At 40.1% G+C, this 59,699-nt stretch overlaps 1 protein-coding gene, 9 non-coding genes and 1 pseudogene across 10 annotated transcripts; 5 read left to right on the forward strand and 6 right to left on the reverse strand.

Annotated features, from left to right (window-relative positions):
- Positions 1–2,680: 2,680 nt before the first annotated feature.
- Positions 2,681–16,281, reverse strand: LOC124361483 (proline-, glutamic acid- and leucine-rich protein 1-like). The gene is made up of 7 exons (XM_046815534.1): positions 16,066–16,281; positions 11,370–11,577; positions 7,549–7,658; positions 5,770–5,841; positions 5,425–5,637; positions 4,242–4,372; positions 2,681–2,881 (listed from the first exon to the last, which is right to left on the reverse strand). The coding sequence occupies exons 1-7, from the start codon at positions 16,177–16,179 to the stop codon at positions 2,701–2,703; spliced, it is 1,029 nt and encodes a 342-aa protein (XP_046671490.1). The 5' UTR covers positions 16,180–16,281; the 3' UTR covers positions 2,681–2,700.
- Positions 16,282–32,303: 16,022 nt separating this feature from the next.
- LOC124361616 lies at positions 32,304–32,351 on the reverse strand (annotated as a pseudogene).
- A 3,053-nt stretch (positions 32,352–35,404) lies between these two features.
- Positions 35,405–35,527, forward strand: LOC124361640. The gene has a single exon (XR_006922382.1). It is a non-coding gene; the product is annotated as a U5 spliceosomal RNA (small nuclear RNA).
- A 167-nt stretch (positions 35,528–35,694) lies between these two features.
- On the reverse strand, positions 35,695–35,911 carry LOC124361625. The gene has a single exon (XR_006922370.1). It is a non-coding gene; the product is annotated as a small nucleolar RNA U3 (small nucleolar RNA).
- Positions 35,912–36,419: 508 nt separating this feature from the next.
- On the forward strand, positions 36,420–36,581 carry LOC124361602. The gene has a single exon (XR_006922354.1). It is a non-coding gene; the product is annotated as a U1 spliceosomal RNA (small nuclear RNA).
- Positions 36,582–36,935: 354 nt separating this feature from the next.
- LOC124361566 lies at positions 36,936–37,054 on the forward strand. Its single transcript, XR_006922325.1, has one exon. It is a non-coding gene; the product is annotated as a 5S ribosomal RNA (ribosomal RNA).
- A 424-nt stretch (positions 37,055–37,478) lies between these two features.
- Positions 37,479–37,673, reverse strand: LOC124361609. The gene has a single exon (XR_006922361.1). It is a non-coding gene; the product is annotated as a U2 spliceosomal RNA (small nuclear RNA).
- A 3,678-nt stretch (positions 37,674–41,351) lies between these two features.
- Positions 41,352–41,474, forward strand: LOC124361642. The gene has a single exon (XR_006922384.1). It is a non-coding gene; the product is annotated as a U5 spliceosomal RNA (small nuclear RNA).
- A 167-nt stretch (positions 41,475–41,641) lies between these two features.
- On the reverse strand, positions 41,642–41,858 carry LOC124361622. Its single transcript, XR_006922367.1, has one exon. It is a non-coding gene; the product is annotated as a small nucleolar RNA U3 (small nucleolar RNA).
- A 510-nt stretch (positions 41,859–42,368) lies between these two features.
- On the forward strand, positions 42,369–42,530 carry LOC124361603. The gene has a single exon (XR_006922355.1). It is a non-coding gene; the product is annotated as a U1 spliceosomal RNA (small nuclear RNA).
- Positions 42,531–43,065: 535 nt separating this feature from the next.
- On the reverse strand, positions 43,066–43,188 carry LOC124361637. The gene has a single exon (XR_006922379.1). It is a non-coding gene; the product is annotated as a U5 spliceosomal RNA (small nuclear RNA).
- Positions 43,189–59,699: the final 16,511 nt, after the last annotated feature.

Raw genomic sequence — 59,699 nt, forward strand, 5'->3', positions numbered from 1 at the left:
TTCTATAAAATTTGAATTTTATTAGGTTAAAAAATTTACAAGTTAAATTTTTTAATCCCCCCAATTCATTTCTGTTTTTGGGTTTGCCTTTTTTTTAAGAAAAAAATTTAAAAAAAAATTTTTGTTTTAATTTTTAAAATATACAAATTAAAAATTTTTGGGGGAATTCAAAAAATTTTTGAAAATTTTTAAACTGAAATTTGATTGGGGCTTCTCCAACACCATAAAAAAACAAAAAAATTGAAAAATATAAAAACAAAGACCTAATTTTTCTTAAAAACAAATTTTATTTTAGTTCCCCGGTGGGTTTTTGGGGGGTTTATAAATTTTGAAAAAAATTTTCAAATTTTAAAAAAAAAACCCAATCTCAAGAAGAGCAAATTTTAATAAACTTCCCAAAAACTTTCAAACAATAAAATTTTTCGGGGGAAAAAAAACCCAAATTATTGGCCCTACAAAAAAATTTGAAATTTAAAATTGTAAAACAAAATTTTTCCCAATGAAAAAATATTTTACTTTCTTTTTCAAATAAATAACCAAAAATTTTTAAAAAAAAAATTCAAAATTTTACCAAATTTCAGAAAACCCTATTTTGAAAACCCGTGGGCTTTGAACCCAAAATTTTGGAGTTTAAGGGGGTTTTCCTTTCCTTTCAAAAGAAAAAAAAAGGAAAGCCAAAACCAAAAAATCATTTTTTGCGGGGCCAAAAACCAAAAAAAATTTAAAGGGCCCCCCTGGGGGGGTTTGAAGCAATTGGGGTGCCAGGGGGGGAAAACTTTTTTAAAAATTAAAAACCTGAAAAAAAATTGGTTTACCTAGATTTTTAACCCAAAACCCCCCAGGGGTTTATAAAACTTTTAGGGGGTAAACCCCCAAAAAATTTTTATTCCAAAATTAAAATTTAAAAAAAATTTAAAATTTTATACCCTTTTATTTTTGTTTGTTTTTAAAAAGGGGTTTTAAAAATATGAAAAAAAAATTTTTTTTTACGAGTGGAGGGGGTTTTAAAAAAATAAAAAATCTTAAGTTTGAGGTCCAAAAACACACTGAATAAGTAACTTGGGCTCAAATAATGTTTTTTAACCTAAAAGTACGTATTGTTTTGAGCATATACTAAAAGTTACAAATATATTCCACAGAAATTGCATAAAATAATGTAATTTAAGTAAAATTCAAAAAATTTCAAAAATTCCGCTGTAGGATGAAGATACACTTGTTACTATAGAAACAAGTAAATATCAATATTTTATAGTTGAAATGAAGCAGAGCAATACAATTCAAAGTTGATATAAATATATTTTATATATATTTTGTTTAAACTATAAGGACAAAGACGTAAAGTTCACAGAGTCACTATAGTGGCCCGCGGCGCTCAAGGTACCGCATACGGCGAGCCACTATAGTGGCCCGCAGCGCTCAAGGTACCGCATACAGCGAGCCACTATAGTGGCTCACGGCGGTCAAAGGGTTAATGGTCATTGAAAAAGACAACTTTACAGGAAATTGCAGCTGCTTAAAAAATTGGAAAGGTAAGTCTGTAGGGATTAAAGGAATCCGAGAACTCCAAATAAATTCTCCATTACCATATCTAGTGAGTATTGTGCATTCTATCTGTGCATATTATTGTGGGGTTTTAAAGATTTTACCTGTAATTGAGTACAATTACATAATTTAGGGAGATTAAGGTTACGTAGCAAAATGATGGGACACCTTATTTTCAAAAACATCTATGCGGATGTATTCCAGAGAGATGCAAGGAAACCAGGAATTTTGTAGGAAAATGAACTGCCTCATCAGTATCTACCGACTAGTATGTTTGTTTGTGATATATATAAAATTATATAAAACAAATATATAAATCAATTTTTGAAAGAATAAAAAATATTTACTTATTTGTTTGTAGGTGATAAAATTGCTCGCTCCCTGAGCCAAGCTATAGTCTTACAAAATTATGTAATTTTAATTACCACATAAATCACTATACCTATTTAAAAACAATCCTGATCAAGAATTAAATTTTTTGAAAAATAAAATTGTTTTTCTTTACTATATTAAAACAATAAAATAACAATAACTGCTACATTTGAGAATCTAAAACTATACTAAGGTAGTAATGCTACTAATTGGTTTTACTTAACTTTCGTTAGTCTTGAATATCATTATTATACTTCGCAATGATTGTGAAATCCTGTTGTTATGAATTGTGTTTTGTGCCCACTTTATGGACCATTGCATACCATAATTTTCTTGATTTGAAAAACTTTATAATATATACTTTTAACAATCCTGATATTATATAACTCCCAACACAGAATTTTAATATTATAATACATGGTCCAGAAATATGTTTTCTACTGTTGACTTTTTCATGTTAAGCAAAACATTGATAACCACTGTGTCATATAACTTTAACTGTATGATAAAATGAGGACATATTAAAACAATTACTTAAAAATTTGGGGGTTTAATAATAAGTTTTATAACTCACTTTTTACAAAATCCTTCACAAAATGACAAGTTTTAATATATCTACATTTATTTTTTAACTCTTTGTAACTGTATTTATTGGATTTTTATAATAATTACTTTATATTTTTATATTTCATATTAATGACTAAAACTTCTCACACTGTCAATGAATGTATACTTTAAAGAAATTATGATTTAATTACTTTTACTATATTACACTTGTGTAATGTTTTACCACAGAACTAAAGATTCCAGAAGTCGCATGGCAGCCACTTGAATAGAAGGTAAGACAGACATGACAGCAAGGGCTTCTAAGGATGAGCCGAGTGAAGCATGTGTTGGCTTTTGAGCATGAGTTATCACATCCAGAATGGCATTGGGTGCTACTGCCTTGGCAACAGGGAATTCTTCTCTGAAACAACATAAACATCATATTATTACATTAAAATAAACTGTAACAGTCGATCTTATACATATCTTTATTGTACAGTTATTTTATATTTGGGGTTTTAGAGGATACAATTCAGTAGTAAGATATCCTAGTCAGTTTGGACATAGCTAGAAACACTGATTTGATGTAAACAAATTGGTCTCTGTCAAAGTGAGTACTGGGAGTCATCATCAGTTACATAACCCAATCACACCAGACACCAAACTAATTTTAGGTTCATTTTAACTATAAATCCCTAAAAATAATCCTAAAAAAATCCTTAGTCCTAAAAAACTACACTGCCTTTACAATAGTCCCAAGTTGGGTTGAATAATTGTATAACCACCACAACATACTTTCAAAATATGTAACATTAAAGTTTTATAATAATAAAAATAGATATCATCCAACAGAATCTCACCAAAATGTCATCCGACACAACTAAAAGAAAAGTAGTCTTGAAATTCTGAAACTTAATCTCAAGGTTTTGTGTCTAAAGTCTACAAGCAGGTCTTGCACCCCATTATCTCGACATTTGTGGTTATTGATGTCCATAGGATTACTCAGATTTAAGTGAAACATTGGTTTTGCTGTACCAGTGTAGTTTCAACTGAAAGGTATAAAACAGTGAGAAGTGAACCTACCTAAGTGAAAAGGTATTTATTCAATGTTAAAACTGATTAAATTAGACAAAATTGTAAAATTATTGGAATACTGGTCAAAGTATTGATAATTTGTGTGTATACTTTGTATTGTATTGTAAAGTACAAGTTATATAAATTTAGATCTAAGCCGATCCTAACATTACCTAGATGTATGATTAACTTTTCATTAAAAATATTATGGATACGACTTTATACATGACTAATAGTGTCGAAAAATAAATATGTTTGGCACAAAACCTATTATAATAACTGAGAATTCAAAATTGCTTTGAAAAAATAGTAACAAAACAAACTCCCTCTACTGGATTTAAACCATGATCACATCATTAAGTTTTATTCTCGCCCTTAAGTTCTTGAGATATAGTGATAACTGATAGCCAATATGAAGCTTCTACACACATTTTCATCAATTCAGCACATATACACATGTCATGAAGGGGAACATTCATGGAAGCTCACTATGACACTGTCTCCCAGTGCATCATGACTTTAATTCATCATATAACAATTCAGGTTTGTTAAGTAAAGCAGTTTAATACATTTTAATATAGACTACATTCCGATGTAAATGTGTATTGTAAGTAATCAAGGTGTTTCTAAGACTGTTCACAACTCACATGTATAAAGCACGACAGTTTTACTTACAACAGCAAAGAAAGCACAACAGTTTCACTTACAACAGCATACATTGCAGGAACTGACTCACTGATGAGAACTGCGCTGCTAGTCTCTGAGTTCTTAACAGCACATTTTTTTCATTTACAGATTCCAACTCTAGCAGCTCACCTTGTGATGTCGACTCTGCAATCTGCAATCAACACAATTTGACATCAATGATGACATCTATAGATAACTAAAACAGAACTGGCAAGTGAAGGCCAGATTTTGAAACAAGTTCCTGATATTCCATGGCCGATATTAGTATGGCGAGGGCAAACAAGAAACCATCTTTTGGTTTTGAATCTTGACAGATAAAATCTCTACTGTAATTTTGATTGAACAAGGTTTACAGCTGGTTTGCCTTTTCTGTCGTTATGTATTTTTCACAAAAAACATCACTAGCTGTAGCAATGTCTCTTTGTTCCATTGCCTTCTGTCACTACATATTTTGTATTTTATATATTACTTTTGGGAGTACTTCCAAGTGAATTCTTTGAGCCCTTAAAACCACTCTTCTCCCTTAAACTTCCTTTAATTTTGCACTTACAGAATACTTCTTTTATAACAAAACAAAAATCTTGAACTACCCTCCTCATTATGTATTATTAAAAATAGTCAACGTTGCTTACACTTTTTCAATTCTGTGGTTTTTCAAGTTTCCTTGTTTTTATTGGCTATTTAAAAAGAACATTTCTTTCTGCAACACTCGCCTAGAATAAGGTTTCAGAAGAAATACTTCGCAGTGCATGCTGCAGTAGCAGTGAATCAGAAGTCTTCTTCAAAATACTTGTATCACAAACATGGCCATATAGCCTATTTTTAACAAGATGTTTTTAACAACCCTACACACCATGTATCCTTTGGATGGGGATGGAAATCGTGTTCACCCATCTGAGTATCTAAGAAAATTTAAAATCTTTACACAAAATCAAACCAATAATTATGTAAAAGTAAGATGATAATAAACAAAAGTAAATAAAAATAAAAATTTGTATATATAATTTGTATTTTATATAAAATTATATATAAATAATTTATAGCCACTGTGAAATTATACATTAGGGTAAATGAGATTTACTTGTTGATTTGGGTTTAAAAGTGTACACAGTCTTTGGGTTTGAATATAAAAACATGTGTAACATAATGAAGAATGATCAGCTGCATGAAATAACCTCTACAGTAGTCTGTGGCCATTCATACCATGACACAGTCGATATGGTCGTATATCTTATTGAGGAGAGAGTGCAATAGTGTGATAAGAGATAACTGTTGCTGCTGCCATGATGTCTTGTACGTTGCACCTTGCTTTCCCCCACCTCCCAGCCTAGCTAGCAGTGGTACACATCGTGCCGCCACTCCCACCACAGCTGGCTTCCCTTCGACAGTTCTCAACAGCAGCTTCAATATGTCAGTCTGTAACAAGAAACAATACGTACTTTTATTGCTCTCCTTTAATGTCTATATCGGATTTGACACGTATAAGAAACTAAGTCAACATTTAAAATTGTTAATTACAAACTTTGTTATATAAAGAAATAAACGTACTTTGAATTCACCCGAGGGGCCTGAATACTGAGACATACAAGCTTGCAGACACTCTAGAAGTTCTACAGAAACCTGGAACACATAATGTTGATACTTTCAAATCCATTAAAAGACCATGTCAATTAGATTACTATACTTACAATATGATGTAACTCCTAGAATACATTATGTAAATTAACTGTCTTGTTTCCATTCTCAACTGCTGAACTAGATTTCTGTAATGTTTTTACACTTACATTCCAATCCTAGTAATATTATAAATGCAAAAGTCCCTTTGTTTTGCTTTCACGCATAAACAATTCAACAAATTGTACTGAAATTTTATATTAATATTCTTACGGTGCCTAGTATGAATATAGATAGGCCTATTCTTATTTTGAAAATCCCTCCAGGCTACGCCCCACTGGTCTTTAAAGCAGCATAAAGTCCCATCTTGGTCTCTAAAGTTGTGAAATGTTAAGTAGAAAACACTGTCAAAATTTAACAGGACAAAAAAAAAAAACAAACCTTGCTTTTCACTGAAAGAGGTAACACAAACTTGTTGGAGAGATGAAAATCCTTTATTATAATAATAACAAGACCAAACCTGCTACAAAATCGAAGAATTTGAAAGTTGGAGACAAGTTTTTCAATAATGATTTTTCTTTTATATTTTGATCTAAACCTCTGACTTTTTATTCTATTATCCATTAAAAAATAAAACAAGCTATGTAATTTGCTAATTACAAGCACATTTTTAATTATTTTATTGATTTTAATACTTCCATTATTTAACAAATTTGTATTGTTAAGTAATTGTCCATTGTTTTATTATGTAACATAGATTAATGACACAATCACTGTTCTTGATGCTCATGTGAATTATTGTAACATAATACAAGATTAGTAAAATTACCGTTGATTTTTTATTTGATAAATTATGATTAAAAACTTGTTTTTTTTATTTTATTTTCTATAATTTAGGCAAAAGTATACTAAAATAGTCTTAAATAAAATTACCATACATAAAAAATAAAAATTAACAAGTACTTTCAAAACAACTTTAGTCACAAGTTTTTAAAGATTCGTACCACATAATAAAATTAGAATATCGTCTTTACTCTCAATACCATCACAGATGTTTTCTTTATTAAGTACCTGTTCAGCTTTACCTCTTGGTCTTACAAATCCTACACTGTCATAAAGTTTTTGACACTGATTTATGTTCCAAATTAAGTCTCTTCCATGACTATCAGAGCATAACAACATCGTCTTTGTTCGCTCAAGGTGGAGTAAATATCTCTCTGCCGCTGTGATGTTGTGCTATCCCAGTCTCTCCACCACTGCTCGGTGCTCACCCACTCGCTTTATCCCCCTGACCTGGCCACTGCCACTGCGGCTAACCTCACACCAAAACGCAAGCTTCCTGGATACGTCTATGGATACATTAGTCTGTTCAATTAACATTTTATACTTGAACTATGACATTTGTATAGGCCTACATACAATAATACAATATAGTTATAGAACAGGTAAGTATCTGCAGTGTAAACGAAACAGCGCGAGCGAGACACAAACCACAAAGCTGGTAAATGGAAACAAGGAAATGCTCGTCCCACTCCCCACCTCTGTGCGCTACTCTCTCATCCCTGGAGAGTCCCTCCTGCACGCGGCAGCTAATATATTTGCTTTTGCGTTGAATTCCTTGCGATCAGTTTATCTATACAAGATTGTTCTAATTAGTTATTTTTTGTGCATGAACAACATATCTCATAACTTGTACTTGTTTCTTAGATTTACCTGAATATTCGTTTTATGCTTCACATTTTCCAATAAAAATCTTGGAACAATCTGTTTAGCAGTCTCTTTATTCACTTCTGGAAACTTCACAGACAACTTAATCAGCTTTGCTGCAACAAAGGTTTTTAATAAAATAACTTTCAAATAAATAAAATATTACATAACATAATTATCACAAAGAGTATATTAATGATTATTCATAATTCCATACAGTATCATATTTCTGACAATTAATGAAATAAACAAAAAGTGAAGTCTAGAATTAAATAGAGCTACTTGAAAAAAATACAAATGATAAATTTAAATATATATATATATGTTATATATATATATATATATATATATATATATATATATTATATATATATATATATATATAATATATATATATATATATATATATATATGAATAAAATGTTAAACACTTAAACTATCCTCCACAAGAACAAAAAACATAAAACTCTGTCTTGAAAAAGTATTGGTTAATAGTGTGAGTTCAATCATTACTAGATTTTAAAATGTAGGCCTACAGTGAAGTTGTTACAATTATATATAAATAGGGCTTATGTAATTAAGCACTGCATACAATAAAAACTATATAATGCTCTAAATACCTGGTTTTCTGGGATGCATTTGTTACTATCCAAATTTTACATAGATAAATATTTGGACATGTATGTGCTCAGCTCCAATAAGGACAAAATTAGAGATATGGTTTTGCCTAAATACTTACCATCCAGATATACTTGTATAGAAGTTAAGAATGATGTTTAGAGTTCAATATGAACGCTCAGCTATTTTGACAAGGTGAGAGCAAATATATAAAAATGAACCTTTTTTCATAACTTTTAAATCTTTTAAGACTTCTAGAGTTTTATATTGGCATCTTCACTAAAGTTCTCAATGATACTGACTAATTCATAACTAAAAATTAGGGGTTAGCTATTACTAAAGGAACAGAAATACTGAAGCCAAAAATTACATGTATTGTTTAAAAATAGCATTAAACCTGATTACCTCGATTGAAGCCTGTAAAGTCAAATGTAATAAAAATGTTTAGTTATATTTAACACATAGTGAAATAATATTTTATTAGAATATTACAATGAAGGAACGATAACTGATGAAAGATTATGCAAATAAACATTCTTTCATGAGACTTTCAGGACCCAATGCCTCAAAACACTCTCTAAGTATATAAAATATATTTAATTATTAATTATTTCATATACATTGAAGATGCAAATGATATCCATTCACTGCACTAATTAAATAATTTATTCACTACAGCATTGAATAGATTACTTTATTTACAGTAAAACTCCAGTTAACCGAAACAAATGGAGGAATAGCCATTTCAGATTACCTATTTCTCATTTAACCCAATTACAGAGCCAGCTCTGTGCCGGTGGCTTAGGGCCATGCTGTGCTCCAGACGGATCAGGGCCGATCTCAATGAAGAATCGCTTGTGATCGCACCCACAAGGGGATGCCCTCAAGGAGGCATCCTGTCACCTCTACTGTGGAATCTAGTAGTAGATGGTCTACTTGAGGACCTTACTAACAATGGAATCTATGTCCAAGGATATGCAGACGACATAGTCCTTATGGTACAGGGAAAACATACAAATGTTGTTGTTGATATCATGAATACCAACCTTCAACATTTACACAACTGGTGTCATGGAGAGGGACTGAAAGTAAATCCCTCTAAGACAGTAGTTGTACCATTCACTAGGAAAAAGAACCTAGTCTCTTTCCAGGCTGAAACTCGCATCCACACAGCTTGAGTGGTCAAAGACAGTCAAATATTTAGGACTGACTCTAGACCATAAGCTTACGTGGAATGATCATCTTAACAATATCCTGCACAAAGCAAAGTGGGCGCTCATGACGTCCAGGAGACTTGCAGGAATCTCATGGGGCATAAAACCCCATATAGCGCTATGGCTTTACAAAGCAGTTGTAAGGCCTCAAATCACTTATGGTTCATTAGTCTGGTGGACAAAGGTGAATCAGGTAACTGCTAAAGCCAAGCTCGAAAGCTTACAAAGGCTTGGCACAATCTTTGCAACCGGAGCATTTAGGAGCAGTCCCTCAGCGACCCTCGAGGTGGCTTTAGGACTTCTACCTCTTGATGTCTATATAAAAGCTGAAGCGCGTAAGTCAGCTTATCGGCTGATGGTTGCTGACTTGTGGAGGAATGGCACGTCTAAAACGGGCCATGGCACCATCACCGAAGCTGTAAACCCAAACGCTATTCTCGAAATGGTCTCAGACATAATGAGAACGGAATTCGTATTCAATAAGCCATTCTCTGTTGACTTCTACTCCAGAGATGAGTGGAAATCGCAAGATAACATCCCAACAATAAGAAAGAGCTTTGTCTGGTACACGGATGGCTCGCTTATTAAGGGCAGAACTGGATATGGAGTGTTTAGTCAATTCCCTAGAACTGCCCTTTGCGGCAGTTTGGGACGGAACTGCTCCATATTTCAAGCTGAAATCTATGGTATCCTGGCCTGTGCCAACCTAGGCCTCACCAGAGGGTACCAAGGAAAGAACATCTGCATAATGTCAGACAGTCAGGCAGCTCTTAAAGCTCTTGACTCCAACAGCATTTCATCCAAGCTTGTGTGGGAGTGCTTCAACACTCTCTGCAAGCTTGGATCACGCAACTTTGTACGTCTTGGTTTGGGTACCGGGCCACATAGGCATGGGTGGCAACGAATGCGCCGACAGGCTTGCCAAAAGCGGAGCAAGCATGCCATACACCGGTCCAGAACCGAGTTGTGGTATAAGCAAGTCAGCTGCTTACCAAAGTATAAACAAATGGTCCAGGAAGACACACCGCTTGCGGTGGCAGAGTCACCAAGGACAAGCACTCGGCAAAAGACTGCTTGCTGATTCTAGCTCCGGCTTCACCAGACGGCTGATGGGGCTGGGCAGAGATCAGGTTAAGCAAGTGATTGCCTTGATCACTGAACACGGCCACTTCAGGAAACACCTAAACACTCTAGGTTTACGAAATGAGGACTCGGAGTGTAGATTCTGCAATAAGCCTGAAGAGACTGCAAAACACATAATACTGGACTGTGAGAGACTGGGAGCAAGGAGAAGGGCTCTTTTCGGTGATAAACAACCAGGCGACGAACCAGATGCTAGTATAGGGGAAAAGCTTCTTAGCCTAATTAAGGGCACAAAGATAGGCTTACCCCTCTAACATCAAAGGGGCACACAATAAGCTCAGGTTGACGTGTGAGGATCTGTGAATCCACCCCAATACCCCAACGCAAAAAAAAAAAAAAAAAAAAAACCCAATTACATCTCAAAATAACCAATTAAAATGGGTGTTTAGGGGAAATGAATTAAACACACATGATTTCTGTACACTATGGGAATGGTGGCAGGAGTGGGGGAGATGACTAATAGCAACAGTGTGAGTCAACGGGCACTCAGGTGGCACAACACAGCATCGGATGTTAAGGCAAAGATAGGGTGAATCATCTCAAGGAAAAATTATTTGCCTAGCCAGTCGCTACACAAATCCGCCCACTATTCTGCCTAAAGGCGGAGGATTGGCACAGTGTTCTGTTGTTGAGTATAAATTATATTACTTGGTTATTAATATACACATTATCATTCATAAAACCGTTTCAGTTGACCAGAGTTTGGGTAACTGAGTTTTTACTGTACAAACATAAACTCGCAAACACTAGGTGTGTTTCGTAAGTGGAATAAATAGAAAAATTTGCTTAGCCAGTGAGTACCAAATAAAAATTTGGATTTCTAAGATTATACAATGTTAACGTATAACTTACTCAGTGCTCTGATTGAAAGACTGTCAATAACTCCACATCTTTGGTAGATAAACTTGCTGCAGTGAAGCATCCAAGATAAAGCATTGTTGGAAAACACTTCTACAGAAATTTGAGGTAAGAAAGATATAAGTAAGAGAAGACCTTTTTCTCTGTCAAATGAATTATTTAAGTTGGTGTTGATATGTTTTATAATGGTTTCTGCATTCTCCTGAAAAAATCACACACAAAATTACAAAATTTGTGAATGTTCAAAATCTGTTAGAAATGAAATCAGAGGTGTAAACCGAAGAATTAAAATTACAATATTAAATAAACCTCCAAAATATGACATGTACCAGTAGCTAGGAGGCTGAATCAGTAATGTACCAGATAGGGATAGAAAATGAAATCAATGCAAACAAGGGATACAACTGCACAAGTCTTATTTATTTATTTCCTTTCAACGGTCAAAAACCAATTTACATTTATAAACTTATGATAGATGATTAAATAATACTTAAAGAAAAGGGCCAAACCAAACATGCAACTGGACACAAGTGAAGGGTGATCTGCATGAGAAATAACTGTAAGCAAGTGGCTACCAGTGACTCATATGTAATAATACACTTCACTGTAATAATTATAAGATATAATTATATGAAATATATAATTTATAAAATATACTTCTCACCACTTCACAATGAAATCAATAATTAATTGTTAAAAATATATGTTTCACGGAGAGAGTAGGGCTGCCACATTTGAATCTGGATACAAAATTTTCGACTAGAAATACTTAAACTATGAAATAAAAAAAACATAATTATAGTTATTTACAATAAATTATATCCAGCGTCTATTAATGAGCTCGAATGGTACACAGACGGCTCCAAAACCAAAAGGGGCACAGGCGCTGGAATTCTGGGAGTGAGACCATGTAGGGAGCTGGTGGTTCCTATGGGTCCGTATCCGACAGTATTTCAAGCGGAGGTCGCAGCCATTATGGAATGTGCTCGTGAGAATTTTCGTCTGCGATATAGGGGCAAGACGATTAACATTTTCACGGACAGTCAGGCAGCGCTGAAGGCGCTGGATTCCTGTGCAATCAAATCCAAACTGGTTTGGGATTGCTATCAGACCCGTTTCCTCCCTTGCCAGAATCAACAATGTAACCGTTTGTTGGGTTCCTGGTCATGTGGGGATTCTTGGGAACGAAAGAGCTGATGCCCTGGCCAACCAGGGCTCAGCAACAATTATGACGGGCCCTCAACCGTTCTGTGGTGTTCCAAGGTGTGAATCCTCTAGGGTTGTCTCGAAATGGATTTGCGCAGAGCATGGGAGAAGGTGGAGGTTGCATCCGAGTTTGAGAGTGAGTAGAATGGTATTACAGTCACCTTCTTCCAAGGTGGCTTCGGACCTTCTCTCATTAAACAGATCAATGTGTTCTAAGGTCATTGGTCTTATTACGGGGGTATGGTCACCTGAGGAAGCATCTACACAGAGTTGGCATCCTTCAGGAGGATCCGCTCTGTGGAAGGTGTAATGAGCAGGAGAAGACTGCACCTGATTGCCATGCAATAGCAAGAGAGCGGTATGCCATCTTTGGTAGCATGGACAGGGGTGGTGAATTTTCCCAGAAGGACCTGATAGGTTGTTTTCGGCGGTTTGTTGAACTGCTGAAGTTGTAGACTGGTAGGCCTCATGGTGTTTCCGGGGTGCGCAAAAAGCCCTTGAGGCTTAAGTGCATGGCAGTAGGCCGCCCCAAGGGGAAAAAAAAAAAAAATGTAGCATTATTAAATAAAAATAGTGTACAAAATGAATTCAAAATAATTCGTATGGTGTCACTTGCTACTCTAGACAGGAATGATTCTACCAGAACCTGTCCAGTAGAATTCCAGATAGTAGGAGACTCCCACTGTTAAAGCTATAACCTAAAGGTAGGCGCAGCTGGCTATCGTGTTCGCAGCTACTGATAGATTACGCGCCAAATTCAAATCTATAGTGGCACTCGCCGCATAAGTACAATGGCAATTCAGATGTGTTACTTGTTTCATAAGCTGTCAGACATATTTAACCTTCTAGTAAAAAGTAAAAAAATGTTACACTGTTTTATTTGTTACATTGGTATCTATGACATTAAAGACCAACCCGGCAAATAACGAGTTTCACGTTATTAACGTATACTGCTCATCCTCCTGAATAAAAACATGTGGTTTTAGAAAGTGAAAATCACAAACAACTTTGTTTTTTATTAATTGAAATGTAAATGTACATTTGTGGTTATATTTGTGTTCTGTGCATCTATAATTTCTGTGTTATGTATGATTTCGAGAGTTATCTGCTCCCGATAGCTTCTGAGGTCAGAACGTTTTAGTTATACATCATCTACCGGGTCTGTTCAGTCTATTCAAGAATCGCGTCTACTTGCTCTGGTTAATTTGCGTGGTGACTCTAAGGTTAATTTGTTTTGAAAAATTTTTTACCTGTTTCATTGCGGATTATGTGAGCAGTAAAAATATTAGGAAATTTAATTATTCCTTTTTATTTGATCGCGTTTTTTTTTTCTAAATAAGATTGTTTGTAAGAAGTTTGTTGTGTAATCATGTATTACTTTTAAATCCAGAAATGTTTTTATTTAAATGATTGAAAGTTACCACGAGGTATGTAAGTACATATGAAGTTATAGTTACATTATTTGTGTACATTTATTAAACTTATGTTTGTTTTTACACTATTTATTGGTTTGTTGAAAGTTTGATTAAATTTGTATGCATCATTTCAAATTTATTTTTACCACACTGGAAACGAGATTCACCTTATTAACTTATTGCTGTTGTCTTTCTGAACAAAACAATATAAGGTTTCAGGGTATTAAAATGATGAATTTTAGAACATTATAAATGAAATTGCAAAGATAGAAGGAAGTTTTAGTTAGGTGAATTTACAATATTTGTTTTTTAAGTCACGTTTCCTATAAAGCAGTAGTGGCCGGAGGCATTCTTGATTAGACCATTTAGAATTTTATTTTTTACTGATATATAATACCTCGAGGGATGTTTTTAATATTTTTTAGACATAAAAACATTTGAACTAAACTGTAATTTGAAATACTTATAACGTAATTTGGTTTGACATTTTAGTTTCGATAATCATGAATATCGATAATTTGATTGTGTTGATAGCCGCTAATTTTACTGCAGTATAGAGTAGGTTTGGTGAAATCAAAGGTTTTCAACTAGAAGTGCACTATGAATCTCGTTGAAACATGCTACAGTAAACGGGTAGTGTTCGATAAGCGGATCTGGTATTTTTAAATTGATATTGACAAACGGTGTTACTTAATTATAACTTTTGGTTAGGGTACGATAAGTGGACCCGGTTTTTTGTATAGAAGAATGTAACCATCGATACCTAATATTCGCATATCAAATCCTAGACTATCAATCGATTTAAAAGTATCTATAGTCCTCAATAATAATCATATGTTTTAAATTAAAATATGAATTTAATATTTACAGTGATCAAACAAATTATTATAACCAAAACTAGGAAAACTGAAGACGACCATTTTTGCTCCTCTCACAGTTACAGTTGTTTCTTTCCAACAATATTCACATACTGGATTTTTCGTTACGAGTCCAACATGTTGAAGCCACGAAAAACATGTCTTAGGCCTATCACCTTTCAAAGCAATGCCGTGTAGTTTTTTTTAAAATTGACAGCCATTTTTAATAATCAAATGTTACTTATGTAAAATTGAAAAATTACCCTACGTGTATTATATGAAAGTGTTTACAGCTGTTGATATAGATTATTTGTTAATTGTTCAAAATAATTAATCAGTATCGATTGATTATATCGATGGTTATGATTAAGTAATATCATTTGCCAATTTCAATATAAAAAACCGGGTCCGCTTATAGTACCCTACCCTTTGATATAACTAATAGATACTGATTTTTTAACAATAACTAACATGTACCAACTATAAACACTTTTTCGATAATAACAGACAGTTGAAAACTCATAGAGAACTGTGAAATGAAAGTTAAAAAGTGGAATATCAACCGACCTGCTTGCAGATCATCTCTGTGAGTATTTATGCAGAACAGATTTTCTAGAGAAGATGTTTTAAACACTTCTCGAAAACGGTTAATCATTGCTACACATATAAGTAATTATGCATATTTCGTATTTCCTGTTATAAATGTTTTTTCATGTTGCTATCATAACATTATTATTTATGAGTTTTTATTATTTCCAGTTTTAACAGTTCGTTTCATCACTATAGCTCATTTATTATTTATAACATTATCACTATGTGTATTATATTAGTTATTTTAATTAAAAATTATTGTGATTATGGTTATAGATATGTTGATATGATTTATAGCCTAAATGCATATTCAATAAATGAATATTATGATTGTAATAATCAATATAAAAAAAACAGGTCCCCTTATTGTAATCTATCCCAGTAAACCTGTTCATTAAACATACTATCATCCAGTGGTTCTTTAGGGATCTAGGGAGAAGAAATTTTGGAATTGAGGTTATGTTATACATCAAGTTACTTTACTTTAATTAAACTATTAAGCCGCCAAAATTTGTTTAATTTTCTAATTAGGATACAAAATACTCAATGAAAACAAATAATTACGTTAAAAAGTGATTTGTTCATTATACCATACTAAGTAAAAATAGTTAAGAGGCATACCTTCTTATGAAAAACTCCATTTTCAAGACAAGACTCCAAAAAGTCTTTAAAATACTGATTGTTTGGAGTAAACTCTAGAGAACATTGAAGAAGATCTACAATATTATTATTCATATTTAACGTATTAAAATTAAACTTATGTATGAAGCTCCTTCTCGTACTTGAACTTAGGATAAACAAACATCATAACCTAAAATTAAACACGTGCGACATGAATGTAAGCCTCTCTTTTTTTTCTTTTTTTTTTGTTTGTTTGTTTAGGCTATGACTTGATCATTTAGCTGTGGTGTTCCCTGTGATTTTTTCATTCTGTGGTTGTTTTCTCTCTTGGGTATATTTAAAGGTTTCTATTGATTTTCTTTAGGTACGAACATGTATGTTTTATAGTATTATTAGTACAGTGTGGGGCATTGTACTTGTTGTATCGCACAAGTACAACAGACATAAGAATTGTGGAATATCGTTTTACAGGTAAGGTAAGTAGCACTCAATATACAGTCTGAAGTATTTAAAAGTAAAAGTAATGTAAAGTAAATAAGCATTAAGGTATTAATATGTATACGTAGTATTTACGTATTAATTACGTTTTCAGTTATAAAAAAAATTGTCTGATACTGTTCCCAGGTATTTATAATAAGGGACAATGTTGTAAGAACATCCTTGAAATCCAAAATAAAGTTTATTCCGTTTTATTATATAAATCAATCCGCAGTTTATTTAGCAAATAATACCTGAACTCAAGAAAAGGGAAATAATATTAGCAACGTATCTTGCAAATTTATATGTTGGGGATGCCGATTCTTCTTAATATGAAATAGCTTTTCAAATAAGGAACTAATTAATTTTATCTTTCTAAAACCAAACCTAGTTTAACTTATTTCAGGCGAAGAATCCTAATCTCGTTTTCACGGTGGGTTTATAAAATTAATTCTTTCCCAAATTGTTTTGTTACTAATGTTTTTTTATTAAATTTATTTATTATGTAGCCTAATTTGTTCTCATGATGGCGGAAATTCTTACAGTTTTCCTTGAGATCCAGACATACGGAATAAATGGGTCATAGCAACTAGAAGAAAAGAACTTCTTGCCTACTTCAAGCAGTCGCATTTGAATCGGTTTTTTTAAAAGGGCGTAAGTCAGAAAATCAAAACTTTCGGAAAACTAGAAAAAACTGTTTCAAGGCCAATAGTTGAATTAATTTTTTGCTTTAAAATGTTTAACAGATGAATAATATCAATTAGAGAGAGTGTTCAAAGTTTTACTCCTTTATTCCTGTAAATGATTGAGTTATAAGCCTTCGAAAATGTGAAAATATCGCCCTTTTAAAAAAATCTCATTTTGAGGTAACAAAAAAAGACTATTTCATGAAAAACTGGAATTTTATTAAACAAATCAGTACAAAGAATTAAAAAATCCAAATGTATGTTTAAAAAGAGTTTTGTCTAACAAAATTAGTAGGCTTAGGTCAAATTTAATAATATTTACAAGTCATCATTTGCTTCTCCCTGCTCAAAATCGCTGCTATTGTCGGCGGATGCATCAACAGTAGGCCAGCTGCAAATATCGTTGAAGAATTCTATATGTTCCTCTGGAATGTAATCTTTTAATGTTTTGATGTCTTGTACTTTGGCAAATTTTAATGGGACTTGATCTTGATAAGCCTGATCCGAAGGTGGGCAAAGAACTTCTGCTGTTGTCTTGGACAAAAAAAAATGTGTGATGGACAATGCCATTTATTGTAGGGTATGCCTTAACATAACCTTTAATCTTACAGTCATATTGAAACATGAAGAGAGTACTAATCTGAAAGTACATGTTGTCTTTAGTTTGGGTTTTTTTTACCTTTTGATTCTTGTGATATACAAGATTTTTTGTAAAATACGTTTTGCCATTTCTTGAAATCTAAGATGATCTCGGGCGACATCATTTCATGGACAGTAAACTTGTTAAAGCGTAATGAGCTTTGCAGAATTATTTCAGTTGTTTCATGAACAGTAAAAATGCGGTCATGCTTTTTTAAAGCCTTTGAAATGATTCCAAAATCCCTGTCACAGGGAAGGAAACTGTGACCACGCACAGGGAAATACTGAGTAACTCTCTGAAAACGACCTGAGTCTGTCAGGTATAAACAAAACCTTGACATAGCTTGATTTTTGTTTTGGCCTGCACAGTTGTCACTGTACAGGCGAAGCTCAGTGTATTGGCTAGGCACTGATTTTAGGTATTCGTTAAGAAAAGAACATACTTCATTTGGGCCTTTCCGTGCTACTCCCTCATGATAGATGAATAATGTTGTATCGTTATTTTTACATTGTGTATTCCAAAGCAGTTAACTGACAACTGCCTCATGTAGTATAATTCCTGAACTGGCAGTTTAGGAATAGATATTGTTTTCATGTAATCGAACGCCAACGCCAAGACATGTTTTTCATTCTTACCTACTTCCGATTGTTCGTGCTGCAATGAGGTGTAAAACTTGTTGCTTCTGTTTTTATGAACGAGAAGTTCTGCTACTGCTGTCCTTTTCGCAACATTGTTTAAACTAGGGGACTTAATTTTCATATTAAGCTGCTCACACGTGCTGCACACGTCCACTTGGGGGCGGCCAAATGGATAGTTGAAGTTTTCTTTATAGTATTGCCAAAAGAAAGTTTGGCTCACTTTAGGCCTAACATCAGAGTGTTTTTCTAGGTACAATTTCCACATTTTTTTTAATATTTAAATCTGATGATAAATAATAGCTTTTTTGCCCTTATAATGAGTCTCTTTCAATGGGAATGATTTTATATGGTCATCTACTAATCTATGAACTTCAAAAGGCAAAGCATGACTGACTTTCCTGCCTCTTTTATCTTCAGGGGTTTGACCGAGAAGTTTTAGATTTCTGATGCGCCTTACACGTTTCTCGGTGATGGAAAACACACATAAAAATGCTTGAAAACATACCTGTTTCCTCTCGGTACCAACAATAATATGATATGAAAATGAGGCACTTTTCTGTTCTTTATTTTCCACATTTGGTCTAGGGCGCCTTTGCTGAACGTCTACAACATCAATCAGTCCTTGTAGATGCAAATCCTGCTCATTTTTAGATTGAATATTGTAGAATTTTTTGAAAACATCCAGGCAGTTTTCTTCCCCAAGTTTTGCTAAGCACTCCTTTACACATCTAAAACAAAATAACAAACTTATTAGAGCCAAATAAAAAGAACAGGGGTATTTATACAAATATTATTTTATAGGCTAGGCTACCCACAAATCTGACGCTATTTGGCCTAGTGGATTCACCAAGAAATTCTTATCGTGAAAGCTCTATTGTTGGTCATACATACTGTAATACTAACATTAAGTAAGTTAACATTAGATAATAAACTATTGGATTGTATTACCTGCAGTGGAATTCGGGTTTCTTTGCTGCAACTTCTTGTCCATTGTGATTTATATAAGACTGCCCGTTTGTTCGAGCAGCTTTTACAAGATTTCCTTTATACAGATGTGGATTCTGTCCTTTCCTTTTTCTAGGACTCCCAACAATAATACATTCACTCATAATGTTTAGCGATATTAAGTTTAAGAAACTTTGACAACATTCAATTAATGAATATAGAGTTTAAGGTTATAACTGGCAAGAATGAGAATGCTTCTGTCAGAATGATGCAATAACAGGTGACGTTGCAATTATTTTTAAAAGGGCGTGAGACAATTAACCAAACAGCTGTTTCCATAGAGATAGCTGACTTACGCCCTTTTAAAAAAATACTCTTAGTGACTTACGCCCTTTTAAAAAAATTGAAAGTTCAAATAATTATTTGTACCATAAGGAATAGTGATCAAAATGCCCTTTTAAAGAAAATCGATGTATCTAGCAATATATAGTTGAAAAAAAAAAAAATTAAAAGTGGAAATCGTAAAAAATATGACTTACGCCCTTTTAAAAAAAATCGATTCATTTGCAGTAAACACTTCACTTCTGATCATTACCAATTTCGACCAAATTGCAACTATGAACTACTCAAGCCTGATGCCGTGCCTTCTGTATTTGATGTTCCAACTTACCTATCAAAACATCCACATAAAAAAAACAAAAAAAAAAAAAAAAAACAAAAGGACGATTGTTAAAAAGAGCAGGTAATTATGAATTAAAACGCTATTATTGTAGTTATGCTTTTACATTTGTTGATTGTGTTCTATACATTTTTTGAGTATTTTTGCAAATGAAATAGGATATGATGGATGAAGTGAAGAATCCAGCAAGAGCGCCAAATGCTTCAAGTACTTCGTCAAGTATGAATGTAACCTCAGATGTCAATAACGGAAAAAAAATATGGTTGCCTGTAAAGTCGGTTTTACGGGCGAAGATTTTACGTGACAACGTCTTTTTCTCAGTAGAATATTTATTGATATGAATATTATTAAATTGCACAATAGGAACAAGGAATTGAATGAAAATAAGAATTGCACAAATTTTAACTATAGAAATATATTTTGTTTACTAAAACATTGTAAATAATTTGAAATTAATTAAAATTTGTTATTGTAAATGGTAAAGTTGAATAAAACATTTACTAAAATTGGAATTTGAAATTCTTGCTAAACACAGTTAAATTCTAACTCCGCGCGTGGTGATTGGTCGGTTTAGTTCGTTTGTTTGGTCGCACTGTTATGACAGGTTAGAGGTTATAATTTGTTATTTTAAATGTTTGACTAGCAATACGCGCTGTTTCTTCTCAATCGACTGAATTACGATTGATTGCAGAGTGATTTAAACTAATAATTTACTTAACACTATCAACATTTGTCAATAGTATGACATAACCTATAAACTCAGTTTCTCAACTTTTGTGTCAATCTAACAATTAATCAATCAATCATAGTTTACGATAATGAAATATCAGTGTACAATTATTTACCTTTATTGTTGTAGTTGTTGTAAATGACGAATCTAAGCACTCCACATTTTCACGAATAAACATAGTTATCTGCTTTATCCCGTGCGGCGGACCCACAGTTATCTGCTTTATCCCGTGCGGATCCCGTGCGGCGGACCCACTGGACGGGCATCGTAACGTTACCGGGCGTTAAACTTTTTCATGAGTGACTCCGAGCCGCAACCTAATTTAAGACGTTGTCACGTCAAAAAGAAAATCTCTTAAAAGAGACATAATTCCGCGTAATTATTATTTGAAAACATTATTATGAGTTTTGAGAGTAACAGATTAATTGCAGCTCAATTTTTAAAATATTAAAAATTTATATTCAGTTAACTAAATTAATTTTGTTATTAGATACATTTTTACTTATTATTCTTTGACAATACTTTTATTGCTTTGAAATTGTCCAATTTGTGGAATTGCAAACAACAATTAAAAATATGTAAAAACACGATTTTTTCCAGAAGCATTTCAACACATACTTACTCAACTAATATTTTTATAACTCAAAAGTATTAAAAAAATACAAATGGATGTATTAGTTAAGGCTTAAATTAAGGTTAAGATACATTAAGGCTTAGTTTTCAAAAGTTTTATATTTTTTTAGAGTCCTGGTTCTCCAACTAAAAAGTTTCTTCGTCGCAAAGTTAAAATTCTTCAACAGCGGCTGAAAAGACGAGTAGCAACGATTAAGTTAATGAAGCAGTTAGTTTCAGGTTTAAAGAAAAAAATGAATGCACCTGAAATACTTGAGATAGTACAACACAATTTTGAAGGGTTCCCTTTAAATATGTTTTTGCAAAGTATAAACAATAGAAATCGTAGTAAACATAAGGTAGTACACTCTGAAAAAATTAAAGAATTCGGACTTACTTTATTTTTATATTCGCCAAAAGCATACAATTATTTAAAACGGCAGCATTTTTTACTGCCCAATGCATCAACGTTAACAAGATGGATTTCGAGCTTTAAGTGTGATCCAGGATTCTTAGAAGAGGTATTCCTTTTTCTTAAGACAAATGTTCATAACCTGCCTTACTTAAAACATGAACTTTAGTTTTTGATGCCATGAGCATTAGATAGCAGGTTTTATATGACCACAATGATGGTCTGAATTGTGGCCATGTCACGTTGGGAAATAATATGCAAATAGATTTTCCTGAGACATTGGCTAGTGAGGCACTTGTGTTTCAAGTTGTTTCATTGACAGGTAATTTTAAGTGTGCAGTAAGCTATTTTTATATTGATAAAATAAGCTCACACGTTCTCTCCAAATTAATAAAAATGTGTATTTTAAAACTCTATGATGTAGGAATATATGTAGAAAATTTAACATTTGATGGTACGAGTACAAACATATCTGCTGTAGAAAAGCTTGGTTGTAAATTACCAGACAAACCATTTTTCATTCTTAAAACTGACAAGGAGCACAGGAAAGTATGTATTACCTTAGACGCATGCCATATGTTAAAATTAGCAAGAAATACACTATCAGAAAAGGACAAAATACAATCTGTAGATGGCGACGTTCATTTCAAGTTTATTCATAGACTTAATACCTTACAAATAAATCAGGGTTTACAATTCAAATAAATTATCAAATAAACGCATTAAGTTTACCAATTAAAACATGAATGTAAAAATTGCAGCTCAGACCTTGAGTTCGGGCGTAGCTGATGCTATTGATTTTCTCTTAAAAAAAAAGGATTCAGACTTTGTAAGGAGCTGAGGCTACAGTAAAGTTTATCAGAGTTATAGACAGACTATTTGATGTTTTAAATTCCAGAGACCCTTATTGTAAAAACCAAAAGAGTTTACTAAGAAAGAACAATTTGAATGTGTGCATTAACATGCTAAATGATACTTACCATATAACTATTTATTTGATTTGAAGATTGATGATATATCTATTTTAAAACATCCAAGAAAGATGTTTGCTCTTGAATTTCTAACAAACATAAACGCTATTAAAATTTTATCTAAGAGATTATTATTTGATTTTGATTATTTGATTTTCAGTATGTTCTAACATACACATTTTTTCAAGATCACTTGGAACTGTTAATTTCTTGCTAGGCAATTCCAGTGGGCTTTGAGGAAACTTATGTTTATAAACAGTGTACAAGCCTCTGAAAATAGTAATTGTTTTAAATTTTGAAGATATCAGTCAAAGTTTTGTAATGAGCATTGCTCAAATTGAGAATTTAAGCAAAATTGAACACAGTGAATACGTAGAAGAGATAGACAAATTTACAAAAGATTACTCGAAAATAATAGTTTTTCATTTTACAAAAATAATATCCTTTATTACTTTAGTGGATTTACAGTAAAAAATTCGTTCTATTATTAAATGTGAAGAATGTTGTAACTTGCTTATAGAAAATGTACTCGTATGTTAGATTTAAGCTCTTACACTCATTTCTCTGATTGTGTGTCTACGGGAAAATTAATTAGAGTCTCTTCTGATGTTACGAAAATTGTAAAATGTTTGTACACCATTCTGACGTTGAATGAACAAAAATGTAAACTAGATACTAAACGTTTAACAATATTAGCCTGTAGAACGCTAGCTAAAAATGTATTTAAAACCCATTCTAGTTGCTATGATTATAGTGAAGATAGTCACCAAATGATCCTAGTAAAATTAATTGCCAATTTATTTTTCAAAATATTGTGATTTTATTTAGCTAAAGAAAAAACATCAGAAGCTGCATTGGCCAGTCTTGGCATTCGCAAAAAACTAAACAAATTAGTTTTGTTTAGACATGTATTAACAGGCATTAAGTAGGCCCTACATAGTTTTTATTTACGTTTGTAATATTACTTGCCAATAAATAATTTTTGAAGTCACTGTGTTACATAATTTTACCTTGTATTTTAAATTTCTAATAATATGGATACATGCGATGTTATAGTTCCCTTTTAATTGTATTAAAATTGCCCTGAGATCCAATTATGTCAGAATTGTACTCCTATTAACCCTTGCAATATTTGTAATTTTGGCTTATAGACGAAGCAAAATAATAAACTTAGTGCTTTTTTTTTATTAAAGCTACTTAGAGGAAAAAAGCTTTACAAACACGAAAACCCTATAAAGCGGACGGAGAGCGCGACAAATGCCATAAGACAGTAGCGTAGCCAGAAATTTCGTTCGGGGGGGGGGGGTCCGAAACCGGGTGATCCGTGGGACGTTTTGTGTGTTATTTGCCAATGAGTTCACTGGTAAAAGTTAAATACCAAAAATATGGAGACTTAGTAACTACGCCTTATAGAAAGTGGAAAGATGTAATAGGCAAGTTCAACTTTCACAGCAACTCTAGTACCACAAATTTTCTTGTATAGCTACAAAAACGAAGTTCGATTCTGGCCGAGTAGAAGGCACCAAAGTGATGTTGGATTCACTGGATAAGAAAGAAAAAGAACAAAACAGAGCTTCACTCAAGCGTATAATTGACACAACTATATTCTGTGGAGAAAATGAAATACCCCTTCGAGGACATTGGGTCACTGACGGCCGAAAACCCTTAGGAAAGGAGGGTAATTTTCGAGCGTTGCTCGGGTACAGATCAAACTAACGGTCGGAAACCTTACCTCAATCAGAAAGAAAAAGAACAAAACAGAGCTTCTCTCAAGCGTATAATTGACACAACTATATTCTGTGGAGAAAATGAAATGCCCCTTCGGGGACATTAGGCAACTGACGGAAGAAAACCCTTTAGAAAAGGAGGGCAATTTTCGAGTGTTGCTCGGGAACAGATCAAACTAATGGTCGGAAAATGCACCGGAAAAACTGATTAGAAGTTCGTCTACTTTGGATTTCACTGATTGAGGTATTTATGAATGAGTTATAATGACGATTTTTATATCATTACACTGTAGACGAGTATATAATTATCGGAAAAAAATCAAAATATCACTTTCGGTCGGAAATAAAATACACCTGACATTCAATACAGGACAAATTAATTAATTAAGTAGCTCAAGGACAATTTAAGCACTTTTATGAAACCACTGCTATACTCGATCAATTTAAGTATTACCCAGGGAATATTCCCTGATAATTTTAAGTTGGCTACAGTGTACCCTTTGCACAAGTCAAACAGCTTTACTGATAAAAACAACTTCCGTCCGATATCCCTCTTGAGTGTCTTTGCTAAGGTACTGGAGAAGGTAGTTAAGGTAGCTCGTAAACTTTCTCCAGGTAAACAATGTACTTTCTCAATGTCAGTATGGGTTTAGAGACGACAGGAGTATTTCGAATGCATTGCTGGATTTAAATAAAGAATTAAATAATGCAATCTCAGAAAACAAAAACTCAATGCTAATCTTTTTAGACCTCAGAAAAGCCTTTGACTCTGTTAATAGAAATAAGTTAATGAATAAATTAGAACAATTAGGTGTTAGGGGCATGGCCCTTACTTGGTTTCAAAGTTATTTTACCAATAGAAAACAATATGTCTCAATTTGTAATGTTAGTAGCGATGCAATTAATGTAGACTACGGTGTAGTTCAAGGTAGTACACTTGGGCCAATTCTGTTCTTATTATATATAAATAATATTGCCAAGCTAAATTTAAACGGAAAAATAACATTATTTGCCGACGACACACTTATTTTTCTGAAAGGAAATATATGGGCGGATGTGAGACGAGAAGCATTAAGTGATTTAATGTTACTGAAAAAGTGGTTTGATCAAAATGTCCTTTCCTTAAATATAACTAAAACAAAATGTATGCCAATCTCTTTGAATCCTCAATCAGATTATGTCTTAGGAAATCTGATCATACATAATTGTGGAAATCATAGTAACAGTACCTGTATTTGAGAAGCAATCGAAAAAATAAACTTGTATAAATATCTTGGCGTTATTTTAGATTTCCGTTTGAAATGGTCAGATCATATTGATTATCTCAAACAAAAGACCCGAAAGTATATCTTTGCCTTTAAGAACCTTAGGGATATTCTTGCCGTTCAAGAAAGGAAAATGGTATATTATGCATACGTGCAATCTCTTTTTGCATTTGGGATAATTTCTTGGGGGGCAGCTTATAAATCAAATCTTGATCCTCTGTTTACGGTTCAGAAATCAATTTTTAGTAAAAAAATTCAGTAGCTTTTAAAAAATGTCATAGTTTTTCAACATCCATTTTATGTCAAGAAACTAAAATGTTTACAATAAGACAACTTTTTATAAAATCTCTTTTAATACACATGTATACAAATTTAGATGGTTTATTTGAAAGAACTCAACACACCCATAACACACGTTATTCTACATCAACAGGAATTCTACCACTGCAATTAACTAAATCTTATTCAAACACCAACTCATACTATCTAGCTCACGTAATTTTTATAAATATGAGTAAACAGTTTCCAAATTTTAGTTTTTTCAACGAAATTTCTACAATTATTTTTAAAAGGAAAGTTACTTCGGACTTCAGTTATTGAGGTAAACGTGGTATTTTTTATTGAGTTAGGACGACGAGTTTTTATTATCATTAAACTGTACTCGACTATCTATATAATTATCGAGAAAAAAATCACTTTCGGTCATTAAATACCGAAGAAAAGCTCTCTACAGATTCAAGTTTTGACGATTTTGGATTTCACTGGTTGAGTGGTTGAGGTAAAAGTGGTACTTATAATTATGTTAGGACATTGATTTTAGGTATTAATTCAACGCCGATTAATAAATATATAATTATCGAGAAAAAAAAAACAAAAATAATCACTTCCGATCGGAATATACTAAGGAAAATGAAATAATACCTCAGTCAGTGAAATCCAAAGTAGTCGGAACTTCTTATTAGTAGAGTTTTCCGGTGTATTATCCGACCGGAAGTAATTTTTTCAATTTTTCTTCAACAATTATATAGGTATTAGTCGGCGTTCAATTGATACCTAAAATCAACGTCCTAACATAATTCTAAGTACCACTTTTACCTCAACCACTCAACCAGCGAAATCCAAAATCGTCAAAACTTGAATCTGTAGAGAGCTTTTCTTCGGTATTTGATTGATTGATTGATTTATTTATTTCCAAAATTTATGTACAGAGTCAAATATAATACGTAACAAAAATATTATAGGAAATTATCCCCACATGGGCATCAGCCTGTGTGTGGGGAAACGAGTTCCTCAGTCTGCACTACCAATAACACAAAAAAAACCTAAATTAAAATAAGGAAATGAATTGTCATCAATAAAAACATTTTCATTAACAAATGAAAAATGAAGATTTAACCTCTAAAATAAACCATACAAGGCCAGAGCATGGAATACATGAGTAAATCCAGTTAATAAATAATCTAAAATTTGAAAGGAATATACTTATTTAGAAAATACAATTTGAAGACTTAAAAATGTAATTTATAAAAACTTGTGGCTTACATAAAAAAGAGCAATCAGAAAGACTTAATTAAAAATTAGCCGAAATAAGTAGAGAGAGATTTGGACCACACCTGCACACCCACGCACACACACTAAAACACACACACACACACACACACACACACACACACACACACACACACACACACACACACACACACACACACACACACACACACACACCAATCACGCACCCGCACACTTGCTCGCACCACATGTCCTCGTTGGCCTGCAGTCAAAACGATTGTACAGACTCACCAAACACTCAGACTAACATTGATTGTAATACAAAAATATAACAGAAATTTAATATATAAAAAAGCATATCTAGGTGTAGATTGAGGAAAAATACTGACGAAATCCATCTCGCCCAGCATCTACTAACCATTTATTGACTAATTTTTTGTACGTAGACCTACTAATAGTGCAAGGTCTTAGGTTTTTTTATAAAGTATGGTAATTTCGAGAAAATTATATGAGCAATATAGTGAGATGATGTTGAATTAAAGGCTTTAACGAGTCTAGGAACAATAATTCTGTTATGAAGTGAAGAACGCGTAAAATGGCTGTGGTTACTGTGAATGAAAATTGAATCTCGATGTTGAAAAATGTACAAAACTAATGTTCGGATATATAATTGCGAGACGTTAAAAACTTTAAATTCTTCAAATAATAAATTGGTTGGATAAGTACGATTTCGCTTCAGAGCTACTTTTATAATAGTTTTTTGAACGACTTCTAAGGGAGCAAGGTTATTTTGAAAACAGCCACCCCATGCTAAATTACCATACTGAAGAATTGATTGCACATAAGCATAGTATACAGTTTTTAAAAGATCTATTGTAAGTATATTAAGCAGAATACAAAATATAAAGATAAATTTACGAAGTTTATTCCGCATGTAAGCTACGTGATTACACCACTTCAAACGATTGTCAAAAACTACACCCAAGTATTTATACTCACTCACCCTATCAATACATTCACACAAAACGCATCCATCCTGGCCACCACAAGTATGCAACCGTAGATTAAAAACAAAAGGATCGCCGTCAGCTCGTATAGAGATTGGCATATATTTAGTTTTGGCTATATTAACTGTGAGCCGACATTGATCAAACCAGCGCTTGACAGTGAGTAGACCGCGCTCAGCCACATCCCTCACTTCCTCCCAGCTTTCACCCTCAAATAACAAAGCGGTGTCGTCCGCATAAAGAAATATCTGTCCTTTACACAGAGTCAATTTTCCTAGATTGTTAATAAAAATTAAGAAAAGCAAGGGTCCAAGAGTACTGCCTTGCAGAACCCCATACTCAATTTTTTGAGGAACGCTTGTATGGCCTAAAACAGAAACAACTTGATACCGATCGGACAAATAACTTTTGAACCATCTCCAAGAGTTCCCTTGTATTCCAATATATTTTAATTTTTGTAGTAATAATTGTCTATCAACTGTATCAAAAGCTTTAGCTAAATCTATAAAAATCAATAATGGTTTTTTATTACGGCTAATCGTGTCATGAACACTTTTAGTTAGCAAATATAAATCGTCATTCAAATTCTTATCTTTTCTGAAACCGAATTGATTTTGTACAAGAATATTATTGATGTTTAAATATTTTTCGAGTTGAATTCTAACACATTTTTCCAATAATTTAGATAAAACACTAGTTAAAGTTATTGGCCTGAAGCTAACACATTTACCGACCGGAAGTGATTTTTTTCTCGATAATTATATAGGTACAGTGTACAGTTTAATTATAACAAAAATCGTCGTCCTAACTCAATCGACAACACCACGTTTACCTCAATAACTGAAGTCCGAAGTAGTTGAAGTTCTAATCATTAGAGTTTTTCAGGAGTATTTTATTTCCGACCGAAAGTTATATTTTGATTTTTTTCCGATAATTATATACACGTCTACAGTTTAATGACACCTAAAATCAACGTCGTAACTTAATTCTAAGCGGTCATTTTACGTCTCCAAGACGAATTTGAACGAAGTGGTCGCTAATTTGAACTGTTCGCCATGTTACGGTTCAGGTTACTTTGTGACGTCACGTGACCGGGCCCTATAGAAATACCGTGAAATATCCGAAAGACCGAGCCCAAAAGTATCGTTTGATACTTTATGATTTAAACGAAAGGACAATTATGTTTTAACTACGGTCACTTTAATCAATTAAATCAATCAATTTAATGTTTGTAGACAAGAGTAATGATAAATCTCCTTTTCCCCCCTGCTCCATGCTTCATTTTTTAATGTCTTAAAATTTCGGGGGGGGGGGGGTCCGGACCCCCTGGACCCCCCCCTTCGCTACGCCACTGCCATAAGACGCTATGCCTACACCGGGCTCTGTTGCCTACAGGTGGTAGGGGGATCGGCGGAGCAGTTGGACCGTTTTTCACTACACGCAGCGCCTCATCCAGTTATGTTATACATAGATAGATTTACCTGAGCATTGGCTAAGTTGGTTTGAATATCATTGTCATTTTCTGACGATTCAACTACTGAAATTTCGTGATAAGATTTAGAAGCAGCTAGAGATATTCCAGCTGTAAAATAAGATTTAAAAATGCTTACGGTGCTATCTGAACACCTTAAATAGCTTAAGCTGTAGCAAAATTGACAGAATGGGTGTGATCAAACTTTACATTGATCGCATATTTGAGACGTTCCTTAAAGTTTACATCATAGTATTTTTTTAACTTTTTTAAAATTTAGAATTATACATGCCTTACACTCCTTTTCTTTAAGCCTTACACTAAGTTTCTTAATTGGGGCCTTATTTTTACTGCAATGCTAGCAAAAAATCTATTCTGAACAATGCATGTTTTATATTAGCATAACTTTGTGTTACGATCCAATTTTAGTGGCTTTCATGTGAAAAATCCTTAATAAATAGAGCGCAGTTTTCGTGATACTTGTCATCGTTGAACTTACAGTACACTGTACATATTGATTTGTTCACTATTGCGGCCACTGTGAAAACTAACAATTCTATAGTTAGAAGGAAACACTCTATCCAACACTGTTGGGGGTTACAATCCCCCAAAAATCCCACTGGAACGCCTATGCGTATAATATTCACTGTATTTTATTGCTTAATTCATTTTTTTAACTGGTGCAAATGTTGTTTTGATATTTGGGAATTAATTCACATGTTAGTAATAACGCTATTTTTAGTGTTTTTAATTAATTTGAATTTGGATGCATTGGAGATTTTCCAGACTTCTCTATTCAATTTTGTTTATAGCAATAAATGATTCTTTTTTTTAATAATGTTTTATTACCATACTCTCTTCTTTTTTATCGTGTTATTTATTATCTTTATAATTGACGTGGCTTACTCAAAAGATACGTATTTGTATCTTTGAGTAAGCCACGTCAATTTTATGTTACCATGGGCGGTTTATATTCTTCTGTATAATATCAATTTGAGTTCGACTTTAAAATTGTAATAAGTGCTATTTTCTTGTTTTTGTTATAGGTACTTATGAAAGTAATGTAAAAATATCCACTAACGCTCAACCTAATCCCATGGAATCACATGTATTAAATATAACTCAAGTGTTTCTCATATAGAAATAAAGCTTCAAGACAATTTTAAGGCATTTCGTTTTCATTTAGGTCATCTATTTTTCAAGATTCATGTGGAGATAGACAGACCTACAGACAGATAGTCAGAAATTAAATTTTGCAGTTCTTGGATTGATAGGCTTCGCTAAAGCTTATAGCCAAATCCTGAGCCCAATAGAAAACAAGGTAAAAATACACCACAGCACATGTCACGTTAATAGGCTTCGCTATGGTTAATAAAAAACCTATACAGCTCATTTCATGCTCTAGATGCCCTGCGTATAGATAGACATACATACAAATCATACATAAAATAAATGTTTTAATCCGCCTGGCAGACAAAGAGTAATTAACTTATATAAGTGTACTGAATGATAGGCATAATTTACGCTCAGCTGAATTCCACAGTTCGACATGCACCATCGTAGATTCTGGTTTAAGTCGAAATGAAGTTTCATAAAAAATTCAAAGTGTATAGATGATATTTCTCTCAAAATATCTTGTCACATGATACATTCACATCATTAATCTGTGAGTTAGGTTTTATAGCAAGGTTTAAATTAAAGTTTCGGTAATTTAGTGAGGGCACTACAACTAAAAATGTGGTAAATTCATATATTACTACCTACTTTTAACATTGACTCCAGTCTTTTACAATGTATTTTTGCTCTAAGAAAAAAGCCTCACTTTTTAAAATCTCATATGATTACAAACAGTTTGTTTAACAATGTATTTAGCTATTTTCTCACTTCCATCATGATTAACCGTAAGAACAATGCAAAAATACCCAATAACAGTGTTATACATGTATTTGTTCTCGTTACTATAATAGGTACGTATAAGACCAATGTAATAATAAAAATATTCACGAACGCTTTTACAAGTCCCAAGGATTGACATGCATCATCATAGAACTCAGTGTTACTCATATATAAAAGAAACACCATACAATTTCATGTCTACAGATGAATTCGTTTTCGAGATATCGAGTGTGCATACATACAGAAACTTCCCAGTTCAGCCAATTTACTACTTGGTGAAATTTTCAAATCGCGCACCACATTTTTTATTAACCCGCGAGTTGTTCTGAAGATTATTTTATTTCAAGTTTTATGACCCTGATCTTCTAATTATGCTTTACCAGTAAAGGCTTTACCAATTACCACCTCCTGCCAACCAACCATCGTGTTTGGTGGTGTTTTACGGGTCGTCAAAGGTCGTCAAAGGTAGGCAAAGGCGGCTAAGGCGGCTATATTTTCTAATATAAATATTAGATGACCGCTTATGTAAATTTCCATAGTAGTTTTCAACAGCGAGAACCTGTTGACAAACTGGTCCCTCGATGAGGGACGTATCAGATGTTAAGCTGATAAGAACAGATATTTTGGGGCCTTATGTTTTGCCTTTATTTTCTTTTTGCCGGACAAAATAGATAGATTATATTCATGCAAGCAAAATATTAACATTGATATATACTACATAACAAGATAACAGGCCATTGACGCTATGAAAGTATAGATGCAGAAAGCAGGCGGTCATGCATAACTTAACCTAATAAAAACTATAAAACTTAACAATCAATAAATACAATAAATACTAGTCAATAGTTAAAACATGCAATAAAATATAATAAATAAGTTAACAATATAATAAATAGTCAATAAATAAGTTAAAATAATTAAAATTGGGAAGGTTGATGAGACGACTATCCCACGTACTGCCGGATGCCTGTCACGTGTTCGACGTAGATGTCCCGGCTCCATTTGATGGCCTCGGAGACGCAGCGCCGGGCCAGGGCAGCACCCCTGCGGCGGTCAACTCCCAGGCGGCTGAGGGTTGTCCAGTTGGCGGAATCCCAGGCGCCTAGGGACCCCACCACGAAGGCGTCTACAGATGTCCGATATCCCCCAGCCGAGAGCAGTCGCGCCACAGGAGCATACTTCTCCATCTTCTTCTCCCTGGCCGTCGTCACCGACTGCCAACCGTCTTCATAGGGCACCGTGACGTCGACTACACGTACAATCTTGTTCCTCCGGTCGATCGTCACGATGTCCGGTCGGCAGCTGGCCACCTCCTCCGGGACCTCCACGTCTGGTACCAGCTCCTGGAACGGCACCCTCTTGTCCAGACGAGTCTCCATCTCCTGAGTGTGCCTACGGATCTCCGATGACAGAAGTTCCAGGATAGCATCGTGTCTTCTCGTTATGGCAGGCATCATAGGCAGGCAGTGACATAGCACGTGGGCAGTCGTCTCATCGTGTCTTCCACACCTTCTACAACGGCGGTCTTCATTGTGCTCCAAGCAGCCCTCGGACGCAGTGAACCCCTTCTGCGCCCAGGATAGGAGGCGATTATCAGTCATCCACGATGAAAGGCGATGAGCCAATACACTGCAGAACAGCTTGCCTGCAGTGTCTGACAGCGCGATGGGCCTCCAGTTGGTGATCTCATCGAGGGCCCCCTTTTTGTGGATCAGCACCGTGGACGAGACCTTCCACGACGGCGGGAAGCGCCCGGCCGCCAGACAGATGTTAAAGATGGCGGAAAGCACGTGGCCAGATGAGTCACGGCGGCGCCAGATGCCATATTTGACGCCATCCGAGCCCGGAGCGGTATTGGCGGTTCTCCGGAGCATCTTCGCTACTTCCCTCGGCTCGATCCGGTCTAGTAGCGGGGGCGGGGAAGCCGCAGCGGGTATCGTGCAGCCAGGGGGAGGCTCAACGGCACAGCCCACCTTCGCCGAGTAGGATGAGGTAAAATAAGCCATAATGGCTTCCTCCGCGATGGAACAAATCGGCGAGGAGGCCTCTAGGACCTCCCTCATGGCTCGCTTGGGGGCAGTCCGGTATAGATTTTGGATGCGCGCCGCCTCGCGCAAATCGCGGTCGCCGTCGCGGCGCGGACGCCGGGATCTAGACGGTCGAATTCCCCCCGGCCGCGGCTGTCGCGAGGGGTTCGGTGCCGGCGACAGTGACGTCACCAGTTCCTCCAGAGTGGCCAAGAAGGCGGCCCACTCCATGCCAGGGGTGAATTTGGCAAGCCACTCTCTCTGCCATGGCGTTAAATTCTCCCTCGGCGATACGGGAGGGTCCGTTGGCGAGGGGGGGGGCCAGATGGGGACGGCGGAGGGGGGGACCCTGGCAGAGGCCGATCTCTCGGCGATAGGCCGAGTGGTGGAGTCACTGGTGGTAACAAAGCGCCGGGTGGAGACCGCACTGGAAGCGGAAGTGAAATGCTCTCCACAGAGCTTACCGACCCGCCCATGCGGCCGTGACGCCGCATGGCGCCTCTAGCGACAGCCGCAGCCCGGATCATTGGCGGGCCAACCGGAGACCCAGAAGAAGATGATCCGGAGGGGGGGGAGCCACGGCCGGCCGGTGCAACGGCATGCGACGGGGCGTAACTTGCTCCTCCGCGACAGGTCGACGCCGACGCAGCGCATTAAGCGCGATAGCCGCAGAAGAGCGATGGCAGACAACTTTGATCTAAGTCGGAAATTTGGAGAAAAAAAATTGTTAGAAAACCGTGTTTTCGCTATTTTAGAGAAACAGTTTTATTAGATGCGTAATAAATTCCCTCCGGCCAGAGAACAAGAGTGAAAACCCGTTATTCTATCAGAAAGACAACGACGGGGCTCGTGTAATCGCCAGCCACGAGCCGGCCGCACAGAGCCGCACGCACCGTCACCCGTCACTTGACCACCTCCTGCCAACCAACCATCGTGTTTGGTGGTGTTTTAAAACGGGTCGTCAAAGGTCGGCAAAAGCGGCTAAGGCGGCTATATTTACTAATATAAATATTAGATGACCGCTTATGTAAATTTCCATAGTAGTTTTCAACAGCGAGAACCTGTTGACAAATTGTTTGTTCGGTAACGACCCGGCGAGCGTTGAACTGTTTTCGTGTCAACTGTAAACTGGTAAAACTATTTTCAACTAGACTCGACGCCATGACAGATGATTTTCCCTTGTTAAACTAGTTAAAATCGTAATCGGAATGGTTTGAACCGGACGGATACGGCTACGGCTGCGGCAGCGTTTTCCCACCGTATCACTCGCCAACGGTTGTCATGAGAACGGCCCCGGCCAATTGACACTAGCGCTCCGCTCGCCGCAACCAAACTGTCCTGTTAGTTGGTCGACTCGCCTCACAGGTTTCGCGTCCAGCTCCCGGTACGGTTACCGCGGGACGGTGACCGTCACTTTGCCTTATCTTGTCGCGCGACCGCTAAAACGACTGCATATCTCTTAAACCGTAATCCGAGCGAGACCGTCTACTGACAAGTGTATTTTAAAATTCACCTGTTCACGGTTGACGACGTTCCTAAAGTGTTCAGCATCTCGCACACTGCCAGTTGCAGACATTATGTCGGCAAACTCTCGGCGCAGTTTTTAAGTAGTAAATTGATCGGTCTCGTCGTATGTACCTTTTCTCTCCACTCTGGTTTCCCTTCAGAACGAATAAATCTTTCGCCTTTTACTAAAGATTTCCGTGGAGGGGAACACATGATGAGTCTGTAACCAATTTTTAGTCAGTGCCCGGCCCTTATGGGGCTGGGCCATCATCAAAACACAAACCATACCCATCACCATTACCGTTACACTGTGTTATTGACTTGTAATGGTAATACCACATCTCACGTGACGTTCATTTGCCGAGGATCGTACTTTTAGCGATTACAAACAATTTAACAGTTTCAAATTCTCATTTTCATATTTATAATGGCCCACTCTGAACGCTCTCCTTTAGTACCGACCAAGAGTGGTCGGTCTGAACGATCATCGATGGAGCGTAAACCGCGTCATGTTGTGACACGGTCACGCGCCTGCCTCACGCTCAGGGAGGAGAACTTCGTCTCTTCATCGTGGCTGGTAAACACTTCAGTGTTGAAGTGGTTACATGAAGATCTTACTACAGAAATGATCCTGTGAAGTATGATCTTGGTGCGAACGGAAACACATCTTGGACTAGGTCATTGTAATAACCAGTTGGACATGCGAGAAACTCTCCAGGAATTGTCTCACCGAGATATTGCCATTGAAATCCAACGGATTTCACCAGTGCACGGTCCAGTGGAGTTCAGTTTTCAATGTGAATAGCCGCAGTACGCTAACCGACTAGTGAAAATCGTAATATTCTAACGGTTAGAGAGTGGTATTGGTGTCGATGCGGCAGCGCCGTGCTGCACAGACCGTAATGTGTCTGTGCCACCGGCGCGACAGTGTATGCCGCACCGTGGTGTTTAAAACCAGTAAAAACTAATAATTTACCAGCTAATATGTAAAAATGTTGCTTTTAAACACCGACAGTACTGTTTGGAACATGAAATGTGTGCATTTTAACGGATACCTTGCCACAATTACCATAAAAACCCACTCTTGCCGTTTGCCTCTCGGTGGCAGATAAAACTGTCGTTTTGGTCGGTACCAATTGTCTGGGCAAGTACATTCATACTTACCTGGTGTAGGGGTTACCGTGATCACGAAGGCGGTTCCCCCAGGATGAGGCCTTTCCATTGCACTACGGTCGGGCTGACTCCTGCGAATGCCCCAAATGTGGGTATCTCGGGCGCGTAATTTTTGGTAGCTGGGACTGCGTTCGCGCCGTCCCTAATTATCCACTGATGCCTTGTCGAGAAAACAAAATAAGAAGAAGAAAAAAAGATATCTTACGGTTTTAAAATAATTTCACAAGGACATTTTAAAGTTGTCTCTATAATAAATAAAATATTAAATGAGTCAGTTTTCCCACCAAAGTCGATACGTGCAATTATAATATTGACAACCTAGAATAATAAAATGTATACATAAATAAATAGGAATAATTAATTAAATGTGTGTATTCCGACAATGAAAACTGTGATTCGAATATAAACACTTGTTTTCGTGTCAATATGTACCATCAATAATGGTTCTTGGTCACTACGCTGAAGTAACCTATGGATCGTCTAGATCAGTTAGTCTCTCGCCAACGGCCATACCACGTTGAATATACCGGTTATCGTCCGATCACCGAAGTCAAGCAACGTCGGGCGTGGTTAGTACTTGGATGGGTGACCGCTTGGAAACACCACGTGCTGTTGGAATTTTTTTGTAATTGTTTTCTTTTCTAAAATTCAATAATTGTATTTTTACATTACAATTCTACATTCTTGTACTTTTGAACGATTATTATTGTTATTTTGAGCCCTACAATTTTGTGGCAAATAAATAAATTTTTAATGAAAAAAAAAAAAACAGACTATCAATACGCGGTTAATAAAATATTGTAAATTAAATTTATTTTATTTTAATACCAACCAGTAAACACCATCAAAATTGTTGTGTAGTAGTGGCAACAGTGTGTACAATATATTTTAATTTATATTATTTTCTTTACGCGTTATAAGAATAAACGTGGAACTATTTTGTTTTTATACAACTATAAAACTTTGACGGTGGATAACTGTATATACACTGTTTTATAAGTTATGTGCATGATGAAGAATTAGTTTATTGTGTGTATTTATTTGGTGGTGGGCCGGTCCCGGCGGTACTGCAATGCCGGGTCAACCCGTGACAGAGGTGGAGCAAGCTCCTAGCACTCCGTCATTTTCCAAAAATCAGTTTAACAAACTGGTCCCTCGATGAGGGACGTATCAGATGTTAAGCTGATAAGAACAGATACTTTTTTTGCCTTTATTTTCATGCTTTATACATAGCTAGTGTCTCAATTCTAATATGATTAATTACAATTTCCAAATATCTTAATCTAAATAATAATAAACTTAAAGTAACATTGTCGAATCTTAAAAGGTAGGAGAAAGTGTCAATCAAGTGTCAATAAATTACTAAAATACTAAATTACATGCAATAACACGAATAAATAATTAAAATCGGCAATATATACTAAATAACATGCAATAAATAAATAAATAACTACAATATATATGGAAGATCAGTCTTGCCACTGCTGGACGCCGGATACATGAGTGACATATATGTCCCGGCTCCAGCGAATGGCCTCGGAGATGCAGCGACGGGAGAGGGATGTGCCGTATCTACGGTGGACCCCGAGGCGAGCCAGGGTCTCCCAGTTGGCACTGTTCTACGCACCTAGGGAGCCGACGACGAATGCGTCCACGGAAGTCCTGTAGCCTCCGGCCGTCAGCATCCGGGCAAGTGGACCATAGGCGTCGAGCTTCCTCTCCCGCGCAGCTTCGATGGCCCGCCAGCCGTCCTCGTATGGAACGGCGATGTCGACTATCTTGACGATCTTGTTGTGAGCGTCGATCATCACCACATCCGGACGGCAGCGCACCATCTCCTGCGGGAAATCATCTTCACGGCCTTGGAGCAGCGCTTGAAGGGGCACCCGCTGGTTCACGCGGACCTCAACTCCCTCCGCAGGTCTGATGGCTGCGACGAGGAGATCCTGGACGGCGTTGTGTCTTCGCGTGATCCCAGCAGCAAGGCTGGAGGTGCAGTGGCAGAGCACGTGGGCGGACAAGTGGGGGAGAAGGAGAGGGAGTTGGGGAGGAATCGGAGCTGGGGGGCGCATCAGGAGCAGGAGGCCTAATGGGCGTTGTGTCTTCGCGTGATGCCAGTAGCGAGGCTGGAGGTGCAGTGGCAGAGCACGTGGGCGGTGGTCTCGTCGTGTCGACCACACCGCCTACAACGCCGATCGTTGACTCCCCAGCGTCGGCAGCCGTTGAGAGGAAGAACATTCAGCCTGGCCCGGTGAGCAAACCGCCAGTCTGTGAAACGTGTGTAGCGCCCCTCGTGCAGCATGTGGTTGGCAGTGGCGCAGGTGGTGGTGACTCTGGCCACCCTTCCCCGGTCGGGTTTCGCGGAAAGGGTGGCCCTGAAGTGTTGCTGCAGCGAGGAGCGCAGACTGGCGGACAGCGCGTGACGGGAGCCCCTGTCGACGATCCCGAGGGCCCTGTCCCCAGGGATCTTTATTTGAAGTGTTGCCTTGCCGGCACACCATCCCGCAAGTCAGGTAGGCGTTTCTTCAACCTGTTCAAAGCTGCCCGCGCGGCAGAAAAGTAGTGGCAACATTGGAGTTCCCGGGGAAGTCGCCGTTGAGGTATCCCACAAGGAACTCCATTCCGGCGCGGGCAGCACTCCTCTGGCCCGCAGAGGCCGCTAATCCCTCCAAAGCAAGCGAAGCCACCCTGGCATCCGGTGAGGTGAGGAGCCTGAACGCGTGGTTGATGGCGGCCAGGTCCGAGAGGTCGGCCAGCGGGACGAGTCCAGCCCCGCCGCAGGAAGGTGGAAGATAGACCAACTCGGCACTGGCGTGGGAAGGAACGTTGAAGATCTTCTTCACACCACACTTGATCTTGCTCTCCAGGCTCCTAAGTGCAGTCTTGCGGATCCGCGTGGTCTTGAGGTTGAATTCCAACTGCGGAACGATGAAGGTCCGCAAGGCGTGCAACTTTTGCCAAGGCGCCAGCACACTCTGAAGGACGGCCTCAGTCTCGGCTTCCAATCTGGTAATGGTGGCGACCGGGGTTTGGTCCACCTTCATCCCGGTGGGGACTCCAAGATGTTGATAGGACTCCCCTTCGCCGAGGACCTGAAGCGGCGCACCGTAGATCCGGAAGACTGAAGGTCTAGTAGTCCTCCGGGCAACATGGAGCGTGGCACACTTGGTGGGCTTGAAGCGGAGTCCAACCCACGTCGCAGCTGGAATGACGACGTCTAGCAGAGCCTGAAGAGACGCCTCCGACCTCGCCACAAGGGCGAGATCATCAGCGTATGCCAGGACGCTGACGCTGGTGCCGTGAAGTACTGCTCCATGTTGGTCCTCCAGTGCAGTGAGCGGCCGAATCAGGTACTCCATCACCAGGTTGAAGAGGATGGGGGAGAGTGGGCAGCCCTGGCGAACTCCAGCTCCAAAGGCGATGGGGTCAGTCGATCCTCTGGAGTGGCGAATGGAAGTAGAGCTCCCTTGGTACAAGTCCTCGATGAAGCGCAGCTGGTCTTGCGATAGCCCCGCAGAACGGAGCGCGGCGAGGAGGGCGGAGTGGGGGACACTGCCGAAGGCGTTGGCGAGGTCCAACCACGCCACGCAGAGCTCACTCCCACGCCGCCTTGCGTCATCGAGGAGTTCCTGGAGGATGACATTGTGCTCCAGGCAGCCCTCCGCTGGGGTGAACCCCTTCTGAGCCCCAGAAATGAGATTGTTGTCGGAGGCCCACCTGGAGAGACGATCCGCCAGGAGACTGCAGAGGAGCTTCCCCGCAGTGTTGGAAAGGGCGATGGGACGCCAGTTGTTGATGTCGCCAGGGTTGTCCTTCTTGTGTATTAACACCGTAGAGGAGGACTTCCAAGATGGCGGGAATCGTCTCTGGCGGCGATGCAGAGGTTGTAGACCGCCGCCAGCACGTGTCCCGTCGAGTCTCTACGGCGCCACACGTTGTAACGTACCCCATCAGGGCCAGGGGCAGTATTGGAGGCCTTCCTCAGCAGGAGGGAGACCTTCTCATGTAGTGCAGAGTCAAGCAGTGGCGGGGGGTGCAGAGCGGGAGGAACCAGGCAATTCGGCGGAGGGACACCTGCACATCCGTCTCTTGAGGTATAAGAAGCCTCAAAGTGTCGCTTAATGGTCTCCTCAGGGATGGAACAAAATGGCGATGAGGAGCCTAAAACTTACCTCATCGCCTTCCGAGGAGCTCGTCGGTAGAGGCGGTGGAGCCTGGCGGCCTCCCTGACGTCCCGGCGGTTGTCACGCGGTGCAGCAGCAGCACGGCGACGAGGAAGCCTAGGTGGTTTTGCGGGCTGCGGTGCCGTCGAGAGTGAGGCCGTCATCTCATCCAGAGCCACGATGAATTCATCCCATGGGGTCCCAGGGATGAAACGGGGCAGCCACTGAACTGGTAAAAAAACTATTTTCAACTAGACTCGACGCCATGACAGATGATGTTCCCTTGTTAAACTAGTTAAAATCGTAATCGGAATGGTTTGAACCGGACGGATACGGCTACGGGCTGCGGCAGCGTTTTCCCACCGTATCACTCGCCAACGGTTGTCATGAGAACGGCCCCGGCCAATTGACACTAGCGCTCCGCTCGCCGCAACCAAACTGTCCTGTTAGTTGGTCGACTCGCCTCACAGGTTTCGCGTCCAGCTCCCGGTACGGTTACCGCGGGACGGTGACCGTCACTTTGCCTTATCTTGTCGCGCGACCGCTAAAACGACTGCATATCTCTTAAACCGTAATCCGAGCGAGACCGTCTACTGACAAGTGTATTTTAAAATTCACCTGTTCACGGTTGACGACGTTCCTAAAGTGTTCAGCATCTCGCACACTGCCAGTTGCAGACATTATGTCGGCAAACTCTCGGCGCAGTTTTTAAGTAGTAAATTGATCGGTCTCGTCGTATGTACCTTTTCTCTCCACTCTGGTTTCCCTTCAGAACGAATAAATCTTTCACCTTTTACTAAAGATTTCCGTGGAGGGGAACACATGATGAGTCTGTAACCAATTTTTAGTCAGTGCCCGGCCCTTATGGGGCTGGGCCATCATCAACACACAAACCATGTCCATCACCATTACCGTTACACTGTGTTATTGACTTGTAATGGTAATACCACATCTCACGTGACGTTCACTTGCCGAGGATCGTACTTTTAGCGATTACAAACAATTTAACAGTTTCTAATTCTCATTTTCATATTTATAATGGGCCACTCTGAAAGCTCTCCTCTCGTACCGACCAAGAGTGGTCGGTCTGAACGATCATCGATGGAGCGTAAACCGCGTCATGTTGTGACACGGTCACGCACCTGCCTCACGCTCAGGGAGGAGAACTTCCTCTCTTCATCATGGCTGGTAAACACTTCAGTGTTTAAGTGGTTAAATGAAGATCTTACTACAGAAATGATCCTGTGAAGTATGATCTTGGTGCGAACGGAAACACATCTTGGACTAGGTCATTGTAATAACCAGTTGGACATGCGAGAAACTCTCCAGGAATTGTCTCACCGAGATATTGCCATTGAAATCCAACGGATTTCACCAGTGCACGGTCCAGTGGAGTTCAGTTTTCAATGTGAATAGCCGCAGTACGCTAACCGACTAGTGAAAATCGTAATATTCTAACGGTTAGAGAGTGGTATTGGTGTCGATGCGGCAGCGCAGTGCTGCACAGACCGTAATGTGCCTGTGCCACCGGCGCGACAGTGTATGCCGCACCGTGATGTTTTAAAACCAGTAAAAAACTAATAATTTACCAGCTAATATGTAAAAAATGTTGTTTTAAACACCGACAAGACTGTTTGGAACATGAAATGTGTGCATTTTAACGGATACCTTGCCACAATTACCATAGAAACCAACTCTTGCCGTTTGCCTTTTGGTGGCAGATAAAACTGTCGTTTTGGTCGGTACCAATTGTCTGGGCAAGTACATTCATACTTACCTGGCGTAGGGGTTACCGTGATCACGAAGGCGGTTCCCCCAGGATGAGGCCTTTCCATTGCACTACGGTCGGGCTGACTCCTGCGAATGCCCCAAATGTGGGTATCTCGGGGGCGTAATTTTTGGTAGCGGGGACTGCGTTCGCGCCGTCCCTAATTATCCACTGATGCCTTGTCCACTGCCAACCACATGCTGCACGAGGGGCGCTACACACGTTTCACAGACTGGCGGTTTGATCACCGGACCAGGCTGAATGTTCTTCCTCTCAACGGCTGCCGACGCTGGGGAGTCAACGATCGGCGTTGTAGGCGGTGTGGTCGACACGACGAGACCACCGCCCACGTGCTCTGCCACTGCACCTCCAGCCTCGCTACTGGCATCACGCGAAGACACAACGCCCATTAGGCCTCCTGCTCCTGATGCGCCCCCCAGCTCCGATTCCTCCCCAACTCCCTCTCCTTCTCCCCCACTTGTCCGCCCACGTGCTCTGCCACTGCACCTCCAGCCTTGCTACTGGCATCACGCGAAGACACAACGCCGTCCAGAATTAGAAACTGTTAAATTGTTTGTAATCGCTAAAAGTACGATCCTCGGCAAGTAAACGTCACGTGAGATGTGGTATTACCATTACAAGTCAATAACACAGTGTAACGGTAATGGTGATGGGTATGGTTTGTGTTTTGATGGTGGCCCAGCCCCATAAGGGCCGGGCACTGACTAAAAATTGGTTACAGACTCATCATGTGTTCCCCTCCACGGAAATCTTTAGTAAAAGGCGAAAGATTTATTCGTTTTGAAGGGAAACCAGAGTGGACAGACAGACAAGGTACATACGACGAGACCGATCAATTTACTACTTAAAAACTGCGCCGAGAGTTTGCCGACATAATGTCCGCAACTGGCAGTGTGCGAGACGCTGAACACTTTAGGAACGTTGTCAACCGTGAACAGGTGAATTTTAAAATACACTTGTCAGTAGACGGTCTCGCTCGGATTACGGTTTAAGAGATATGCAGTCGTTTTAGCGGTCGCGCGACAAGATAAGGCAAAGTGACGGTCGCCGTCCCGCGGTAACCGTACCGGGCGCTAGACGCGAAAACCTGTGCGGCGAGTCGACCAACTAACAGGGCAGTTTGGTTGCGGCGAGCGGAGCGCTAGTGTCAATTGGCCGGGGCCGTTCTCATGACAACCGTTGGCGAGTGATACGGTGGGAAAACGCTGCCGCAGCCGTAGCCGTATCCGTCCGGTTCAAACCTTTCCGATTACGATTTTAACTAGTTTAACAAGGGAAAATCATCTGTCATGGCGTCGAGTCTAGTTGAAAATAGTTTTAAAAGTTCACAGTTGACACGAAAACAGTTCAACGCTCGCCGGGTCGTTACCGAACAAACAATTTGTCAACAGGTTCTCGCTGTTGAAAACTACTAAGGAAATTTACATAAGCGGTCATCTAATATTTCTATTAGTAAATATAGCCTCCTTAGCCGCTTTTGCCGACCTTTGACGACCCATAAAACACCACCAAACACGTCGGTTGGTTGGCAGGAGATGGTCAAGTGACGGGTGACGGTGCGTGCGGCACTGTGCGGCCGGCTCGTGGCTGGCGATTACACGAGCTCCGTCTTTGTCTTTCTGATAGAATAACGGGTTTTCACTCTTGTTCTCTGGCCGGAGGGAATTTATTACGCATCTAATAAAACTGTTTCTTTAAAATAGCGAAAACACGGTTTTCTAACCACTTTTTTCTCCAAATTTCCGACTTTTGTTGTTTTTCTTTCTTGAGCGACAAATTGCAAGTAACTTTTTACTCTATGTAATTGTAAAGCACGTCTATTTTATCGCTTCTCGGCCTTTTGGCTAAGATTAAAGATCAATTTGATCTTAGCCAAACTCAAAATTGAGACAATGTCCGTGCAAACCCGGACAATCCAGTTGTTGTCAGGTTTTGCACAAGGTGATTCCGAGGGGTGGTGGGACGCACCCCTGGCAGCTTCGCCCTGCCTAACGGATAGCCGGGTGGGGTCGGTCTGGCGTGCCGACTTTCCCTGATAAGGCGGTGAGCCTAGGATTCGCCCGGGGGCTGTTCAATGTGGGGAGTTCGCTGACTCCCCGTCTGTAGCACTCGAGACCCCCACTCTTCTTCCTTCCTCTATATTTCTTCCTTTCTTTTTCAGTTTTTTCTTCCTTTTTCTTGTTTATTTCCTTTTTTAATATCTGCGCACGATGGAAAAAACTTTATTTTGTGCCCCCCCTCTAGGACAGCGCCTCCAATGCCCGGAGTGCCTCGAGGGGGGGATACAGTGCGTGAGAAAAAGAGAGGGAATAAAACGCCATCTTAACCAAGACCACGGGGGGATGGGACATCTCCTTTTTGTGCTGTGACGTGGAGTTTTCGTGTCGGCAACACCGATACGCGTTGAAGCAGGCCAAGGCCCACTTTGCTGAAGAACATCCGAGAGCCGATTCTCTTCTTCCTGAGGAGGAGCTTGGTTTGTGTGCATCCTCCTACAACACTCTTACCAGGAGAAGATTATCGGCATTGCCACTCCCATCCGGCCTAGGACTCCACCTGCTGCTTCCCCTTCCACCTCGGGATCCTCGTCGCCGCTGCTCTCCCCCCCCGCATCCGTGTACGCACTGCGGCCACCATCGCGCGTAATGCTCACCGCCGTGGACCTAGGGAACGGAATGTGACTCCTACTCGCGAGCCGCTGCCTGCCCAAACTCCGTCACCCGTGCTGTCTATAGTGTCACCGCCCACCCAACTACCTCGTCACGCCCATGGAGCTTCACCTCCAGTCCCGCCTGCGTCTCCATCCACCACCATCGGCTCACCGGCCGCGCCTACTGCTGGGCCTCTGTCTCCGCCACCGCCGGGCCCACCATCATCTGCTGGCTCCACCCCTCCTGGCTCGCCGGCCTCCTCGTTGGCCGACCATCCTGCCTTCGAGCTCTCGGCATGGCAGCGTGAATGGGTGGCCAAATTCAACCCGGAGATGGCCTGGGACGAGTTTCTGCATGCTCTCGACCAACTAGTCGCTTCTGTGACGTCGGCATCTGCGCGGCCGGGACAAGATGGACGGGAAGATCAACGGGATGCTCAACCACCTCGGACCAATCGACCACCGCGGACTACTGGACGCCATGATGCCCGGGAAGCCACATGCCTTTAGAGGCTGTATTGGTGGGCTCCAAGACGGGCAGTCCGCGAGGTCCTGAAGGCGGCCTCGCCATTTTGCAGTATATCCGGTGCATCCATCGAGAACCACTTCAGGGACTGGTACTCTCCCAGGGAGGGGAGCGTGGGGACTCCGCCCCCTAACTCCAGTCTCCCTGCTGCACCCCCACCACCGCTCCTAGAGGCCACGTCCACTGGGGAGGTGCTCACCCTCCTCCGCCGGACCACTAACACCGCTCCTGGTCCAGATGGGATCAGATATGGAGTATGGCGTCGTCGGGATCCTTCCGGGCATGTTCTTGCCGCAGTCTTTAACGTCTGTTTGGCGGCTAAGCGGTTTCTGCCTGCCTGGAAGGTCTCGACGACTGTACTGATCCACAAGAAGGGTCCGGTGAGGGACATATCCAATTGGCGTCCGATAGCCCTGCCCAACACCTGCGGGAAGCTGTTTTGCAGCCTTCTGGCCAATCGCCTCACTGGGTGGGCCTCCGCCAATGGGCTCTTGTCAGGAGCCCAGAAAGGGCTGCCTAGAGCACAATTTCCTGTTACAGGAACTCCTGGATGAGGCACGTAGGCGTGGAGGGGAGCTTTGCATTGCCTGGCTTGACCTGGCCAATTCATTCGGGAGTGTCCCCCACTCCTCTCTCTTCTCCGCCCTGCGCTCTGCCGGTCTGACCGCCGACCAACTGCGGCTCATCGAGGACCTGTACCGGGGAAGTGACACATCCATCCGGCACAATGGCGGTGTAACGGCCGAAATCCCCTTCGGTGCGGGTGTGAGGCAGGGCTGTCCATTGTCTCCCCTCCTCTTTAACTTAGTCATGGAGACGCTGATCCGACCCCTCACCGCGATGGAGGATGTTCATGGGACCGACCTACACGGCACGCGTGTCAGTGTCCTGACATACGCGGATGACTTTTCCCTGGTGGCCAAGTCTGAAGCATCGCTTAGGGCACTGCTTGAGGCTGTCGTTCTGGCGGCCTCATGGGTCGGCCTCAGGTTCAAACCGGAAAAATGTGCCACACTCCATGTGGCGCGGCGTGATGTGAGGCCGACAGCGTTTGCCATTTACGGCTCCCCACTTAGGGTCCTGGGTGAAGGCGATCGATACCAACATCTTGGGGTGCCCACTGGCATGAGAGTTGATCATACTCCTGTGGACACCATTACAAGGCTCGAAGGTGAGGCTGCCGCCATCTATGAAATCCTATGAAATTAATAAATGTTTGCAAAACTCTGATAACATATCAAAAACAGCTTGGGAAATCATAAATGGTTACGCTAAATCTAATAAACCAAATAGCTCTAAAAACATCTCAATAAAAATTGATCAAACAATTCTTAAAAATCCTTTCGAAATAGCAAGCAAATTTAACACTTTTTTCTCAAACGTGGCCGTTGTTGATCCAGTTTTACCAGTTCATCGTCCTCGTGCTCACAACCTGCAGGGACCAATGTCATCCTTCGCTTTGACCCCTGTGACGGAGGTAGAGGTGATTCGTGTCATTCAGAGACTGAATTCCAAAAGATCCTGCGACATCAACGGAGTTTCAATGTGGATGTTAAAGCAATGCTTCAGGCATTTACTAACACCACTAACAAAATTAATCAACCGTTCATTTCAAACCGGAATCTTTCCATCAAAATTAAAAACTGCAAAAGTCATTCCGATTTTCAAAAAAGATGATCCCTTACAAACCAACAACTACCGTCCAATTTCTATTCTGCCGGTGCTGAGCAAAATTTTTGAGAAACTTTTCCTGGAACAGCTCAGCAGTTTCCTCGAAGGTTTTGATATTCTCAGCCCGACCCAATTCGGATTCAGAGAAAAAAGGAGTACAGTAGTCGCTGTAACTAACCTCATAGAACATGTTGTCGATGGACTGGAGAGGCGTGAACACGTGCTCAGCGTATTTCTCGACCTCTCCAAAGCATTTGACTGTGTGCATCATGAAATACTTTTGCACAAGTTGGAAAGGAGTGGTGTACGAGGTCTGCCTCTAAAATGGCTTGGATCATATCTTAGTGACCGAGAACAGTGTGTGCAGATCTCGGGTGCCTTATCCTCAAAAGCAAAGATCACCCATGGAGTCTCGCAGGGATCTATCCTTGAGCCAGTTCTTTTTCTGCTTTACGTAAACGATCTGAACCCATCGATCCAGAATGGAAAGGTGGTTCAGTATGCTGACGACACGACTCTCTGTGTTAAAGCCAAAACACTTCAAAACTTGGAAATAATTACTTTTCCTGAGTTGAATTCCTGCATTCAATTTTTTTCTGAAATAAACCTGAAAACAAATGAATCAAAATCAAATTTCATGAAATTTTCGCTAAGCAAACGAGAATCTGAAACAAGACCTTCAGTATTTGTGGATGATCTCCCGCTCGATGAAACCGAATCAACAAAATTTCTAGGAATGTTCCTAGATCGAGGACTAACCTGGGACGTTCACGTGGATCATGTCTGTGCCAAGGTTGCATCGGGCATCTTTGCCCTTCGCAATTTGGCAAAGCACTGCCCTATTACGGTATTTAAAACGGCCTATTATGGTTTAATTTGGGGCAATTGTGCACAGCACAATTTGGAGCGAGTCTTCAGGCTCCAAAAAAGGCCGTAAGAGTAATTTTGAATTTAAACAATAGAGAGTCGTGTAGAAGCGCGTTTAGGGAGCTGGGATTTCTGACTTTGCCCTGTCTCTACATTCTCGAGGTGATCCTCTACTCCGTGTCAAGGTGTGCTTTGGTTAGGGGACGGGATGTTCACCAACACGGGACGAGAGGCAGGGACAACTTGCGCGTCCAACAGCACAGGACAAATGCGTTCAGAAATTTACCATCCCAGGTTGGTGTCAGATTGATCAATAGTCTCCCTGAACACCTCAAACAACAAAATGGAAAACATTTCAAAACTCAGTTGAAAACTCTTTTAATTTCGAGGGCATTTTACTCAGTTGGTGAGTTTATGATGGGTCGCTGGGATGATTAAAACCTAAAATTCTCAAAGACCATCAAAAGGCCTCGCTCCAGGCCTTGCTGGACTCCGTTTCTTCAGCGGTGACCTGGGTTGGCCTCAGGTTCAAGCCTGAGAAGTGTGCGACACTTCATGTCAGGACCGTGAGGCCAACCGCGTTCACCATCTACTGCTCTCCCCTCCGTGTCCTTGAGGATGGTGATACCTACGATCATCTTGGTGTGCCCACTGGGATGAGAGGTGACCAGACCCCAGTGGCCATTATTGCCAGACTGGAAGACGAGACCGCAAAGATTTTCACCAGTGAGCTCGCGCCATGGCAGAAGTTGGACGCGGTCAGGACTTTCATAGTCCTCCAGCTGGATTTCAACCTCAGGACGATGGATTTTAACCACATTTTTCTACAATTCATCCTGGGGCGGAATTCTTCCTTCCTGATAGCGAGCTGGGTTTCGGCGCATCATCTTATAACACCCTCAATCAATCAACCAATCTTTTTTATTGCAATAGACATGTATAACATGCATACAAACGTCACTATAATACTAAAATTTTGTCTACTCTCACCACATCAAGATCACAGTCATACATACAATTCCGCATTCACTCATCGCACATCCATACGCCGATTTCCCCACCTCCTCAGCCAAAGTCAATCTCCCTGTTGGGTGGTCTCCTAGTTAAATGCCAAAAACTCGGCCACATTTAAAATGCTTGTTACACTAAAAAGCTTTTCAACCGAGTTTTGACCGCCTGGGGCGATGGTGCATTTTTTATCCCATTGGGCAGCTTGTTGATGAAATGCACACCTGCTTGTGAGGGCAGGTGTTCATAAACCCCCGTTCTGTGTTGTCCAGTTCGGTAGGTTTCCCTGCCTCTGGTCTCATACGAATGAATGTCTCGGCCAGTTGTCAAGGCACACTTAGACATACAAAACAGCGTCGTTTCGCAAATGTAGAGACTAGGCAGAGTCAATAGCTGCAAATTTTTGAAGGTTTCTCGGCAGGACTCTCGAAAATTCAAATGAGCGATTATCCGATCCGCTTATTTTTGCAGTTTGAACACTCTCATTAACTGGTTGTTTGCACTGGCACCCCACAATACCACTCCGTAGGTAAGGTGGGGGTAGATCAAACCATAATATGCCGTCATCAGGACCTGAGTAGGGCAATATTTGGCTAAAGACCTCAAAACATAAACGCCGGAGGACAATGTTTTGCAAACATGGTCGATATGAACATTCCATGTCAACCCCCGATCGAGGTGTATTCCCAGGAATGTGATACTGTAAACTTCTTCCAGAATGGAATCTGCCAACATCATGGCAGGGTCACATTCTGAGTCTACAGGTCGAAGAGAAAAGTTCATGGTGTTGGATTTGTGTGTGTTTGTTATGAGATTGAGGCTGTTGAAGTACTGAACACAATTGTTGATATCAACAAAATATCGTTCTTCCAACAAAGATTTTGTCTTTTCACTGAAACAGAGAGTCGTGTCATCAGCATACTGCACAATTTTTCCATGTAGTAGTGATGACCCAATGTCATTAACATAAATGAGAAACAAGATTGGGCTGACGATTGATCCCTGACTCCATAGTTCAGCTGACAAACTCTTAATGTTTTTGTAGGACAGCAAACATTCAGATGGAAAAGAAGGACCTCGTTAAAAATTTTAAACTTCTGTTCTACGGATTGCGTTGAATTTAGAAAATTCCACTTTTCTTTTGAGAGGGTTGCATTGAGAGGAGCGATGTTTTCAGGCCGTATGTCTCTTACTGTTTTGATAATTTCGGGCTCCCTTTCGAATCTCTTTCCACCAATTATAGCCGTAGTGGTCCGAGATTGCTGTGTTAACCACGGAAACTACGACGCTCGGAAGATTGGTGATGACGTTATCTATGGCTGTCTGAGTTGTTGCAGTTACTCTCGTTGGAGTCCTGATCAACAAATCTAAGCCGAAAGACCTCAACAAATTTTCAAATTTTTTTGTGGTTGGATGATTGTTGTCCATTGCGTTGATGTTGAAGTCGCCCACCAGGACGAATCCCTTGAGTTTGTGCGTCAGGTCTGTGAGCAGAGACTCTAATTTTGAAAAAAGACTTCTTCGTTTCCACTGGGAGACCTATATATTCTAATGATGAAAAAATTTGAGTTGTGTGATTGAATTTTGACACCGACTGCTTCGAAATCTCGGTCAACTGTTTCCTGGATTGAAAATTTGGAAAATGAAAAGTGATTCTTCAGGAAAATAGCAACGCCTCCTCCTTTGGAGTGGTGTCGACAGTAAACATTTGCCAATTTGTAATTTGGAATTTTGCAGATGTGGATGTTTTATTTGTTAAAGCCGTTTTCGGATATAACCAAAACATCTGTTTTTGTGGACTTCACACATCAATTGAATTTCATCAAGTTTGTTGGTTTCTGATTAGCAATTTTGGTGAAGCAATCGTATTTTTTGACCAACAGTCAGTTCACTCCGACTGCTGCAGGTGGGGCCCCTAAAAAACATGTACCATCAGGCGACGCCTCTCCACCATGGGATCCACCGACAGCCTCCGCGTAGGTGACACGCTGAAGCCGCCGCCCGTCCGTAGACTCCCTCCCGACAACCGCCGGTGCAGAGGCGCCGGCTGAACACGTGGCCATCGCAGCAGAAGTCCCAGGAGAAGCCCTCCTTGGGTTACACGGCGGCAACCCCGGCGTCCCACGACGGCTAGGGTCCGGTGCCCCTCCGGTGTTCGAGGGGGCAGTGGGCCGCGGGCAGTGAGGCTTCGGAGTCTTGGAGGCCAGGTGCTCCGCCATGAGGCCTGCCAGCAGTCGCTTCCCACTCGTACGAAGATGTTGGCCGTGCACGGTGAAGAACTGCCGACCGATGCAGCTGATATCGACCATCTCCACTCCCTTCCTTCCGGACACAGAGCTCGCTGATGTAGGCGTTGGCAATTTTGATGATCTTCTGTATGGGGCTGTCAGGGGGCAGGTCGTACCTTGGAAACAAGGGTGTAATTAGTACCTTGGACGTCATCCTACAGTTTTTAATCACTTCTTCAAGGTTGCCGAAGATTATATTCTGCCTCCCAGCCGCCACATCGTTATTTCCGGAGACCAAGACGAAGCAGTTTCCCGGAGGAGGGGCGGGGTCTGGGGTGGTGTTGAGGAGGCCGGCGCCGGGCTTGCAGGTGCCACTCACATCAGTGTCACCGTCCACCATCGCCCTGATCATACCGGCAAGATGTCGGGCATGACTGTCGCCCACGATGGACACCGTCCTGAAGGGGAGTTTTTAAAATTTTTTTTCGCATCCATTTTCTATTTTAGTTTTATGTGTTTTAAGAAAATAATTGTTTTTTCTTTTTGTTTGGCTTTTGCTTCTTTTTCTTTTTTGTCACTATCGTGAAGTTATCGGGTTTATCCTGAAGATGAGATAGTATTTCGTACTTGTTGTTGCTTAGTGGGATGGCATTTGTATGCTGAGTACTTGTACAATTGATTTTCTCTATAAGCGATAACTTTTCTGTTTTTAATACTTTTATTTCCTCTTCTAGGGTCTTAATAGTTGTCAGCATATTTTGCACTTCTTCTTTGAAGATTGAGCACCTCTCACAAGGATGTTGGTAATTATCTGAGGTCTGAAAATACTGGTCCCTAGATTGATGTGGTGAAGAGGGGACGTTTACCGCCGAACGCGCAATAAATACCTGAAGAAGTGTACTCGAGAAGCCTTTGATCCGATTCTATCGAAAGGTCAAGGATGACCTTCATCTGTTGTTGGATGTCATGAATCTTTTGGTTGAGGGCTTGGTTATCTGCGAGGAGCTGCGACGGATCTGGAGCTGGTAGTGCTGGCGGGTCGGGTGTTGAGTCGGTCGAAGGAACAGCAGTAGGTGTGGTAGGTGAGGATGGTGTGGAGCAGGCTGGCGCGGGTGCTGCAGGTGGCGTGCGAGGCGCGGGCGACGCGACAGCTCGCGGCAGCGGCGACAGGAGCGACCGCATAGTGACCGGGTGTTCGCCAGTGTGAGTCTGGTTACACACAGTCACCACCGTCTTAGTCACATCAGTTTTGATTGACGCACCACGGCTCCTTCCCAAACATCTCCAAGACGTCTCACCGCTTTTAAAAACTCTATGATGCCTATATTTTATACCGTTAAAAATAACACAGGGTTTACCAGTCATCGTTTTCTCAATTTTAAACATTTCTGTTTTTAAAATAAGTAATGGTAAAAAAATTAAATAACACGTGATAAAATCTTGAAAATAAACAGTTACACAAACATTTTTAAAACAATTAAAACAATGTATTGAGAAGATTAAAATAATTTAATTTCAACTAGTAGCAACTAACAAAAAGATGAGTCAGGTACCGGGAATCGATCCACCTAACTCTGAGTTATCAGTCCACAACGCTATCACTTCAGCCACTGAGGCTCTAATAAGAGTAATAATGGTAACGAATGATAAAGCGCGGTGCTCTATACTCTATAGTATGATAAAAACATCGTGATCGTATTGCTGTAGGCAGGTCCAACCTTGTTAGTTTAAAGGTTAGGTTTGTAGCCAGCAATTACTTACTTCACTTTGATAATCAGCTATTGAGTCCAATTCATAGATAAACTGTCACTGATAAGTTCGTTTGTGTTTACTGAATTAAACCTGTCACTATCTCTGAAACCACCTAAAACTTAACTATACTACGGAGCGTTTCTACTAGTGTGTTTACAGTCACGGCAGTCAGTCCGGCAGTCCTGCTACAGATCAGGAGAAGATTGTCAGGATGGTGACACCCATTAGGCCTCCTGCTCCTGATGCGCCCCCAGCTCCGATTTCTCCCCAACTCCCTCTCCTTCTCCCCCACTTGTTCGCCATCGCTCTGCTGCGGCTATCGCGCGTAACGCGCTGCGTCGGCGTCGGCATGCTGCTGAAGAGCAAATATCGCCCCCTCGCGTGCCGCTGAGTGCCGCTGCACCGGCGGGCCATGGCTCCCCCCTGGATCATCTTCTTCTGGGTCTCCGGTTGGCCCGCCAATGATCTGGGCTGCGGCTGTCGCTAGAGGCGCCATGCGGCGTCGCGGCTGCATGGGCGGGTCGGTAAGTTCTGTGGAGAGCATTTCACCTCCGCTCCCAGTGCGGTCTCCACCCGGCGCTTTGTTGCCGCCGGTGACTCCACCACTATACCTATCGCCGAGAGATCGGCCTCTGCCAGGGTCCCCCACACCGCCGTCTCCACCCGAGGCCTCCCCCTCGCCAACGGACCTTCCCGTATCACCGAGGGAGAACTTAACACCATGGCAGAGAGAGTGGCTTGCCAGATTCACTCCTGGCATGGAGTGGGGCGCGTTTTTGGCCGCTCTGGAGGAACTGGTGACATGACTGTCTCCGGCACCGAACCACCCCGCGACAGCCGCGGCCGGGGGGAATTCGTCCGTCTAGACCCCGGCGTCCCCTGATCAAAGACTTTTACGAGGGGAGTGCAACGACCATCAGGCACTCTGGTGGGGTCACTCCAGCATTTTCCTCCCAGGCTGGAGTCCGCCAGGTATGTCCTCTATCCCCGGTGCTCTTCAACCTCGTCATGGAGTACCTAATCCGCCCAGTACTCGCCCTGGAGGGGTAGCACGGTGTGTCGCTGCACGGGGAGCGGATAAGTGTTTTGGCCTATGCTGATGACCTGGCCATCGTGGCTAGGTCGGAGGCCTCGCTCCAGGCCATGCTGAATTCCATTTCTTCGGCGGCGACCTGGGTCGGCCTCAGGTTTAAGCTTGAGAAGTGCGCGACACTCCATGTCGCCGGCAGAACCGTGAGGCCGACCGCGTTCACCATCTACGGCTCTCCTCTTCGTGTCCTTGAGGATGGAGACACGTATGACCATCTTGGTGTGCCCACTGGGATGAGAGTTGACCAGACCCCAGTGGCCACTATTGCCAGACTGGAAGAGGATACCGCTAAGATTTTTACCAGTGAGCTCGCGCCATGGCAGAAGTTGGACGCGGTCAGGACTTTCATAGTCCCCCAGCTGGACTTTAACCTCAGGACGGCGAGGATCAAGAAGACCTCCCTAAAGGGGTTGGAATATTTATGAGGGCGGAAGGCAAGAGGACCCTCTGCCTCCCCTCGCGAGCCAGCGTGGAGCTGGTCGATCTTCCACCATCGTGGGGCGGGGCGGGATTGCTCCCTATATCTGATCAGGCCGACGTAGCCGCGGTAGGGTATGCTTTCCGGCTCCTGACATCTCCTGATCCAAGAATCTTCCGTCTTGACTTGGAGGGCCTGGCCGTCACTGCTGGTCATCGCTCTGCCGCCCGGGTTAACGTGGCGGGGAATTCCAACGCCACCACCACCTTCTCTGCGGCCCGGACGGCAAGAAACTGCCTCTCCAAGCGCCTGCCTACGCTCTGGTGGGGGTGGAGTGAGGAGCGGCGGACATTCCAACTGGTGATGCCTGGTACGGGACGGCCAATCACCGTGGACGAGAGAAGCCGGAATTCCCTGGCTATCCTTGCCGCGAAGCCGGACCAAGGCAGGGTGGCTCGAGTCGTGACGACTTGCCCCCCCTCCAATTACATGATGCGCGGAGGCTGACACACCCGTTTCGCCGACTGGCGGTTTATACACCGGGCCAGGCTCAACACTGCCACTGAACGGATGTAGGAGGTGGGGCAATGAAGACCGCCGCTGTAGACGGTGTGGAAGATACGATGAGACGACTGCCCACGTGCTGTGTCACTGCCTGCCAATGATGCCCGTGATTACAAGAAGACACGATGCCATCCTGGAGCTACTGTCATTGGAGATCCATGGGCACCCTCAGGAGATGGAGACTCGACTCGACATGAGGGTGCCGTTGTGGCCAGCTGCCGACCGGACATCGTGACGATCGACCGGAGGAACAAGATCATACGCATAGTCAGAACGGAGATCCGAAAAGTGATTGGTTTTATTACAGGTCATTGGATATTCCGAAGTCAGAATAGGTATTCCAGTTCAGGAAACACTGTGCAGGAAATGTGGCGAGGCTGACGAAACAGCCAAGCACGTCATATTTGAATGTTCGGCAAACGCTCAAGATCTCTAGGTGTTCTTATGCATACGGAAGAGGGGTTGGAACAGGAAAGCATTGTTCAGATGTCATGGTTTTGTAAAGGCCTGGGATTTGATACAGCTTAAACCTGGGAGAGGGTGCATAATAAGCATGATGGCTGAGAGGCAACTACCAGGCCTAGGAAACCTGGCCCTCTGTTAAAAAAAATGTCTGTCGTAGCATCAACAGGTACAACACCTAGGCTCTTAGGGCTCAATTCAATAATCTTAATTTTTAAAAAAGCTTTTAAAATACAAATATGAATTAAAAAATTTATACTCATGTTCAACGTTAATTTTATCTTCAATTCCATTAATATTAATATCTTTGAATTCAAAACTTCATTAGGCATAAACTAAAATTTCTATTAGACATAGACTGAAATCGTGGCTAAACTCATCTGCACATTTTAAAACAAATTTCCCTAATTAAAATTGTAATCACGCAATTCTGGTCTAAATCAATTTGCACGTTACACTTCCCAAATTAAACTGAATTCACCAACTGAGCTGATAATTTTTTCAGATCGGGCCCCTTCCTTTCTAATACACATCAATCTAGGAAAGCTTTAATGAACAGTTGTTTCTAATGCCTAGATATGCCTAGTACCCTATTAGTTTTGTCTGTGATTCAGCAGATTTCATTCTACTCTGATTAAATTTTACTGGTTTTAACTTAAACTTACAGAGGCATGTGTCAACAACTCTAACTATATTGATCACAGTTCCTATTGATTATAATTCTACAATAATGAAACTAATATATTTTAATTCAAAGTCTTTACCTGCAAGAACATTTTTAGTAGTACACCTTCAAGAACGGTGTTACATTGATTGGTAAATCTATAGTAATACAATTTTAATTGGTATATCTTTATCAGAATGGTGCACACTTTATGGTAATTTATCATTAATAATTTAGGAACATACTTTAATTAATAGACCTTCGTAAGAATGGTACATCATTTTATAGCAATTTACCGTTAATAGTTTAGCAACAGACTAATTAATGCACCTACATTTATGAGAATGGTATAACATCTTCTATTAATTTATCGTTAATAGTTTAACAACAAACACTTTCAGATAGATTTTCTTGAAATTACTAATTTAATATTTATTCCACATTCACATTACACTGTTACTGATCATTTATTCGCCCTTTCTAAGTTTAACCATAAATCTACTAATAAACGGAGGTGCCAACTGCCGAACAACACATTTAACAATGACCTCTACCTATAACAATGCGGAGGCGACAGAAAATCCGTAACAGACTTTGGGGAAACAGAACCATAGAACAAAACGTTGGTAATTAAAAGTTCAACAACAACGAGGAGAACAAAGGGAGGGAGACGACTAAACAAAGCCTCAACCACAGTACCAGAGAAGTCTCAAAGCCGCTATCAATAAACATGAGCCTAATGATGAATGGCGACAGAACTTTACTTGCAGATCAGCCCGTAAATCAGATTAGTCCGGCTTTGTCTCTGAGGTCACGAAGAGTTACTGTTCACTCTTTACCTTCCTCCCCCCTCTCTTTCTCAATCTCAAGGGTAATGGTTGTGACACAGAATTAACTACTAACCAGCATTAATACTTTACAGATTTATAGCAATTTGAAGCATTAAAACAATTGTGCCTTAAAACACAAGCATGAAGTGTCTTAATTGCTTAATTAATTTCATATGATATATATTAATACTTGCTTAAACCTTGGAATTTAAAGAAACTAGACCTTGGATCTATACGGGTATTGCAGGACAGAAATTTTGTTCGGTTAACGCGTAGGTTGCGTTACAATAACTCTACCGCGTAGATAGCGCTCTAGGTTGGAAGTGCCGATGGCCGAGCGGACTAAATCCTGTCTGTGACCGAAGCACTTTTTATCAGTACCATCGACCTTGTACTGTGCCGACACTCCCCTTTATTCTGTTTGTTAAGATCCTCGCACAGCCCAGTGGCCCATGAGGACGGACGGAATAAGCCTTAAAAGGGGATTAGCCTCTCTTTAAAAAAGATTAATAACTTTTTTGTTTAAATTGAATCCATTTAAATCTTTGGTACTTTGCAGAAGCTACTATTTTTACTTATTTTCTTACAGGGGACCTAAAAAGATTAAGTTATTAGATATCACAGACTATTTTACTTGGAACCGATTCTTATTTTCTGTCTCTCAAAAGGAAGCGATATCGGCGAGAAGGAAGCCACTCTGTTCCTATTTACTATTTGCTATTATTTCTCCGGAAAGAAAATTCGTTCAAAAATATTAGACTCTGGATAGTATACCAAAGTACCAAATCTTCTTGTAGAAACCTTATTTTTATTAATTACATTTTTAATGTTCGATTTTTATTGTGAAAGTTTATTAGTATGACACCTCTGTAATATGTACACACTAAACAAAGTCAGGATAGTTACACCGTTATTAACTGAAGATTGGCTGTACCGACTGTAGTGATCCCTGACTTGTTGGATTCGTCTCCGCCCTGAATAGTAGAATAACCATTAAATGTTGTAAATGTTTGTGGGAAAAATTTAGAAAAGTAAAAAGAAAAAGGTATTTATGTAATATTATTGGTTGAAAGAGGCTGTTAAATGTAATCAACTATTCCTTGTAAACATTGTTTTATGACAGCACAAGCATAAGTTTAATTTTCAATTTGCTAACATTTACAGTCTTTAAAGCATGGATAGAGTAAGCTTGATATTAACAATACTTCTTATTTCAACCTTTTCTGTAATAATTTTTGATCATATAATGTAAGAAATATCTATAAAAAAATAAAAAGTGTTAGAAAAATATACTTTTTACTGTACATTTTGGCAAATATTAAGTGTGCAGTGGTCCTCCTCAGTAAAGTAGGTTATAGTCTCGGCTCTCTAACTGAGAGATCACGGGTTCAAATCCCGGGGAGAGACAATAATGTATAGACACGAAACAGTGTGTTTACTTTGAAAATAAATGAGTGTACATCGAAACCTGCATAGCTGAATCTGAGGCTTAAAAGAGAACAAAAAAGTATGCTGTGTTAGTCCGTACTGTATTGCAGATCTCAAAGACAAAGTCATTATATAAAATTTACCATAAATTAAAGACTGTTAAAAAACCTATCTCAATTGTCCAGGCTTCTCAGGACCATAAACACATTTCTTTGATCGGGGAAACAAGGTAAAATCTTACTGGCACAAAAAATACTAAGACCGGAATAAATTACAATGGCCATAATTATACACTTTTTTTAAGATATTTCCTTGATCGGGGATCAATGCAAAATAAATATGGCACAAGAAACTGAGAACTGAATAAATTACAGTGGCTGTAATTATACACTTTTTTAGATATTTCCTTGATCGGGGATCAATGCAAAATAAATATGGCACAAGAAACTGAGAACTGAATAAATTACAGTGGCGGTAATAAATATACACGTTTTACCATATGTTCTTGATCATGGCAACAAGGCAAACTAAATATTGGTGTCGAAAATATAACTCAATCCAACCATAAGGGCTCATAAGCCTCCGAAATTGTGTGCGAAGCTACGAGTAACTGTTAGTATATTTGAAATCCCTGTTTCTTTCGTTTACCGCTAGAAAGCACATAACCACAATATTTGAAACAGTGACAAATTCCAGTATTGGATGCATCTTTTTGTAGTTTAATAATCAAAGCTTCTTAGTCCAAAGGCTTTTTATACCCAAGAACAGCTTTGGCCTCATCGACACATTCTATGTAATATCACTGCCTTCTATCCCTTCTAATCTTAACAATTATTTTGGCAATGCCACTGAATACTTGATCCTCTTTGGCACTTGACCTGATGGTCTGTTTCTTTGTGCTCAGGATTTTAATTTCAGACTGTAGAGTCCCATTAGTTGTTCCCATGTTCGAACAAGCCACGCTCAGTCCTGTCGTGGTTTGGAATGAGTGACGGTACCTGTCAGTGTGTTAAAGAGCAAAAGTTGGTAATAGAACTATTCCTATGCTACCCCTTTCTCTGATTGATTGAAAATTGTCATATTTTGATACAGAGTATACTTAACAGATCTGACAATCGTGATAGTCTCTTGACCCTGACCAAAGGTTCCTAAA

Source organism: Homalodisca vitripennis, chromosome 4, assembly GCF_021130785.1.
Source record: "Homalodisca vitripennis isolate AUS2020 chromosome 4, UT_GWSS_2.1, whole genome shotgun sequence".
NCBI classification, from domain to species: domain Eukaryota; kingdom Metazoa; phylum Arthropoda; class Insecta; order Hemiptera; family Cicadellidae; genus Homalodisca; species Homalodisca vitripennis.

Coding starts and splice junctions, on each gene's coding strand:
- LOC124361483 (XM_046815534.1), bottom strand. CDS start 16,179: ATGAATAATAATATTGTAGATCTTCTTCAATGTTCTCTAGAGTTTACT. Junction 11,578..16,065: donor ATGGAGTTTTTCATAAGAAG/GTATGCCTCTTA, acceptor TGATTTTTTCAG/GAGAATGCAGAAACCATTAT. Junction 4,373..5,424: donor ACCATATCGACTGTGTCATG/GTATGAATGGCC, acceptor TGTTGATTGCAG/ATTGCAGAGTCGACATCACA.